Source organism: Hyalella azteca, unplaced genomic scaffold (genome assembly GCF_000764305.2).
Source record: "Hyalella azteca isolate HAZT.00-mixed unplaced genomic scaffold, Hazt_2.0.2 contig3090, whole genome shotgun sequence".
Classification (NCBI taxonomy): Eukaryota; Metazoa; Arthropoda; class Malacostraca; order Amphipoda; family Hyalellidae; genus Hyalella; species Hyalella azteca.
Window position 1 is genome coordinate 1 of NW_025933343.1, and position 55,559 is coordinate 55,559.

Sequence of the window (55,559 nt, forward strand, 5' to 3'; positions counted from 1 at the left end):
AGCCCTGGGCTGTCCCATCTTCACTAACCTACTAACCGTCATATTTCACCTTCATGTACCACTGATTCTATTTAATATATTGTTGCCTGGTTCTTCCTCTGTTTGATCTCCTGAGTTTGTTTTTATTGTTCCCTGTGCTGGTACTATACCGGCCGGACCGTCGACCTTTAGAGTGGCTGACCCCCAACATTGTAATAACTGAAGATGAGGTGAAGAAGGCAATAGCAAGCTCCGAAAAGCAAGATACCAGAGGATCCAGATGGAATAACACCGATACACATAAAAACACCTTGGACCAGTGGCCATAAAACACCTAACAAGGCTATTCAATGAAGTGGTCAACAGGAACAACATACCAGAACAATGGAAGTTAGCAAGAATAATAGCCATATCAAAGCCGGGAAAAGATTGTAACATCAGCAAGTCGTACAGACCAATCTCGCTTCTGTTGCCAATAGTGAAGATCCTGGAAAGAGTTCTATTGAACAAAATTGAAAGAGACATCCCCAACATCCAACACCAACATGGATACATAAGAATGCATTCAACAACATCAGCACTGCACAAAATAAATGTCATCTGTGCCAGTTTTAATAAAAAGGCGCCTCCCAATCGAACAATAATGGTAGCCTTAGACATGAGTAGCGCTTTCGACATGATCAATTATGAAAGCATGATAGAAAAGCTACTGCTAACACCAATACCTAAACAGATTGTTAAGTTCCTAGCAAACTATCTGAGAGGACGGAAAGGTTATGTGGACTACTACGGAAGCAATTCAAGACAAAGAACTTATCATGGAGGAGTATCTCAAGGAGGAGTGCTGTCCCCAGTACTGTTTAACATATACATATCGGACCTACCAACACCGCAAAAAGGAGTCGGAATTGAAGTGGTGACCTATGCCGACAACATCACGGTATTGTCAAGTCATTAAGATCTACAGACGGCCAAATCCAACATCACTACATACCTTAACAGCCTTACAGAATGGATAGAGAACAACCACCTGTTGCTTAACACAGAGAAAACTCAAGTCACACTATTAACACCGGATCCCATGCAGTACAGTGTCAACCTGGAGCTCAGTGTAAGAGGAACAACATTGGGAATGGAAAAACATCCGAGAATCTTGGGAGGGACTTTTGATCCAAAGATGACCTACTCTGAACATGTAAGAAGCACTGCTAGCAAAGCGAAGAAAAAATCAATATATTAAAAGTTCTATCTGGAGCTGACTGGGGAAAGGACACGGAGACTATTGTGCAAACCTGCAAGGCGCTGATACGTCCAGTTCTGGAGTATGGAAGTAGTATATGGGGTCCCATAACATCGGAAAGTGGCTGGCAGAAAATACAAACTGTTCAGAACTCTGCCCTGAGAATTGCCATATTACCATATTCATTAATTACCGTATTATTAATGTGATATTACTGTATCCATGGACATGCCATTGAGCATTGACAACGACCTTGTCCACTGCAAGCTTCATTTCAGCAGGACAGCAGCCATGTAGCATTTCTTCTGTATCTGTAAGCTTACAGGATGGTTTGTAATTTTGCACAATTTCAATCGAGTCTAGTGATTTCACTATAACAAAAAAGATCATGAAAAACATACCTGAAACAGAAAATAATGTTTTAGTGACAACCATCATATGTTTTGAAGAAATAAATCATAGTTTAGGTCAATTACTATTCATTGTATGATGCCTGGTGCACAATTCTATATATAGCATTCTATGTACAATTTTGTGACGACCGATGATGGACTAATTTTTTGAAAAGTGAATTTTTTTTTGCCGAGCGAGGGAAATGTAATCAAAATTCTTTGTTGTTGATCAATTTTTTTGTTAACTGGAGCCTTTGCTAACTGAGGTTCAACTGTAAATGCATTTTTCAGGGTGTCCCTAATTACCCCAGGGGGTGTCCCTTTTTATCCCGTCGTGTGGAAATAGCTGCCATTTTTTTTTTTTTAATGAGATATTCAAATTCTGTCAATTACGTTTTCAAGCCAACACCTGGATGCAACTTTAATGTAAGTAAAATTTTTCAATACGGCAAATTTTTTTTTTTTTTTTGCTCCAGACCTTAGCTACTTTTCCAAAATCACACTTTTCACACTTTTTTTCAGCGATTTTTTAGAGATAGTAAATGTTTGATTTCTTGACTAGCTTCATACATAATAGGGTTAACGCAGTATATTCCGACATTGTGGGTAATTCCGACACCTCTCTAGTTTTTCCTTTATATTAAGCTTTGTTTTAGTTCCATGCATTCCTTGATGGTTGAAATAGTGATGTCATACATTTGTGCGTCAAACTACTGCCAAAACACTAGGTCTTGGCCATCTAGCGGGAAAATATTGAGATCCAAAGAAAGACAATGCACGCTACCCAGTGCGATCATCGAAAAATGTGTCAAATTTGACAGTTGACCTTGCTCTACCAAATAGTGAATAACTGTTTGTATAGGAAGAATATTATGGTTTGAGACTTTTAAATACATCTGTGAATATATCAGGAATCCTTTATTTAAGGATACCGTCAACCGGGGCTACTCGGGACAGTTTTGAGCGTTTTTTGTTAATAACTTCTTACGATGAAACATTTAATAAACAAGTTTAGGCTCATTTTATAGCTCTTTGCAAGGGCTATCGAATGGCATCTTCAAAAAAATTCCATATGCTATTCGTAAGGTGCCAGAAGCAAAAAAAGAGTGTCCCGAGTAGCCCCGTCGAACGGGGCTACTCGTCGAACGGGGCTACTCGACATCCATTACTAACAGTACTCTGAAGTCCTCCTCTTTCATTTTAGACAATGTAGAGGTAGAATAAATGACATTTTCTGTGACTTTTACTAGTTTTTCCTTCATTGATATGATATTACCATAAACATTAATTACCATCAACTGGGGTGACTTCCACTGTGTTTTTGATTCATGCTGGGGTCATAAACGCCGGGGTCATAAACGCCAGGGTTGTAAACCAGGTCATAAACGCCTGAGTGACTTTGGCCACTGTTTATGACCGTTTATTACCCCACTTTGGCCATCATTATGAACATGGCCCTATCACCCAGTTGAGGGTACCCTATTATTGATGGGATATTACTGTATTATTGATGTGATATTATGGTATCCATGAACATGCCATTGAGCATTTACAATAACCTTGTCCAAGCTTCATATCAGCAGCATCATAGCATTTTTTCTGTATCTGTAAGCTTACAGGACGGCTTGTAATTTGTGAGACGATAAGTGAACTTTTTTTTCGCTCAGCGAGGTAAATGTAATCAATATTCTTTGTTTTAATCAATTTTTTTCTTAACTGGAGCCTTTGCTAACTGAGGTTCTACTGTAAATGTGCTTTCCGGGGTGTCCCGAATAGCCCCACGGGGTGTCCCGAGTAGCCCCGCCGTGCGGAAATGGCCGCCATTTTTTTTCTTAATGAGATAGGCAAAATCTGTCAATTACGTTTTCAAGCCGACACCTGGGTGCAACTTTTATGTAAGTAAAATTTTTTAAGACGGCAAATATTTTTTTTGCTACAGACCTTAGCAGAAGTAACTTTTCAAAATAGCATTTTTCACCATTTTTTTAGGAATTTTTCAAAGCTAGTAAATGTCGTATTTTTCGACTTCCTTTATACTACATAGATAGGAAAAATGTTGTTGTTTAGGCCGCTATATTTAGTTTAGTAATATTCCAATTAGTTTCGCTACTATGACTGTTTTACGACGTGTCAGAGGTGCGTCCCGAGTTGCCCCGCCAGTCCCGAGTTGCCCCGGTTGATGGTACTTGCATTTGATGATTTTAAGTGGTAAATAAATTAATAGATGATTAAGTTGAGAAATGGATTTAGACACATGAAAACTAATTCTGTCACAACTTGAATTGGACACAGAGAAGTCGTTCCAAGCTGTGTACAAAAATTAAAATTTGCTTAATTAAAAGCTTAATAACTGTTAATTAAAAGCCTAATTAAGTGGTACTCAATATTCAATAGTGTTCTAATTCAAAGCTGTGTCGTATTCCAATACAGCTCACACAGCGATCAGAAAACAAACACGTGGATTTCGGAATTACGTATTAGTACAATTTGAAGCGCGGTCGGAATACATCTTACCATGTGCCGAATATAGTCACACACAGTGTCGGTATATAGGGATTTGGTAGGTTTGCATTCTAAAGGCTTTTAAATATATATGGCAACATTTTGTGACGTTTCATTGTTGCTGGTGCGTCGTGCAGTGTTTTGAGAGTCACGTAAAGCAAACAGAACTTGAGTAACGCATACAGTTTTTTTTATTGTTTTTCATTTCTCGATGCGTCCTTAATGTGTCGGAATATACCGCGTTTACCCTAGATAGTATAAATGTTTTACGACACTATTTTTAGTTTTGCAATCTTTTGATTAGTTTAGCTGCTACAACATTTCTACGAAATGTGGAATGCACATCCCTATTTACCCCGCCCATCCCCTTTTACCCCGTTTGATAGTATTCAGTAAGGGCAAGGCATTAAGCTGGGTCTCCTTTTGGTTTTAATACCTTCAATTTACAGGATGGAATTCTAATTCCGGAGGTTCATATATTATTTCGATCCACCAAGACCACTTCTTCTATCCAACATCGTTATTTGAGGCAAAAAATGAACTTCTTAAAGGCTTAAGTTAAAACACGCACGCAAATTTGCTCAGTTTCTATAAAGTACCTAATCGCTTGGAAGTTGTAAACCTGCACCTATCACTCAACAATTAAAATTAGACTTATAAAAAAGTATTAGTTAGTTGAAAATTTGTCTCTTAAGTTGACCGCAATGAACTAAACTTCATTAAGTAATCATTAGGCAGAGTTTTTTATCATGCACACTAAACACGCAATTCAGAGTTCAGACGAGACGAACTTCATAACACGTGAGCTAACATGCTACTGAATTGAATTGCTTCTTTCCCGCTAACGGTGATCTAGCGGGATGATCAATCGTTACTTAATTCGTATATGGTTGTATACGAATTATGAATTAACTAATCGTTTGTATACTTAATGCAAGAGAATGAATAATTATGTTGTTTCTGATCAAACAAGCGAAAACTTTTTCTGTTTCTGATCAAACAAACAAAAACTTCTGATCAAACGACTGAAAACTTCTGATCAAACGAACGAAAACTTCTGATCAAACAAATGAAAACGACTTTGAATTCTAATACGGATCAAGCCTACAGATAAATGACTAGTTAACTTGATTAGTCGTTGGCAACACGGGATTGGATTTCAAACCACGCGCAATTTTCAAATGAGCTCAGTTCGTCAATTTTCATTGCAGTGGAAGGTGGTGTAACGCGGTGATAGGGTTGGTATTTTGATACGTTTTCTTATATTGACATGAGAATATATTACCTATACAGAATTCCACACTGCCGGGCTTCAAATGGAAACAGGGTAATAACTAATAAGGGATGGTTTTGAGCGTTTTTCACCAAGTTTACCAAGCAACTGAAGCAGGTAGAAACTCTAGCCTCTGATCCCCCCACCTCTAGGAAATTGAGGAAAGTTATAATTATTGAACCTGTGCAGGCTGTGTCATCATTACCTGTGGCTGATGATCACCCAGTTGCAAAATTTTTTTTGCAAATGTCATTAGTCCTCAGTCCTCACTGAGCCCTGAGGACTACTGAGTACTGACTACAGTAGTCCTCACTATTCAACTTTAGCAGATAACATTACAATTCCATTATCCAACTACAGCTGGAAAGCTGAAAGAGACTAAAATCACAATCCTATCAACCAATCACAGCTGGAATTCTGAAAGGGATAGGATATGTAAATAATGGACTGAAAGTGTAAAGTTCCTGGCCTTTCCAAGTTTTCAGGTCCTGCTTTTCAATATGCTATGTGTACTGGTTAATTTATTATCCCTCTAGAATTCCACACTGGCTTCTGCTTTCTAGCTGTGATTGGTTGATAGGGATGCTTTCAAGCTGTGATTGGTTGATGACTTGATGGGAATGCTTTCAAGCTGTTATTGGTTGATGGGGATGCTTTCAAGCTGTGATTGGTTGTGCCCATAAGCCCTGCCCCCAAGTATGGTATATATACTACACACTACAGCACTGGTTAACTAAACACTTGACTGAAACTTGATCATTACAAACAAAAGGCCTGGAAAATATAAAAAATCCATTAAATAAAAGTCTAATAAAAAATATCTATCAAACAAGAGACATCCAAATAATTCTTTTACAAATCTAATGTCCTACAAAATGGAAACATTTTGTCCACTTTTGATCCTCCTTTTCATTTATAGTCACTTTAGTCAGTCACCTGGCACAGCACTGTAGGTGTGGGAAAGCTTTTCAGCTTGGGTGGAAATCTTTTTTTATGAGTGAACTTCCATTCTTAGAATTCTGTGAATACTATACTGTACTCAGTGAATAACGCTCAAAACCCTCCCTTATAAGTTATTAGTCCATACCCTGTTTCCGTTTGAAGGTAGGTAGCCTACCTACCAAAACCAAAAGGAGACCCAGCGTCCCAGCTTAATGCCTTGCCCTTACTGAATAGGCTACAAAGGACTAGGAGTGAGTCAGTGAGGAGTGAGGACTACTGTCATTTGCAAAAAAAAAAAAATTGCAACCGGGTGATCATCAGCCACAGGTTCAATAATGATAACTTTCCTGGTCAATCCTGGAGCCTTTAACCTTGGAGGTGGAGGAGACAGAGGACTCAGAGGTTAGAGTTTCTACTAGGTACCTACTTCAGCTGCTTAGTAAACTCCGTGAATTTTCTCTCATTTTATTTTCTTGGGACTTTGGGAGCTAGCACTCAGCACTCAGCAGGTCTCTGGGGCCTGGGCAATGGGCATTGGCCATTGGGCACTGGGCAGGAGTCAGAATTTAATCAGAAGTTTCAGAACTTCAGAAGTTACAGTTACTGACGAGTGACGAACTGACCTCATGGTGACTGGACACTGGAGTCTGGAGATTCCACTTGAGTCGTTTTTCAGTGCCTTCCTTATTGGTAAACGTAAAGGTTTGTAAAAAGGAGCAATTACAGCAGTCAGCAGGCAAAGAACTTAAAACAAGAAGAGCTGGTGCCTTCGTCTAAAGACCAGACACACTGGTGAGGTGAGTCACCGTGAGTGGTGTCACAGTGTGACACTGCTCTCATGCCGCCTCGACAGTGTTGAAGTTGAAATTGTGATTCTATTAAATGATTCCTATGTTTTCCCAAATACAAAGCAGTTTCAATCTCGATTTTCAAAATTGGATAATCTGGCTCGGCAGCTCACCAACACCCGTCGTCGAACCTAGCTCGAACCGGAATCTGACGATCGCCCAGTCAGTTACCACACCGTCGGTCCGTCGCACACGCCTACAGGCTGCATACAAGCGTCTCTTTTTATATCGCACAGCAACACCGGCAAAAAAATAGGTTTATGTGTAGCATTTTCCTTCCAACATAAGGTAGAGTAACATTAGGTGCCTAATTACTACGTGAAATTGCGAATGTGACTTTAGTGATAAATAGATTCATATCTCAGCAAATGCAGTCAGACATTTCTTTTTCGTTGTTAGAATATGCCTTAAAATCTTTCATACGGATACATATAATCATGGAATAGCATAATTAGCCCTTAGTTTATTGCGAACTTGCACATAAGTTGAATGGATTCATAGAAGCAACGTAATAGGTGACTGGTTAAATCACCCTTATTTTTATTGCAAAATATGAATTGAGGCATTGCAAATCAGAAAGATTTGCTTCACATCTCAGTTAAACTCCCTTTCTCGCCAGCAGTCTACCGAACCATAATCAACGAAAGTCGTGGTTATAATTGGAGCAAGTTCAGGCATCGGCTATCAAGTGGCATTGATGAGCGCTCTGCAACAGTCAGGACTAAGGAGTTATTTGCGAAGCGCGAGACCGTGAAAACGGAAGAGCTGCTGCTTTAAGGACTCGCTTTATTAAAGCTTTATCGCGCTTGTTTTATTTACCACTAGTTTCCAATTGATAGTTAGGTAAGAGATTGAAAAATAAAAGCTCGTAGAATTGCGTTTTTAAATACCTTGGGAAAACCGAATTGTTAAGACATATTTTTCTGTGATCCCCTTTCAATTTGAAGATCGTTAAACAGTTTGAATTTCCGTTTCAAAGACGCATTTGTGGCAACTATAGCCAGAACCTCGACTGTCGTGCGACAGTGTTAATTAAGGCGGAACTGTTGCTGCTTTCGTGATAGTGGCATCTCAAACATTCGTCAGTATTTCTAGTGTGAATAAAATCATCCACTTTGACATTGTTAGTTTGTACTCCTTAGAATTCATGCAGTTTTTCGTTTTAACTAGTTTAAAATGATATAACCTACGGTTATCAATTACTCGTGCCAGTATCTGTACACAAATTGCTTGGCCAGATTCTTGCTTAGTTCTTCATTAAACTCTGCTTCAAAACCTTTTTTTGAACTAAGCTTTGTGGTCACTTTTGAAGAAATTCATGTTTGTGGATAACTCGAGCCTTCGTTTTATTTTTGGCTTGAACAATTTGTCGCTTCAACGACTGTCATTAGAAATAAATGATGCACAGTATCATCTGATCGTAAAATTAAGATTTTTAAAATAGATTTCCTTATTTTAGTGTTACTAAAAACATCAGTGCAACAAAAAATCAGTCATGGGATTACTATAGGATTTATTTACAAGCGGCCATCACACACAGTGCGTTCAAATGATATTCAAGCGCAAAACTAAGTCAATTCCACGCGTTCTAAAGCAATGGGTTTTCAGAAGAAAATAATCATGGATGGACATTTATACAGAACCTCCAAATTAAAAAAAAAATAAGGTACAAGTAAAACCATGACTGGAACAAACAGTGTTGTTTGAGTCAGACTAAGATCACTCAAGAATATAAAATCAGTACCAATTAACACTAGAAACCTAAGTGCAGATTCTCTCACCGTCAGTGCAGGTAAGAGTAACTACCTATAACGATATCGCTACCACGACACATTATTGATTATAAAGCTGGGAAACTGAGCGTACAATGAAAGTTGTGCAAAGATTTGCTGATAACAATAATGCGCAAAGTGTTGCATGCCATTGGTTTTGTCGCCTTTTTCTACTGATACGTAAGCCATCGTCAATGTTACTCTTATCTAATAGCCCGGCAACGAGGTCAGTATCAGTAAAAAAATTGATTAAGAAATCAATGGTTAACTAAGTATTCTTCGTAATTTCATACTGAAACCAAGAGAACATCTTTATTACTAAAGCTAATGGGACGTCAAACATGTTAACTATCGAGAGGCAACACCGAGGGTACTGGGTTAATATAGTGTGGCATCTCCCGAGGCCAAAGATTGTGAGACGTCACCGCCGAAGATAAATAAATATAGTGAGTTAGTTAATTAGTTTAGTGGCCAAATGTTTACTAGCGCTTCAGCTATTTAGCTAACTAGCACCGAAAGTCAAGATGAACATCAACAAAGAGGTGGAAGGTCTCAGTTATCGAAAGTTTCTTAAATCAAAAAATCGTTCACCTCAAAAGTCCAGCCCGCTGGAGCTGGCTCGACCGAAGCAGCGTTAGCATCTCAAAGAGACGAAGTGACAAGGAGGGACAGGTGAAAAGCAACAGAAACGAAGACACTCGAACAAGAGGTCGCTCACACGGGACGTCGGCCGCCTGCACGAGAGAGACAGTGAAGGGAAATGTATGGAATCCTACATACATAATAACTTTATGTACGGTATCCTACCTACATAATAACTTAACCCCACAACAGAGACCAACGTTCGGACACCGCGAGCTCAGCGGTGGGGCGCTCAGGAACAATCCCCCTAGGAGCGCAAAATCCCATAGGACTTCTGACGAGCACAGACTCACGTCAAAGTCTCCCCCGAGGGGAAGATGATGAAGCATCATCAAGAGCAGAAAGCGGAGAGGCCAAGCAAAGCTTTAATTCAACACTTATCAATGAGAGCAACAAGTAACTTTTGTACATGGCATCTTCATCAAGAATAAATACATTGACACAACACAGACCTGAACTACAGTCCAATACATGCAGCAAGTTTACAGCCTCAGGCCACCATCGTTCTTTTTTCACCGTTTCCAGGAGTACATTATTTTTTCCTGTTGAGGCATTGGACCAGCAGGAAGAATCATCGGGGTAGAAGCCCACTCAATTTTGTGCTTTTATTTTAATTTTCTATTTTCCGTATCTTGACTGAGACTGGAATAGAAATATCAGACATAATTCTACAGCTAAAAATTAATCCAAATCATCGTCTTTTGACGCAGAGTTCGAAAAAAACTCAAGGGAAACTAAAGTTGGCCACGCGAATCTCATAGGAAATGTCACAATTTATAGAGCAGGGCTGTGATATGCATTGAGTGAGAACATTACGACCATATGGAATACAGTCAATGATGGAAATGCGTTGAGTGAGAACATTACGACCATATGGAATACATTCCATGATAGGAAATTGAGTGATAACATTAAGACTAAATATCTAGCTTCAATAAGTGTCTTATCATTACATCAATGATACGGCTGTAATCACCAATGTTGCACCAAATGATATGCTACGTTATCAGTAATACTCCTCTCGAAAGCATCAATGATGCACATGTGATATGTGACATTGTCAATGATATGTAATTAACGACAATCAATACTACAACTAATGATATCCATAACACAATTATCAACATTAGAGTAATGATATGTGTCATTCTTATAGACATAATGACTTCTCCAGGATACGACTGCATCAGTATCATCATTATAATCTACCACTTAGAACTAGTTTTATGCAAGTCATCACACAAATTCTGTTCACAAAAGTTAAGGTCTATATTACTGGGCTGTTCTTGAGCTGCAGGCGATTAGAGGTGGAGGTGGTAGGAAGAGAAGAGGAAGTGGGAAAGGGGAATGAAAGGAGAATAGGAGAGGAAGAGAAAGAGAAGAATTGTGAGATGTTAGTAGAAGGGAGTGAAAATAAAGAAGGAAATGATAAAGATTATATATTAATAACGAACACTTGTGTTGCAGGGCACTACAGTAGAGCTACATCAGCAAGCAGCTTACCCCTATGTACATAAAAATTACACTTATATGCGATATCTTATTGGGATGGGCCATAACACAATGTTGCTGTCGTCAGGCAGAGCAGATCTGTGTGAATTAGCTCCACTTTAACCATTAATTTTATTCTATGAAGAACAAATAACTGATTGGGATCATCTTAATAAATGGAAACTAAGCGCAGCGCCAAGAAAACTGTAGATACGAGGACGACCACGAAACGTCCACGGAAATAGAATGCAGTTGAATAATGCCTAACGCGATAGATCACACGGGATTAAATACACTAGGTTTCAATAAATACATTTCAAAGTAATAATAATCACATATAATGCCCAAATGATCTTCGTTACTGAAGTAACACTAGATTAAGTGGTTATAATATTATTCTTATGTCCTGAATATACGAACATTTTGAGATATTGTTTTAATTCTTCATATTATTGATACGTAATGCCAATAACTAGATGCGTTAATTACAAGTTATTTACGTTACGTTATATATAAGACATGTATGTCATTACCTCATTGATGAACAATGTATTATATTTAGGTAATTAATGTATCAATTAGGCATGAAATGCTCACTACAATACGAACCATAAATGTCAATCACAGCGCCTTGTACACACCACAGCACTACATGCACACCATAAATGCCAACCATAACGCCACATGCACACCATAAATGCCCACCATAACGCCACATGCACACCATAAATGCCCACCATAACGCCACATGCGCACCATAAATGCCCACCATAACGCCACATGCACATAACGCCATATGCGCACCATAAATGCCCACCATAACGCCACATGCACACCATAAATGCCCACCATAACGCCATATGCGCACCATAAATGCCCATCACAAGACCACAGTAACATCGTGTCATAGTGCAAAATATGAAGCAATAATACAACATGTGTAAATGTATACATCATGTGTAAAATAATACAATATCTGGGGGGAAATGCAACACGTGTAAAAAATGAAATTAACATGCATAAAGGAGAAAAACATAAAATAGGATAAAGCGAGATACAAAAAAACAACAAATAGTGATATACAGATATTTCTATGAGCAGCGTTGAGCATATGATTGTTAGTACAAGTCTCACATATACCTAATAGTTTCTTTAAATAATGAGCATTAAAAGTAAGTATTCTGCAGACAGTGGAATACTTGAAAGCCGCTGAGGCGTTTAAAACAAATTCAGAGCCTAATGGGGACGACTGCTTGGTTTCTGGCATATTTGGCAGTGGCAAGTTGATTAATATTGTATTAATTTATTATATTAGTATTATTGTTGGTGTTATTGTCGTTAGTAGCAGGGGGAAGTGAGAAAATAATTGCAAAAATGCCAAAAAAAGTTCACAGTTGCAAGTTGATGCTGAACTTTCATAACAAATAATCTACCTGAATGTAGAACTGTTCCCAGCACCAATAAACAAGCATCGTTAACTGAAAGATTTCTCAACATTTTACGACTTCAATGATAATTACTTTCATGATGAAACTATGCCTATCATTGTTACATAGCCATCTACGAGTCACAACGACTGAACATTAGATAAAGTCAAGACCTTACAAAGAAGTGCGCGAATTATCGTTACAGAATGAGACGTATAACGTCACAGCCGCACAACAAACAAACACTAATGTCAGCACAATACATCCTACCTGGTTCAGTTAACAAATATAATGTACAAGAAATAATTCAAGAGATTTAAAGTCCTAAAGGCAGCATGTCAGCCTGCACCATTAAACAACGTCGTATTTAGCATTCAAATTAGAAATCGCGCTAAGGAAGCGTGACTTAAAATTTGAATTTATTATATAATAAACTGGCAAATATGAAGGTTCAATGGTACACACTGCATAAAAGTTCACAGCACTACGACATAAAAATAGAAATATCCACAAGTACAAAATAAAGCAAAATCAGTTGGACGTCATCAGAATATGAGAGTATGATGGACGATGTCGATGCGATTACAATCTCAACAATAGAACAAATGATGAAATGAATGAAACGTTAACAACGATGAGATAATGATAATCAACTTATGATGGCTAGCAAACATGGCAGTGTTATACAGCTTGATTGGTAATGAGCCAAATAACAAGACAGAGTTGAACCATAAGCTCATTCTATTCACTCAAAACAAGAACTTTTACTAATAATAAAAACTCGCCTAAATCCCATCTTCAAGGTTCCATCTACAACAAAGGAACAAATTTAATCAGGGATTCTTGAACTAAAATGTACAGTTAAGAGCATAAAAACGTGTTGAGTGTAAAGGTTACAAACTTTAACCACAGTGACTTGCACTCAACTGACTGTTGAGAGCTCACAACTGTTGAGAGCTCAAAACTGTTCAGAGCTCACAACTGTTAAAAACTGTTGAGAGCTCACAACTGATGAGAGCTCAAAACTGTTGAGAGCTCAAAACTGTTGAGAGCTTAAAACTGTTGAGATCTCAAAACTGTTGAGAGCTCAAAACTGTAGAGAGCTCAAAACTGTTGAGCTCAAAACTGTTGAGCTCAAAACTGTAGAGAGCTCAAAACTGTTGATGGAGTAGTAGTAGTAGGGGAAAGGTTTCTAGCGATTCAGATCAATTGCATTCTCAGAGCACGTGAACATAACTATTTCCTACAAGAAGGCGTTTTTATTTTGATGTATTTCTAGAGAATGAGAAATTTTTTATTCAACTGTTTGCGTAAGCAATTTGAAAGCGCAAAAAATAATCAATTTCACACAAAAATCCAATTTCATACTCCTTCCTTTCCAGTTCGCAACTGTCGTCTCAAAATCACTAAAAATTTTTAAATGATCGAGTCAAACTTATTGGTGACTTTCTTACGGGGAAATATCACAATATTTCGGTTTACAGGAAAAAAACGAAAGCTTCTGAATTTTTGTAAAGACTTGAGGCTTTTTTGTTGCTGACAAAAAGTGGTACATGAAATCATATCTATTCAAATATCAAGGATAATTTTAAAAAGCATTATATTCCTTGCAATTCCCACGCATCATAGCAGCAGAATCAGGTTAACTAAGCATTAACAAAACGAATCATAAGAGTTGATCATCATTGTTCATTAGACTTAATACTTCTTTGTCCACTAGCCAGTCTTCTGAAAAGCCGTACTAGAGAAAATTATAATCTCCCACTAAATCCACATACTAGAATATCTGGATGTAAATTTTTAATGCAAACATTCAATAACCGGCATTATTGTTTCAACGCAAACTTTCAATAAAGAGCGTTACTGTTTCAATGGGAATTTTCTAAATTCAGCATTATTATTCAATGGGAATTTTGGTTCAATACAATTATTTGTTTCTCAGCACCAGCATAATCATCAGACTGCCTGAAGTATGGCACTGTAGTGAGCATCCCACAAGTTTGTTTCGAGTGGCTGCTTCCCTCAGAGATTTCGTCCTTCTTCTCTTCAGTCTTGGGAGGCGTGAGGACAGACACAGGAGCGGCCTCGTGGACTGGCGAGGTCGACTCTTCATACGTCACTGGTTCTGCAGCCTGTAGGTTGACTAGCGCTGCCTCCTGTAGTGCAAATGTAGTCATACAATCTTTTAAAATGGCTTGCGTGTCATGATACTTTGGGTAACTACGTTTAAAACGATAATTAACATCAATACTATATAATTCTATTACTATATTCTAATATCTAGTTAATTGCTAATCCAAAAATCCACACAGACATTTGATAAAATTATCACAGTTACAAATGAGAACAGATGTGGTTCACTACACTCTAATCAAATTTTTGGAGTGATTCGAAATTAGCAGTATTAGCAGCAGTGAAGTAAAGTTCACAGTTGACGGTATTATTTTTTTCTTCAAATAAAAGTGTCCACACCGAACAAGACACAATTCCCACATGAATACTCTCTCACATGAATACATTCACAATTCTCAAAAGAATTCATGAATGCACAATTCTCACATGAATACTCAATTCTCTCACACATAACGTGCTGTAAATAACATTAACAACACACCAGTTCTTCAAGGCCAACACTCTTGGTCTGGATGTTGTGATAATCGTCAGGAGCGACGTTTTTGAAGGATTTCAGCTGTGCAGGATGCTTCATCTTTGCTATGGTCTCGGCAAAAGGTTGCATCCAGCGTTGGACCACCAGCAGATCAAGCTGTAGAAGAAAACGTTTCAGTTAACAGGCACACAGCTTAGTTGCGCTTCTACACTTCCCTTGTGTTGGTAACATCCTCACTCGGTAGAGACAACACTGGTAAGTGGTATTGAGCTCCCAATTTGCTGCATTGGAAATGAACGATCGATTCATTGAATCTTGATCAAATTATAAGCAGTCCCACAACTCTACGCGAAATAAATGTGTGTACACTCAATTGATAATGCAAAATTTCTCATTGAACAAATAAAATTTAATCAATAAGAATGCTCAGTGACTGACCACAGAGTACATGGTGAGCTTAGAGGTCCGATGTACATCACAGAAAAACGAGAGCGCCCCCGCCGACAGCAGAGACGGAGGGAACTTCAGCGATGACACTTCCAGGGTGCACAGATCCAGCAGCCGGCAAATCTGAAAACGGTGGAACGAATTCTATAAATAACATTTAATCAATTAAATATAAACTATGCATGGCACGTAACACTAAAGCTTTGAATTATTAATATTTTCCCTTAGACACTAATTAGGAAACTATCATATCTGCCAAATAACGTGCTTTCATCTGCTGAACTACGTTATTGTGACTGAAGTGCACTTTAGGCTACCATGGAAATTAAACTGTTGTACACTTTAAGGTAATGAAGAACTACAAACCCGTGACTAAAATTTTACTTAATACTATCTTGCTATTAGCAAAAGTCCATGCAAATAAGAGCAATGGAAGTTATGGTGTTTTAGTATGGTTCTTGCAAGAGCCATGAAAGTTTTTGTGCAATACAAATACCGTTAAAGCCAAGATTAAGGCACCGAAATAAAATTGTTGTTTGTTAGGCATTTTCCACTCAATTTCTATCCCAGGAAAAAATACTCATCACCTGGCCTTCAGAAATAATATCATTTAATAAATTAATAAATTTATTGACAAAGAAAGTGAAACGCATATGAAAAAAATGTCACTGTGCATGCACAGGAAGACAAAACCATGGAGACAAACACCTTGTAGACACTTTATTTATTGATAGAATTTCTTTTTTAACAAGCTTTCAGCAACGATGAGCATTTTTTAAGAGGCTTTTAACAGGCCATTGACGATGGGTAACAAATCTATTGACAAAGAAAGTAGGACGCACCTGCACAAAGTTTTCTCCGTGGAAGCACTGGTAGACAAACTCTGTCTCAGGACCGTCAAGAGTTCGACCGTTGGAGCGTCCCTCGTGCAGGACTTGCATGTACATCTTCAGCCAGCCGGTGCACGTCAGGGGCGAGAGCTTCCATGACAATGTCTGCACAATCAGCCCATGTTAAACAGTCCAAACAGTCCACGCTAAACAGTCCAAACAGTCAAAAAAAATAGTACGAGTCTATAACTTCAATCACTGACGGCTTTTAAATCTAAATTCGCCACTTGGCAGGGTTGGCAATGATTAAATCAAAATGATTAAATCATGTGATTAAATCACTTGATTTTTTATAAAAAAATCATGATTTTTTTGATTTTTTCGATTTATTTGATTTTTTCATATATTTAAATATATTGAGTGGCAGTCTTTAATTTATATTGATTTTAGCCATCCATTATGATCCATATACTGTTATTGTTAGTAGGCTAACAGCAACATAAAAAAATAACACTTCAAATAGACAAAAAAGTTGAAAAAATCAAAAAAATCAAATAAATCAAAAAAATCATGAAAAAATCAAATAAATCATTGATTTTTGATTTTTTTGATTTTTTTAAAAAATCAAAAAAATCGCCAACCCTGCCACTTGGTGACAAAATGTTAGCCGCTATGTGTACTTAGGCCACTATGTGTGTTAAGCTGCCATATGTACTTAGGAAGTTTTGATAGTATGGTGCTAGTTCACTAGTAAGCAGGAATTTTACGAATGAGAATTTATTTAATGAATTTGAGATTAGACTAATTTTCCTACAGAATTTTCATGTTGCTGTATGACTATAATGAGGGGAAAAAATATATCTTCTTGAATATTAATTCGGTAGAATATTAAATTTTTGGGCGGGATTTAAAACAAATCAGGTTTTTATAATCTAGTTTTAATGAAAAATTTGTGAAAGGTGAGAATCAATTGTAATGATTTATGACACGCAAAACTGAGCATCTGAATAAAACAATAGATCATAGAGAAGGTGCAGTTAAATGATAAATAAATTAAGCACAATGTTGACTATACATACAAAGAGAATATGAATCTCACCTTAACTACAACGAGTTCTTTTTCAATGATCTCTTCGTCCCGACAAGCCCCATCAGTAACGTACGCAAACTCTGAGAGCTTCGGTGGGTAGATCTCTTCCATCTTGGCAGCAATGAAGAGACATGTTACCCCTGCAAGCATGAGACATGTTACCCCTGCAAGCGTGACACAGACATGTTACCCCGGCAAGCGTGACACAGACATGTTACCCCGGCAAGCGTGACACAGACATGTTACCCCGGCAAGCGTGACACAGACATGTTACCCCAGCAAGCGTGACACAGACATGTTACTCCGGCAAGCGTGACACAGACATGTTACCCCTGCAAGCGTGACACAGACATGTTACCCCTGCAAGCGTGACACAGACATGTTACCCCAGCAAGCGTGACACAGACATGTTACCCCGGCAAGCGTGACACACAGACATGTTACTCCGGCAACCATGAGACATGTTACCTTGGCAAGCGTGACGCAGAGACATGTTACCTCTGCAACCCTGACAAAGAGACATGTTACCTCTGCAACCCTGGCAAAGAGACATGTTACCATGACAAAGAGACATGTTACCTCTGCAAGCGTGACAAAGAGACATGTTAACCCTGCAACCATGACAAAGAGACATGTTAACCCTGCAAGCGTAAGAGACATGTTACTCCTGAAAGAGTAACAAAAAAAACGCAGCTGACCATTATATTTTGTGTTAGTTCCATTGTTGACACAGTTCAAAATAATACACTGTAGCCAAATTGGTGAACAATTTATACTAATTAATACAGGTTGGTATTCAACAGGTGATTCAACAAGGTGATTCAACAATAATGTGAATGTCGAAGTCAAAAGGCCCACAAAACAGGTGATACACTAGTGAAAACTTCACATTTGCGGATATGTAACATTGAATCATGTAATTAATAAGTGTAAAAGATGGTGCAGAAGATAGCGCTAAAATTAACACAATTATGTACAAAAATGTAAAAAAAAACTAAGCTGGCTAGGAGCATAGTGAAATAATATGCTTTTTACTTTCCATTAAGTAAACAAATAAATAAATTACATTCAGATTATCATTTAATTATGGATGAATACCATTTTGAAATGGTAATAATACACACAAGAATCTGTAGCAATCAAAATAGCGATGCAACACTCGTCAACGTGAATGATAGGAACTGTTATCCACTAACTTATAAGCCCCACGGATATTTTTCTTATGCATTATCAAAACACAGTATATAATAGCAAATATTACTAATAAAAATAATAATAAAATATTACCGAGAAGCTGCAGCTGCTGCTTGGGAACGTTACAAGTGGCTTGAAGGTAACGATCGATGTAGTCAACGGCGATGTAGTAAGTCTCACGGTGCAGTTTGTAAACCTCCGACACCTGCGCACCAAAAATTATATCATCAGCTAGGAAATATGACTTACGGCGCAGTTTTTAGATTTTAACTATATGCATACAATCGTATTATAATATAATATTGTAATCATATAACACATGTATCTTAATTGTGTTAATGATAGTGACATAACACACCTATGCTCAATGTCTTACGTTTCGTTTAGTATACACCTGAAACCTGCACAGAACTCGCACCAAACCTGTTGTAATGACATGACACACCTCAGTATTAGATCAGTTCATTAAGTACCACTTACAGCTGAGTGCAAAAACTTGTGTCACAACCAAGAAATACCGTGTCGAACCATGACCAAGCATCCATGTCTTCTTGTGTTGTTTTATACATAAAGTTGGGCACTAACAATCCTATCGTAGTATTATTAGGAGGTATAATCCTAGTGCTTACTTTGCTGAGCCAGTCATTCCAGGATAGGCCTCATCCCTGAGGTAATATCACTTACCTCACTCAGCCAGTCGAGGAGTATAGCCCTCATTCCTGAGGTAACATCACTTACCTCGCTGAGCCAGTCAAGAAGTATAGCCCTCATTCCTGAGGTAATATCACTTACCTCACTCAGCCAGTCGAGGAGTATAGCCCTCATTCTCGACTGAAGTGCAGGGTGAGCGTCCAGAACTGCTGCTGTGCGTTTGTAGTCACGCTCCTTGTCGCACATGTATTTCCAGACAAGGTGGCGGTCTGCCCACGTCAGCGGCGGCAGGGGCGACGCTCGGTTCACTCTCACTCTAGGTGTGTATACATCATTGCTGCACATGCAAAAATTAAGGTGTAACATATTGGAACAAAACGTATACCGGTACATCATTAATTTTACAGCTAGAAGGTATTAAAAACAAATAAAAGATTAGTTTATTTCATAGTCATCTTAAAAAGAAGAACCAAAAGAAGATAATTTTGAGATAATCATGCATTATTTTGGCATATATTCAGGCAGAACCTACCTCTTAGACTCAAGAGGAGCATCAGGTGTAACCGACCGAGGAACTTCCATGACTTCTTCACAGGAGCTCCTAACTTTCAACTCATCTTTGGGCTGTACGTTGGTATACTCCCTGCCTACACTATCAGTATTGCAAGAAGCTGTAGAAGAGCTACTATTCAAAGCAGTAGAGCTCAAATAATCCGAATACTCAGTACTATATGCAGCAGAGCACGTTTCATAGCTGCTGGATGCCCTCCCAGAGGAACTACAGGATTCAATGGAATTTACAGATGATATGTGCTTGCCATAGGAATTGGACCTACAGTACTCCAGAGGCTGTGATAACTGTGAGCTTCTTTCCCCTTGATTGACTAGGTGAGATGATGCCGCTTGGTTAGCTAAAAATGGACTCTTGTCTTGAATATGACTAGTGATCACTGTAACTTCATTTTGATAAACGGAGGGAAAATCAACAGACAAAGAGCTACTAGAACTAGATGGAACTAACGTTACACTACTACTACTATAAGCAGAAGCCTGAAGATTCTGTTGTGCATGACTTCTGTTTTCATTGAGAAGTGCTGCAGTGACATCATCCAAAGGCTGACTACCGCTATGCCTTGCAATCAAAGATGCGCTGAAGGGATCTGGTGTGGGTGGGAAGTGATGGGACATGCGTCGCTGGGAATGCTTCACTGTGCCATCTGACCGCAAGCTTTGCGGCTGCAGAGACTGACGTCTGTCTGTTTCCTTCCTTTTCACAAAATCACATTTGAAAATATCAAGTAACAAGAATATCCTAGATAGTTTTTCTGGAAGAATCAATGAGTTTCTAAATCCTTTATACACATATAGTTGAATGATTGTCATGTTGTGCTTACAGAGGACATAATTAACTCTTCAGAAAAACTTAATTACATTATTACAAAAAAAATGCATTACAATTGTACAAACAAATATTAATTTATGGAAAATGTATTCAAACTGCAGAACATGTAACAAATCATAGCTTCATATGCACAACAACTGTCACTTTATTCTAGAAATTCAGTAATAATATAAGAAATTATCTTACTTGTGAACTCGTGCAATAGATTGATCATCCTTGAATCCACTCGCAGCAGCACCATTTCCACTTGCCATAATACGGCAAGGATCTTCTTTTATGTTTCGTGAGAGTCGACTGCTTTTGCGCCTGTTCACAATGGCACTGCTGATGGCAGATCTGTTCCTCAAAGAAGCTCTGCGCTCTGACTGACCACAGCTGCCTTTGATATTAGGGCTTAGTCTGGGAAGTTTAGCACAGGGCTCACTGGCATCAGCCTCGCTGCAACCAGTGAAAACTACAGCAACATTTGATCCAAAGAGGCTCTCTCCGCCTTCTGACTCCTTCCTCTTGCTTGAGAAGTGGTCAGTTTGCCCACACTTGTCTGCTAATAAACTGGTCTTTGACCTGTAAAAAAAATTAAGTTTTACCACCGTGGCCTATATTAAACCAATAATCTAACTTGGTATAAACAGACAGCCAATATAGAAATATTGAATTCTCATTCAACTTAAGCACATAGAGGTAAGATTACCTTTAATTCAATTCTACAAAAACCAAATTGATAAATAAATAAAATTCACAAAAATATGCTTGGGCAGAGAATTGACAATGAGATTACTCATGATGGCATAACATTCACATAACAGAGACACATGTACAAACAAAAAAATGATTCCTAGAAAATTTGTCTCAGTAATGGAGCAACCGAAGAACTGCGTGCACATATACTTAAATTCAATATCAAATATCAGTCTATGTTAATAAAAACAAAAGCAAAAAGTCACTTCCCTTTTACTATTGATTATTATCTAAATATGCCCATTCTACAAGATTAAGACAACATTTGAAAAATAATTTTCAACTTGTGGCATTATTATTCAACTTAGGTGACAGGCCCAAAGGAGTCATTTAAAAATAGAATGGTTCAGATAAATTTTATTTAACCAAGAATTGAGTTAAAATACATGAATCTCAGCGCAGAAGTATACAAAAGCTAGTATATGATGATCATCAAAAAGTAGGCCCTGCAATGACATATTAAATAAAGTCCCTATAATAATTTATGTGTGGTAGTAATTCTTAAGCTTGCAATTATTGTCATGTGTAGCAAGTTTACTCAATGATTTTTACAAGGCAAAAATTGTTATCAAATTAGGAAGGCTTAAGGCAACCTCCTGTTGGATGCAGACATTGAGAAGGCTTGGGAGTAGCAAAGTCCTGACTATAGGTTGACATCCACTGCACTTATGCTGCCATCCATTCAGCTTTGATGATGTAGATTCAACTCGGTGTATCTGTAATGAGATGGATATAAGTATTAAAATCACTTAGCTGCTCAAGTCGCAAATTCACCAGGAATTTAAAAGTAAAGAAAATAGCCAAAAAGTTCACCATTTCTTATGAGAGAGAACGTTTCAGAGTCCAGCTCCATTGTCAGTTCAAAACCTAGAACACAGGTACAAACAATTAGTAGCCTAAAATTCACATTCAAACAATTCACCTAAACTTGAGGACATTAGAACTAAAATCGAAGATAACAGAAATAAAAATGAGATAACATGTAGAGAAAGTACTAGTATCTATTTACAATTTGTAGAGGATAGGAACTGAATGCAGCATTTAAACTGGGTTTCTGTTTGAAAATATACAATGATTCTAAAATTTGTAGGTCAGAAACACCGGTTGTGGAGGCTAAAACTCTAAAATCACTATTGGACACCGGGACGTTGCACTGCTCGGCATGAATATGTACGGCTGAATGAGGGGGATGCGCAAGTATGTTCCCTGTTCTATAACTCCTGCCCCTATGCTCTGCAAGCCTAGTATAAAAATTGCGTGATGTCATACCGACATACGCAGATGCGCACTGCGCACAACTATATTGATAAACTAGGGATGATCGCATAAGAACAGGGAAAGGATCTTTGTACTTGAAAAACGAGCTAATTTTAAAATTGTTCATTAGCAATACATTAAGATTTACATTTGGGAGGTATTTAGAGAATAGATCTTTCAACTCCTTTGCCATCATGTCAGATGCGGGGCCAAAGTAAGGAAAAGAGCAATAAACACAATTCCTATCGTCACGTTCAGGAACCACATCAGCATATTGTTTAGACAATAATTTCTTAATTTGAGTATACACAAATTGTGAAGGAAACCCATTCTGTGAGAACATACTGCACAAATATTCAAATTCAGTGTGCATACTATGGAAAGTAGAGCAAATTTGGAAACCGCGGTTTAATAATGTTTGAATTCATGAATAATAATGGTGAATTTTAGGCTACTAATTGTTTGTACCTGTGTTCTAGGTTTTGAACTGACGATGGAGCTGGACTCCGAAACGTTCTCTCTTATAAGAAATGGTGAACTTTTTGGCTATTTTCTTTACTTATTATTTCACACCAGCAATTTCATAAAAGACTTTCATAGCAAGCAAGGCAAAAAGAATTGTGGTAAATACTATGCCTCAAGTTGACTGGAAATAGACTGCAGCAAACGTCAAATTATCAAACCTTGAGTTTAACAATATTCTAGATGTGCAGCAACCTAATATTCAGAACATATTAAAATGATTTTAAAGATGGTGTCATATCACAATTTTCTATTTAAACTGGTCAAATCTATCCAACAATTTCTATCCAAACAATTTTCAACGGCACATCAGTCAGCAACATTAATATATATATATATATTATCAGGGAGTGGAACTTTTCTTCAGATGACGGTAGATAAAAATATCTTACATACAAAAAATTGCCACAGGCAAAGATTTGTAGCAAGATCTTTTCTAACAATTTCATAAACTTTACTGACAGCTACTAGCTAATGATTCATTTTTACTCTATCACCAAAATTTCTATAGAACATAGCACAAATATGAATGAAATTTTCAAAAAGAAAACTGTATGAGTGAAATAGTTCAGAAGTATGGGCAATTTTAGCTCATACATAAGTGGCTTTAGAAAATGTTCTACTTTACTTTGCATAAAACAAAGAATTCATATGTTATGATGCATTGAATACAATATGACAGTATTTTTTAATGTAAAGTAATGATTTGAATGATTGGAGTAATAAACTTGGAGTAATAAATGATCGGAGTAATAAACTGTAATTGCTGCATCTTGTACTATTACCTATTTCTTTTTTTTTACTACTATTGTGAAATACACAAATTGAGGATTTTTATTAATTTTTCATTGGTCCTAAGCATTCTACTACTGGAATAATATGTATAATATGTTTACTGTACTAGTACAGTAAAATCTATTTTGAAAAAAATGTTTATATAATTTTAATGGGACATATATGTACTGGCAGTACCGCTATGTCCTGAAAAAAAAAAAACACCTCCTTTCTGTAACACATGTGTACCTACCACTTCTGAGTCAATGTGTTAAAAATAAATCTATAAGAACATAGCTTGTATTAGCTTTGTCAACACAAACTACCATCAATGTCACACAAGTCATCACTCAGCAGAAACTGCACATACCTTGCCGCTCCTCACTAAAAACCATATAATGCTGGTCTGGTTAGAACTTTGACTTGTAAGATTCAGTAACAACAAGATAACTACAAAGCTGTTTTGATTGTGCTGCGGTGCTGGAAATGTGTGGTTCACTTTTGCCAGTTTTGAAAGCTGGCAGGTGGCAGCTTTGGTGCTGCTGCGAGTGGTGAGGTTATAGGCATTGATGTGTAATGTATTGATGGTAGGTGAATAAATTAAATAAGAGATATTTTACATTCATAAATAACTTAAATTATATTATATTAATGATATTACTTTAATTTTTTGAGAAAAAACTTTTTAGGAAAAAGTTCAGCAATTGACACACTAAAATATCTAGTAATAATTTAGTGTGAATAAAGAAATTTAATGGCAAATATTCAATGAAATTATTACACCAGATCCTGTATTAAATAGGCTAATTTTAAAGTTAAAAGCTAGGTAGTGTATATACAAATGAATAAAAATCTCATCAAAACAAAAGATTAGGTATATATATATATATATACTAAAACACAAAGCAAGGAGAGAATTATAATTCTGATGTGATATTCTTTAGCACTCTTTTGTCATAATCATAATGATAGTGCCATAGCATCGGCCATTGCTGATCATCGAATTAATATTTTCAAAATTATATTTGATTTATTTCAAAACATGGAGTACAACATGCAACTAAACTATAATTTGAAATAGAAGGACGCGGAAATTCACAATTAAAAAAAAAACATAATGATCAGTATTTATACAAGACATAGGAAGAAAATCGTGGTAAAGAGCGTGAAAATTTTGTAATAACTCACCCGCGCCAAAATTTCCCAGGAAAGAAGTCACAAACTGACAAAGGCACGCAGGGGCAGGTCATTTGAGGTTATCGAACCGCATTTGGACAAATAGCATAATTAAATATCTATATTCATCGGAATTAGAAAAATGGACACAATTCCAACTCTATTTTATATACAAATCGTAGATCTGCTTCACAATGATCTCTTTATGCACACTCGCCTACACTCACTGTGCGTCTTCAGTCTTCGCTCACCGCGTCCTGCAGTGGGCTCGGCGCTAGCACATCTGAGGAGGAGCTTAGCTACACTGCGACCTTCATTGCCAGATACCGCCAAATCATCTCTCACAAAAATTTTCCATTTTGTAATTTTTCCATTATTTCATCGAATATTTAGCAAAATTATGATATCAAAACTTTTTTCAAGCATTCATGCAGGCTCTTTGATTAAAAATTTTATGCATATTACATTGAATATCTTTGCAGTTCTTATGCTGAGATACCCATGTTCTTAGTAGAACAGGCAGCTGTTTGGTGACGTTGTTCGGCGGCAAGTATAAAATTCGATTTTCGGCGCCAGCTGATCTAGGTGCGAATGAACCTTGGCGCTAAAGAGTTTCCCGCTCGGGCACGATTATATTCGAATCTGAACAGCTTTATCTGTAAACCGGCACATTCTGGGGCTGGAATCTTATAGATTAGATTATACTAACGTTGAAAATTAAAAAAAATTGAATCTGTTGTTATAAGCTAGCCATTTGACAATAAAACATTCGTGCTTTGTCCATCACATTGAAAAACAGGGCTTTGCTTGAAATGAATTCCTCCCACCGCCAAATAACCTTGAATTTATTTGACAGTTGTAAGTTGTTGTTAAAAATTGTTTCATATTAAACCAAAAGGATTTGATTGAATGAATAATGATAAAGTATTTTTCAATTCAATTATTCAAAAAAACGAACGAAACCGACAGTTTTGGATTGTCATTTTAATAATAGTCATTACAAAAATTTATTGTATCTCTACAGTTATCTCTGTTATAAACATTAAAAATATTCGACCAACAGCAAGACTTATTAATAAAAATTTCTGTGCTTGGGTGTTTGTGCGTTTAAATGGTAAAAGTTGACGGCCTCCCGCGTAAATAGTTCAACGCCTGCTGAGCTCTCAGCTCGTTACATGTGGCCGCCTCACCCCCGAGCTGCCGTGCCCCAACCCCCATTCCACGCGCCAAAGTTCTCTCTCTCAGCCACCTCACCGGCTACAGTGTTTTGTTCCTTTTTTTAGAGCACGGTTGGTGTCCATGATAGAAGGCTCTTTCCCGCCGATTCATGATCATTGTGAGCATGGGAATATTCCAAGCAGGTAACAGTGCACAGAAAGTAGGGTTGCCAAATCATTGAATACTGCACGTTAGTGATATGATTGAGCACATAGCATGCGCAACAAGTAAATGCGTATCATGGCTATTACGTCGCACACAGCAGCCAATTAGGGGCAAATAGATCATATGAAGGTAATAGAAACGATCAGTTTACACCATAGTGGTAGGAAACTGAAAAATATAATAAATTTAATCATTCCGAGTAATTTAGCCGTTATCGATTGATCATGGCCACGAGTAGAACTATATATAACATAATCAAAAAACCTTTAATTATAATGCAAGTCATTGACGGCGTTCAGAATATCGGTAGACTCTTTTAAAATAAGTTTTTAATTGCAGTAATTCATAGTAAACAATTTGAAATGATTGAAAGACAATGATATTAACAAAAATTTCATGTCTGGTGCACGCATACATTTGCTTGATGAACGAAAAGAACCAATGGACAAGTCCTGGTACTGGGTTTTGAAATTCGAGCTCAGTTGATAACGGCGGCTGTATAAATTTCGACAAGAAGGTTTCAACCATGTTACGTCTGACACCACTATTGCGTATTTAATAAATTTTATTTCAAGACCTGAAAATTTTTTCAATATGATAAAATTTACACGTCTGTCATTCAATCACTCACCACGTCACGTTAATTGAACATCACTTTCTAACATCCATTTGCCGATTGATTTACTGCATATATTGTAGTAGGCTTATGATCACGAAAATTTCATCGCTAGCTTAAACATTTTTACGGTTTCCAGATGTGGTGGCAGCGAGTTGATTGAAAATAAAAGCAGCGCTTTTGGGAGTTCGAAACCCAGAACTGGTTGCGGAAAATCTTTTCGACATCAGCAAGCTAAGACTTCTATATTATACCATACACTACTATTTATTAAATTGCGATTATTGAAGGAGATGTTTTTAGATATATATGACCAATTCTGATTTTAATTAATTCTTATTCATTTCTTCGGAAGTCCTGAAGATAAAAATGTCTCAAATTTTATTTCTTCAAAATTCACGGTGAATAGAGAAGAAAAAATTTTTTTTTCGAATCTGAAGTATTTCTCAAAAATTTTAAACAGCATACAAAATCCAAAAAGACCTAAAGTTGTAGGTTGATTCCGGTACCTGCAATTTATTATACATACATGTACGTCTAGGAATTTAGCTTTAAAATTTATCGTCTTAAATATAATAATTTTTTTACGTCCAATCGTACCAGACTTATTGATCAATATTGCGGTTCATTCATTTGTAGTTTTCATTCATTTTTAACGTGACTGGAGTTAAGATTAACATGGGTGGCCCAATGGTTCCAGTTCAGGAATACCACGGCTGAAGCAGAAAGGTGCGGGTTCGAGACCGCAACAAGCTGTGAACATTATGCTATGTTAGAAATCGGTGAAAGGCCTACGGCCTAATGACCGCTGATCCGCCATAATTTATTATCCCAAGAGATTGCATTTCCCATTAATTGTTTCATATGCAGAATGCTGCTGTAGTCTATTGAGATGCTCCTTTGTAGTTTTTTGTTTTTTCAATGCTGAAAATGAAGTCTATTTATTAACTGTTTATACTTTATGATTTGAGTTTTAATGTTCATGTCGTCTCGGGCCATAGCTCTAGTCCATGGACAAAATTATGATCATTATAATAATAATTATAATGATATAATTATACTCCTGCTCCTTGCACTAACTTCTCGAAAATGGAGTTTTCGTATTTACTAGAACAACTAAAGTAAAATCTAAACAATCCATATCATATCGAGTTCCGACTTACACGAACCAACTGTAAAGATAATTCCCTTTCATGACACTACTTATCATTTGAGCAGAAAATGTTCGTGGCAGTATTAAGTAAGTATTCTGTGAAAACTCTACGAGAGGGCTCATATCTGTGCTCTTATCTATTGAGTTTAAAAGCTTGTATAGTGTACAGCTCCGTCAATTATGTAGTAATATTCACAACACATCAGGTTCCTAGTTTCCCAAATCACTCAGATACGAGTTTAATCTTAAAAATTAATATGTAGTAATTAATACTCGTCCGATCGTTGTTTCGTTTTCTGATAATTTTGTTGATTATTTCGTGTTATTTGGAGTATTGAAGTTTTAAACATAAGCTTTTTAGAGAAATTAGTGAGACTTTGTGATAAATTGCAATGCGCTTTTCTGTCTCTGTGTGGGTAATCCTGGCCCAGTTTGACCACAAAAAAAAACATATCAGTGATGAATGAAGAGAGTCTATCACTATTTGGGCGCTATAGTTTTAGAGTGAGTGAGTTGATTATCATACCTAATTAATTACATCCTAATGCATACGATATCACTTAAATTAGGCAGATAGTGTTCTTCCACAAAAAAATTCGTAAATATTTGGAAATTCATTTGCATGTCTAGCCGATGATCTCTCTAATGTAGTGAGTAAGAAAATGTCAAAGTTCTTTCGAGTGTTAAGCTTCGCTATATTCTTATATAAGGATTTTCGAAGTTGATTGACACGCATGCGCGTTAATAGTTATATAATATGAATTTACGATACGAAATATTCGTTGAGGTAAAGGCTTCGTTCGGTTTAGTTACTATAAATAGCCCGCTTATATAAATAATAACAATCTGCTTCCCTGGGGGGTAGGGGGTGGGCTAAGGGTGGCTGAATTCTGAGGCGCAGTTCTCCCTGGAGCGTGGCCTGGGGCTGCTACGTCCGAAACATTCAACAAGGTTATATTGTATATACATTATTAATGTCCCCTGTTATCCTGCGTGATTTGTTATCACTGTTTGATTCACGATAAGGCAACGTATTTCATTCAATTTAATTAAGACCTATAATTACACGATAAATTTTTAATTCGCAGGAAATGGGAAATAATACCTTAGTTAAATTTAGATTCTTTATTCTTCTTCTTTATTTAACTCGACAATACCAGACAATGTACATTCAATCTTAATGTGTCAACAAAATAATAAAACTCGTTTGTCATTGCTATTTAATTTAGGCAGGTAAAACAAATTAAAATTAGGCGTGATAATAGTAAGATATAATTGGAGAGAACTTCAATTTGCTCTGGACATTAAGGAAGGTTTTAGGTCCCATTTATAGAATAACTGTTTACACGAGTACCAGATAAGCTTAACATGTAAACAAACATCCCGTATACTCACCAAATGCATGATCGCACGATAACAATAACATAATACATTAACGTTCGAGCTCGTTCGATCAGGTACGATAATACAGCGTGCATTTCAAAATTTTCATTAGAATTTGAATTCTCCCCACTTCACTTCATCACTTCACAGATCAAGTTCTTTGAAAAAAACATTTCAGTCGCTTCCGATGCAGCGAATTCCGTGATAAAAGATGGAAAATCACAGTTATTCTATATAAGGAACAACCCGCAACATACGGCAGCCACTGAAGAACTGAAGGAACTAACCTATTTTCGTGATATTGTGGTCTAAAGGACTAACGTAGGACACTCATCTTATCACTCATGAATATCTAACGTCTTAGTTCCATTTGTAATCTAAAGAAGGTTCCGTACATTTACATAGCGTGAAACAAAGGGAAACTGAAGAAATAATGTGATTCTGAGCATGATTAGAATTTGTTATTGGATGCATGAGGTACTATGAATGATGTGACCATTATATAACATGGAGGTAATCAATCTGGAATTGTTTCATATGTAGCTGATGAGTAAGTGCTGTTTTAAAATTGCTCTAAAAAATATAAATGGTACGCAGTTCACGTTAATTTTGAATAACAACCATATTAATAAGTTGTAGGAAATTTTCGGCTTTGCCAGCTAGTTGACATTTTCGACACTAACTACACATCGTTTCATTAAATGGGCGAATTTTGTTTTCAATATATGCGAGATCCAAAACAATTAAACGCGCAGGAATTTAAATGAGCTTAGCTTAAAAAATAACTTATATTGCTGCAGTGAGCTCGAGTTTTATATACTATTAATGGAAGTTATTGGAGGAAGTACGTCGTGACAAGAGCGTTGTTGTAGACTTGTAGATACTAAGACAATCAACAGCTTACGTGCAACGTTGCAATAGGGCTTCTTCTCGGCCTTGCAATGAACGTTGTTGTTGGCCTGATACGTCCGTATATGGAAACGTTCTCACGTGTTTCCTCTCTGCTGCGTACGTTTGTAATAGATTTACATCATCTTAAACGTATACATTAAAATTTGTGTGTTGTAAGCCTGAATGCACCAATGTATTTTTTTCGGATGCATATCTACGATACTTATCATGTCGGGCTATTACCGAGACTTGATAGTTTCTTCATAATTAGATGAATTGATGGAATCTGAGGGAGAGGGATTCTAAAATTGCCAGATTTTCAATCACGGAGAAAAACGTAAAAATTAATATACTAATAACAGTAATAGTAATATAATGAATAATATGATAATAAACAATATCAATAATAACGATAGGAAAAACTCAAATGCTCAATCCCTTCGGCTGCCATAAGCGCTTGGTTGAAGTTGTGCAAAATATATGAACATAGTAATGAATCTTTCAGGTAATTATGATATGACTAGCGATTTACCTCAATGCTCTTGTTAATAATCACTAAACAAATTTGGTGCTTCTGCTATTAAATTATGAATTACATCAACATCCACTTTACTCACTTTAAGTAACAGATTGGACTTTACAACTTTTCAAAAATGAACTTATTTTTTCGAAAATTTCGTATTAATTCGTTTAAACAGATGCACATATTTTTTATACAGATGATTGAGAAATATTTATAGATATGACACATATTACATACCTGACAATAAGTTGGTGCCACTGTTCACACATCATAAGCAATAATCTTCTCCTTTTAGTGAAGTAACCCGACAGTCTACAAATCTACAGATCTACCTGATAGAAATTTCTTCCTTGGGTGCACTATTTGTTACTGATACAACTGTATACTGGAAAAAGAAAAAAAACTGGAAAACTATATACTGGAAAAAAGAAAAAATTGATAAAAAACTGTATACTGGAAAGCATGACTGCACGTTGCAAGTAAAGGCACGAAACGAAATATTATTCCAGAAACCAAATGCTTTCCATGCATTAAATGCTGTGGCCAGTTAAATGGCCACTGTTAGATCAACAAATGAAATTATTTGAAATATGTAATAAACCTTGGTTAGGCCCACTGAAAGATTTGAAAACTTTGAAAAAGATTTCTTAAATATTCTTGATAAATTATTAAAGTATTATAGAATAAAGAGTTAAATTATTTATGTTAATAGTTAAATTATTATTATATTATCTGTCTCGTGATGTCACTCTAATAACGCTACATCATTACGATTCTCAACGAGTCCGATGGAAAATTCGCGTGGCAAAATGAAAATAATAACATGAGATGCACTTTGAGTTTTCAAATTTTATATAATTTATAAGTTAATGTAATAGAATAGGTTTAATTTGATTTGCACTAGGCGCTTCCATATTTTTTCGAAGTTAGGAAGACTCGATATTATAAGAAACAGCCATGATGAGTGAATCGATCACGCATGATATCCAACTAATGCGTCAGGATTTTATAAAAGATTACAACCTGAACAGTTCCAGGAACTGACTTCGCACTGTTGTACGAGCTTCTGGCTCTCATGTTTGCCATAACTTTGACACATAAGACGGTTTCCGTCAATATTGTCACGTGTCGGTGGTTTTAGCCTCTGTACACTCGGCTCATGCTTGTTGGCTTGTTTAGGAAGATGATGCTCTATTCATTGTCACTATCATCTTTCCATTAGTCTTCTGAGAACGCTAGTCCACTAAGACGGAAATTAGGGTGGGGACTGAAATTTGTTGCAAGTTGTATATTACATGTTTAGGTGTAATGAAATATTCACAATAGTACCTGTCCACATCTCAGAAGTATCTTTAATTCGAATAAAAAAAGATAGTTTTAGAAGAAAGTTCACGAGGCACGTAACAAAAATTTAGATCAGTACTCACTGCAGTGAGTGACAGAAAGCGCATTTTTTCTCGTGAAGTCACGGACGGTGGGACGGACATGACGAACACAATAGCGCATTTTTCCATAAATGAGAAAATACGCTAAAAGTTGACTCCCCGTCATTGCAATTGCAATCAGATTTACATAGGGGAACCATAAGTGGATCAGTGGTGGATTTATTTAAAAAGCTGCAAAATGCTAATATAATTGACATAATATAATTTGTCAAAACATAATTTCATTGGCCCTTAGAAATTTTGGGTTGTAAAAAAATAGAACAAAAATTTATGCATTGTACGAATCTTCCTACTCCTCATAATAAATTGCATTGAAGTAATTTGACTTATTTTATATCAACGCTTTCATTAGAATTAACGATTATATATTCATATATTAGAGATTAAACATTTAATTTGTGGTTCGTTCAGAAAGGACGAGGGAACGTGTTCTTAATTCCGTTCCTATGGATTTCGGTTGATTGTTAGCGAGGGTACAAGTGAATAGTAGTGCGGACTGTGCGGTTGTTGTTTTCATCTGATGGGTGATGATAAGACTGTATTTAGGTAAACTGGCTTTCGGCCATAACTAGTAAGTAATATTAACAATTTGAAGGATTCCGGTTCGAGCTTCGGTCGACTACGGACGTGTGTATGTGATAGAGTGAGTACATTTTTGAATCGGTGAATAAATAGAAAAGAGTCTTAATTTTGAGACGGGCACCTATTTGGAGTACCTTGTTTGTACAAAAAAACCAGCAGAATGCCCAAGCCCAAAGCTAAACGTAAGAAGAAAGAACAAGGAGATGGAGCATCAATATCATCCGACTGCTCAGAAACCTATTCTGCTTCCGGTGTCAGCATTACTAATCCCTCTGCAATACCCACCTGGTCACAAATGCCTCCTCTCAGCCTTGATGACATTGTACCACCTACTCCTAGTACTAATACAGGCAATGAGGTAAGAGACCACTTGGTTAATGATGACATTGAAGTCCTTGATATTGGTGATACATTTGAAATTAATTTATTATTATTTAATTTTTTTTCTGTTATTTTTAGTTTATATTTTTTTCTTGTTTTTTCTTTTTCCGTGTGTGTGTGTTCTCTCTTTGTTTCAGATTTTAACTTTCAGAGCTGTTAGACTGTTAGGTACCAATTAAACCCAGTTTAGGCAAGGGGCTTTATGGACTAGCTTCCAGTGCTCCTATAAGAATAAATTAGAAAGAAGAAAGATTGTTAGCGAGCAGCTGATGATGGAGGTGGCCAGTTGGGTTTAGTGCAAGCTCCCGCTCAGCGCTCATCATCGGCGAAGGCCCGGGGCCGGAGCTTCGGCGTCCGGCGCGTCCCTCAATTGTATTGTTTGATTTCTAAAAAAATCGTCTTAACCCATTAATGACGAGAATTATTTTCTGAATTTTTTTCGGTTCCTTGTGAGAATATTATCATTTGTGATGGTAATAAGCAAAAAGCATGTTCATAGCTATATTTATTTTTCGTTGTATGTGAAAAATTATAGCTTGGTTCCATAATCCATATGGAACCGCTTGGCATTAACATAACGTTTCTTCAAACAACACTTTTTCCGATAGTAAATCAAGAAAGGTTGTTTATAATGGATAATACGTAATAGTATATGTATTCCTAATGGACAATACTGATGAATGATGTCAGTTTATGATGATAAACCAATCATGGCAGAATTATACCAGAATACAATTCAATTTTTAGCATAGAATGCTTCCATTCATTCAAAATGAATAGGAAGGTTGCCCAATGCCCATTTTACGAATGTTTGTGGGTGCGTTTTCAACATTGTTTACGAAGCACTGCATTTGCTGATTTGCAGTGCCTCTGAATGCTCTGATGTCTCTTTGCTGGCCGATGTTGTTGATTGTTGTATTGCACTTCATCAAGGATCAAAGTAGAAGGGTGCACTATAGACCCTGATTGTTTTACTTAGGGTCTCCTCACTCTCCTGCATTATTGCATTTCCTATCCGATATTTTTGAAAATTTATTGCAATAGCCATTCTTTTTTTTTCAAAAGTTTTTTGAGAAGCCAAATGAAATCAGAATAGATATCACATATAATATGTTACCTTGGGACCAATTGTATCGTGTTTATGGGACCAATCCATGTTCCAGCCCATGAATAAGTTTCTTTTTCTATTAGATCCGCCGATTGGCTTCAATAGCAGAAAAATATCATCCTATTTATCTGCTGCCCAAAGTTTATAACTAAATCTCACGGGCTAGCCACGTATATGTCGTAGTATAATGTGGCCCATAGTGGCAAAGAAAAGACTTGTTTTTAGACTCTCCCTCAAGTTCATTTTTGAGTCCTATAAGGAGACCAGTCACCAGTGAAGTATCATGGATACCAGCATTATCATACATAAGAAATTGGTTTAAATCTTGAATAAATGAGGAAATTAAAAATGAACCGATTCTAAAAAATCTCTGGTTTGTCACTATGATGTGGCCATGTCGACCACAGATGACTTTCTTCTCTGTTGATAGTCATTGTTTTCACATTTGGCGATTAGTGCCGATTACTGTTGCTACAATGACTATTCTCGATAGGCAAGCATAATTGCTAGTGGCTGCGTCATCTGAGTTATCTGAATCTCAGTATGTTTCCTTTGTTGCTGCTTCTGTGAAAGGTTCAGTCGCAAATATTTGATCTTCGTGTTATTCTTCTCTCGAAATCTTAATTATTTCATGTGATGATCTGCCAAAAATACAACTAGAAAAAAGTGACTCTGATGAAAAATCGTAAAGTGTTCTACGTACGTACCTAATTCCAAATATATCAACTTTTGGGATATATACTCCTAACAGCTCTAAAGATAATAGTTCACTAATAAATAACGGAAAAACTGGATCTAAGATCTAAATAAATAATTTCTAAATACAAACAAGTTTTTGAAATACAATGCGTAACTATATCACAAAGTAATCTACTGGGAAAATGATATGACCAGAATGCTTACACTACTGCCGAGCAGTTCCATTTGGAACCAGGCAAAATATTTCATGATCTAAATGACTTTAGAAACATTAAATCACGTAATACCATATACAGCATTAAAAGTACTCTCTTTGTCGATAAAATTCTGCATCTAACTTATAAATAATATATTTTTAGAACAAACTACTTGCGTTTCTCTGCAATGATGTAAAGCCCTCCTGTCTGACACCCGGTACTTACAATCTTTTAAAGTTAACTGAGCAGGGAGTAGTCAGCGCAGCTGAACCAAACGTTGCCAGAACATGTCCAAGATGTGTATCAAACCTACGCATCCACTAGTATATTGATTTGACCATACAATTTTATTATGAATCAATTTCTTTCCGCTGGTTCCAAATGGAACTGCTTGGCATTAATGGGTTAATTATGCTATAGAAAGCCAACCTACAATAAAATTTTCATGCGTATTTTCTTCATTTTTGCCATGACATATTTTAACGATATTCGATAATGCCATAATGGTAGTGGCCCTACTAACCCGTTACCCGGAAACTTACCCCGTACAATGCCATAAGTAGTAGTGATACTGTAGTACATCAGTACTCACTACTCAGTAGTCACTACTGATTACTGACGTACTACTTCTAAAGTTCTAAGAAACCTGAAAATTTTGGTTGCTCAGACATCAGACATTATTGAGACATACACTGATGAGTGATGACTGATACAGCCACTTTGCACAGCTTGGCCTATGCCTTTTGTTAGTTTGTAGGAAGCATGTTAGCAGTTAGCTACTCAGCAATCAGCACTCTTGGAATTCCCATTGCAAATTTGCAATAAATTTTGCATTGTAATTTAATTATGTTCCTTCAAATGAAATGCTCAAAATATGTTTGAAGTTTGAAAATACAATGAAAACTTTGTTTCCAACATGTTTGGCTTCTTCTAACAAATTATGTTTAGTTATATAGAAATAAAATTTTGTTTCTTTTATTCAGAGTAACAGGATATTTTTGTAGTTCATACATTTATAATTACTTCTAAAATTTATTGTCTCAAAGTTCAAATACACTTACATAATGGCAAGCATTGGATGTGTTCATGCTTGCCTGAAGCATCTTACATCTCCTGATTGTGCTTTGTTGAAGTTATGCTGTCCTAGATCTCAACATTTTCAAATGGTGCTAAGCTCTTCTCAATCATTTAGGGATGACATTTGGGCATCAAAATCAAATTATGAGCATTCAAGAAATCGTCAAAATGATTATTCTTCATGTGCGTGCAATATATTGGCAAGCAGAAGCCAACAGAAAAGTTTATTTACAATGCCAAGCAGAGGGCTTCACTCTACTTCCTCTTTGAATTGTGAAGGTGATAAAAAGATTGAAGGATTTCACATGTACATCCCCAATCCTTTCAAGTAAGTTTTTTCTTTACTGTGGTTAGATTCTCAAGCCCGGCTAATTTTTTATATAACTAACTGTTGTTCTGGAATTTTCCAACTTGTGTTCATCTTAAAAAATGCTGCTGTTCATTTCTATTGATTTTTTAGAACTTTTGGAGACACTAGAGTCAACCTAGAACTAAATTATGAAAGATAATGGTAAAAAATTTAACCGTTTTTCCATATTTTGAAAATACTAATTTCATTGTAACTGCAAAAAATATTGTACTACTGATGAGTGATGAGCAGTGTTAATTATTCTGCATTTGAGCTACACAAGAGGTTTTAAATGCTACACATGTTTAATTTTCTGTAAATTATTAGGGTTATTGCATTTCTTTCATAATTTTGTATTGCTTTCTTAAAATATTTGGAATTCATTTAAATTCATTTACACAGATGGCTGAGCAACTGGCTGATTATTCAGGAGTTCCAAAGCTCCTGGGATCCCAGCTTTGATGTGAAAGCTTTCAAGTTTGGAGTTAAGCAGGTGTTTGGCAACCATAATGCTGACAGTTCTTGAAATATAATGCTTTGACCAACATGTTTACCTGCTAGGCTGCTACTTATTCTTCAATTTAGTTTTTATTCTAATTTATGTACAGAATCAACCGTTATTAACTTCAGATATTGAATCATCTTAAAAATTGTCACTTATACATATGTTATTGTGCTAGTAATGCTGCTGTATATATATGACATGGATATATCATAAATTCTAGGGTCATCAATTGAATGTATCAATAGATTCCAGAAATTTATATTTTAAATAAGCCTAGGTAGATATGTAATTTTTAATTGAATTATTTGTATTACTGTGGGTTTCCTGTTTATCTTACAAGTCTATGAGCTCTTTTAATGTTGTAATTTAAAATTAATTTTGAACCATGCAGGCTGTGGTGCGAGTTTCAGAGCTTGTTCGTGCCCGAGAGTGGGGAGAACTAAAAGGCCTTGTGAGCCAGCCTATTATTGACGACTTCAGACTTTTAAGGAGTCCCATCACCCAGGAACAGGTCAGATTCAACACTGAAAGAAAAATTTTTACTATGCTGTAATCCATGGCTCGCTGAATAACAGCTCTTATGAGGAATCACCAAATTTAATTAATGTAGGTTCTTGATTCTAGAAATATTCAAAAATTGTTTCTACCTGTTGCTATTATCCACCATATTCATTTCACCATACACATTCAATGGAATTTTCCTGGGATCTTTTTGTTTGTTTTCCCTTGAGTTTCTTTCTCATACATAATAAATTTTCTTTCTTAATGTCACAATTATGTAATCCTATCATAAGAGTAACAGGTTATCACTAGAAGCCTTTGACCCAATGCAGTCTCTCCACTTTCGAGCAAAAAAAGACACGTTATACTATGTTCATTTGAGATAGAGAAAAACATTAAAGACTGATTGTACTTCTTCCATGGTTTATAAAGTAGGTGGTAAATAAATAGCAATTCAAAATTTATTTGATTTGGGTTTAAATCTTTAAAAAGTTGTGATGTACCTATACCTCAAGGTTCCCACTGATGTTTTTGAGCTAATTTTTTTGGCAAAAATGTTGTGTTCTAGCAGAATTTATTGTTGCAAAATAGATTATTTTTATCAGAAGAGAGGTTATATAACAAAAGTTATGAAGTTATTGACTACGGAAAGTTGTATTATATTTGAACCCCTACAAATATGTTCTTGTGTGGTAATTACCCTATATCCCTTAACTATTTGCGAGTTAGCAGGTTTCATTAAAATTGTATGTTGTAGATCGACGCTCTGGACCTACAACTTAAGAACATCCTGGCTGTGCACATTGATGGCATCAGAATGCAGCAAGTCGTCGGTGGGAACATTTCCATTGTAATTCTTAATGTGCCTCATGCCATTTATTCTCTATCACTAATGCAATTGATTGATGAGCGGGGTTGTATATGATGATAAATATTTTTAATAATTAAAAGCCTATAAGCCATCTTTTATTCATGAAAAAGTGATTACCTTTTTTTTCTCTGACGAATCATTATTACATTCACGTTGACAACCTTTTAGAAACGCCTTCTCACCAGTTTCATTTCAGTAAATGTAATAATTTAGTAATGACATCTGCTATCATTCGATATTAATTTTAAGTGTTGAAAATTTTCAGATGAAAAATATTGTGATATTTCTGTACTCGTTTTGGCTGCCAAGCCACACTCTGACCGGCAGAAAACTGACTACATCACTTTTAATTTGAGGTGAGATATGCCTGTCATCAATTAATCAAAGTGATGGGAACAGGGAAATTGTGGAAATTCCTCATATTTTATATTTATAATCAGAAGTGTAATTGAAATAATAATTCTACAGTTCACTGTGGAAAATTTTTTTATTTTGTAAATTTGCATTCTCCCTCCATAAACGTATTTCTAATATTTTTGTAAGTTAAAAATTTACACTTATTTTAAGATATCTACTGTTATCCCTGCCATTATGCAGCAATTTAAACTTGATCACCATTATATATTCCTATTATTACCAAATGCATTATACCGATCACCTTTTAATCATCATTAAGTGCTTTTAATTACCATGTGGTTGCAGGCTGCATAGGAACTACACGCGCGGCCGCCTGCCGTCCTGGAGCATAACTCGCCTGCGGCTGCAGGTGCAGCACTTCTCCAGGGCGTGACGTGGGGGCGCTCACTTCTCCAGGGCGTGACGTGGGGGCGCTCACTTCTCCAGGGCGTGACGTCAGGGCGCTCACTTCTCCAGGGCGTGACGTGAGGGCGCTCATTTCCCAACTTGACTGCCTTTTTCTGACTGCCCTTCAGTGCCACTTGGAGGAAGTGCCAACATTCAGTGCTTCTAGGGTGAAGTGCCAATTGGGTGAAGCATCACCCTTCTTTGCCACTTGGGTGAAGGGCCGCTCTTCGTTGCCACCCTTAAGTGCCACTCGGGTGAAGTGCCACCCACAGCATAGGCTACGCCCGTGGCAAGACAACCTGTTTAGCCACGCCAACTTTTCTAATTTGAATAAATAAAAAAAATCTAGTTTTTAAAAACGAATATCAAAGTTTGTACTCGCGTACCGTTTTTCGTTTTTGTTCTATGGTGAGTAACTGATTAATTATCGTTTATTTATTGTTTTGTAAATATGTTGTTGTCCAAAGTATTAATTTTTGCCGTTTTAATGGCTTGAATTTAAAATAGGTATAAAGTGTTGAACAATTTTACTTGAAGATATTTTCATGAATGGATTAAGTTTAATAAAATAAAATATGATATCCGGTAGCACGAAGTTTGTTTTCTACCACGCCGAAGTGTTGTACATGTTTTTTTTTTTGCTTGATATTCGGTAGCACCAAATTTAGATATATCGAGTACGCGATTGTTTTCAGTGGTAGGTACTGCCATTTGCCGTTTACTCCCCATCGGAAAAGCGCTAAAATATAGACTAATTGGGCTGATTATCTGGTGAAATCGTATTAGGATATTCGGATTATAAAGAACATAATTCGGATTATATGAACAAAGTTATGGTTTTGGAGAAATGTACGCTTTTTTGTGGCCCATGGCTTCCTCCTGCGCAATTTTATAACCTTCAGAGGTTAAATATATGTTTTTGTCCATTTAGTCGAAAAATTGGAATTGACAGCGTCAATTTGTAAATAAGAATGAATCTTAACCCTATAAGTAATGATGGTCAACTAGCCGAATATTTCTCAAGATTTTTCATTAGTCCAAATTTTACCACTTTTCCTCACTCTGATAAACGTCAGGCAAATTTCAACGTCTCTCCTCGATATTTAAAATGATGGATGTATATTGATTGAAGATAATGCGGGCTCAGGTGTAGACCCGAAAGTCATTATTAACAAATTTCTCGTGGTTATTTTCAATCTAACGAATTGGACCTTTTGTAAGGTTTGAAACTTCTAGGACCAGGTTTTCAAGAGATATTTTTTATTGGGATTCTAACAGGTTAGCTCGGCGTTACCAGTTTGATAATTTCTGCAATTATAGATTTTTTTTCCAAAATCCTATCATTCCCGTAACGCATAATCCTGTTAATAAGGAAAAAGATTATGTATTCTAATAAAATAGCTAAATCCATCTGTCACACAGAAAAAAGACTCCCATTTCACTGTCGTTTTTAGGAAAGAACAATTTTGCGCCTATTAAAGAAAATTTTCGCACACCATCTACAAAACCCGATTTCAACTTACTATTTAACCCTTTCCTCCCGTTTCTCTAGGCTTTTCCGCCTATTCGTCCAATCCTTTTCCCCCTCTTTAAATCCTTTCCTACTTTCCCTCCTTTCCTCCAGCTCCAATCCTATCATATTCTCCCACAAAGAATAAAATTTCATTTCCAGGCAATATCCCGACACGATAAGTATCCTGGATACGCGGGCCTCTACAACCCCCATATATTTTCAGTTCCAGGCTTAAAACACACTCACAAACTTCGACTAATGTTTATAAGTTACGACTTTTCGATTGAAAGTTATTGGTTAGTACGTAAACTGAAAGATAGGCAACCCGTAATACTGAGATTTTCGTATGACATTTGGTAAACATTAGGTGTGCAAATTTTGCTAATGACCAGAGAGTACTTTTGTTTGCATTTTTCTCAACTTATATAAACTAACTTGCAGTAAATTTACTTAACAATTAACTAGTAATTAACTTGCATTAAAGAACAGCTTTTTCCAAACTATACCATGATTTGGTATGACCGATACAACTCGTAAAACTGAAGCTTGAAATTTCTCTCACGCTACAGTCCACGTTCGTGTGCTCACGCTTCATGCTACAGTCCACGCTAGTGTGCTCACGCTTCATCCTACAGTCTAAGTTCGTGTGCTCACGCTACAGTCCACGTTCGTGTGCTCACGCTTCATGCTACAGTCCATGCTAGTGTGCTCATGCTTCATCCTACTCCTACAGTCCAAGTTCGTGTGCTCACGCTTCACGCTACAGTCCACGTTCGTGTGCTCACGCTTCACGCTACATTCCACGTTCGTGTGCTCACGCTTCACGCTACAATACACGCTAGTGTGCTCACACTTCATGCTACAGTCCAAGTTCGTGTGCTCACGCTTCACGCTACAGTCCACGTCGTGTGCTCACGCTTCACGCTAGGTGGTATGGGGGTGGGGGAAGGTCGCGCAATAGGAGGCCACTTGACACGCGGGTGATGGCCGCCCAAAGGGCGTCAGTCTCCTCGCTGGTGTACGGGTTCATCTGCGGACGATTAAATACTTCAATTATTCATAACTTAACAAAATAACTGATTTTATAAATTAAACAATGATTACTAGTGATGTATTTAAATACTTCACTTATTCATCACTTGACAAAATAACTGATTATATAAATTGAACAATGATTACTAGTGATGCATTGAAATACTTCACTTATTCATCAGTTAGATAAAATATGATAATCGTTTATAAATTCAACATTGATTACACTAGTGATATATTGAAAATATTATTGTTAACATTTCCTGAATTTCTAAATACACTCTATTCATTTTTTGGGCTGAACTTATGCTTCTTTCAAACATAATTAAAGAAGTTCAAATTGATCGCATTGCGTTCATTTCTTTCAACAGCTTATTGTCGTAGTCTCGCGTAGACTATATGCATAAAAAAGATAAATATGATAATAGATTTGTTGATATTTGTTTGGCACACTAACTGGAGTAATAGTGTTAGGTGTTGTTATTGTTTTCTTATGAACTCTTTCCACTATAAAGTATTATTGCTCGGACATTGTGGTATTACTGTTGATTACTATAAATATCATGATCAGAACTGACCTTGACCTTGTCAGTTTCATGGTCCATGTTGATGTTGTTGATTATTGTTAATATTTTCATTTGAACACATATAACCTAAAAAGTAATACAGTGGTATAATTACACGTTGATTATAGTCAATATCATCCTGCCCGGGCAACTATCGCCCTGTAATTTCAGTTGCCAGGTTTTGATTGTTTTCATAACTTAAATGAAGAGCAGTGCAGTAGAGGTGTAGCTCTGTGGGTTAGAACCTCTTATGGGACCCAGCAAGTCAAGTTTGATTCATCACTAGTAAACACTAGGTCTAGAATATTGGGATTCTGTTTACTTCTTTAATGGATTGGCTTAGTAACGTGCTGGACTAGGAAGGAGTCTCTCACAGACTCCATGAACAAGGATTCTGGGTGATTCTCATTCCTTGGAGAGGTTCCATCCATTAATGGGTGGCCTAATGGTTAAAGTTCAGAGTACCAAGATTGGCGCAGAGAGGCGCGGGTTCGATCCCAGCTCTGTGCGCCAGTTTCTGGTCAGAATCGGCAAGGAGGCCGGGCGGTTAAGCACAGAAGAAGTGTAGCAGTGAGTTGCGAGTTCGAGACCACAATAAAATGCTGTGAATGTTCTGCGATGTTCAGAATCGGCGACAGGCCTACGGCCTATTAAACGCAGAAACAGTTATTATTATTTTTTATTATTATAACCCCAGAACTGACCTTGACCTTGTCAGTGTTGATGGGGCCGTTGATGTTGTTCCTCAAGCAGAACAAACGCTGGCCAGAGGGCGGCGGCAGGCGGAGGAAGGCCATCAGCTTCACCAGCTCCTGCCGGCATAGAGGCAAAAGAAAAAGGGATTTTTTAGAAACCAGTGCATTTTTAGTTCCCTGAACTGATTCAATTTTTTTTCAATTTCTATGTATGATATTGCTGATATTCATGGTATTTTACTGGTCGATTTACCCTCTAGAGATCGAACAGAGATAAAAAAATTCTGAAAATAGTCTTTTCGGAAAATTTCTATAAAAGATTTTTTAATTCTTCTAAAATTGTATGCCTGCAAGGGGCGCTGCTGGAGGTCCTCGTAGTGCAGTGCGTACAGGCGGGTGCTCCACTGCAGGCGACTCCAGTACGTCTGCAAATTATTAAATTAGAATTTAAAACAAATTTAATCAAAATATATACAGATCGTTAATATAAAATGGTTTAGTATCTTCGGCTTTAATATTAAGCCTGATCAGGCCTGTGGCCGATTCTTGTACTTTTCGTGACATGTTCACAGATATAAAAGCTTGCCTTTTGACAGGATCTTGTAAACTGACGATGGTCTGAAATCGTTCCTGGACTTTCGATTGATATGTGGTGTACTTGGCATTTCAAGTCTGAACATATATTTTTCCATAGCTTTATATAGTCTGTTCTTGAACGCGTTCATACTCGGAGCGTCAACAATTTCATCAGGGAGGTTGTTCCACATGTCAGTGACTCGAAGCGAGAAGAAATGTCGCGTGGAGAAGTTGCAGCGCAGTTTTTTTACTATATAGCCGTGGCCTCTGGTGTTGGTTCTTGTTTCAAATTCTAGTAATCCTTCAAATAACTTGTTTAAACCATGAGTATACTTGTATACTTCAATGAGGTCACCACGCAAACGTCGATAACTGAGGCTTGGAATCTTCATAATCTTTAATCTTTCATCATAGGACTTGCCTTTCAAGCCTGAAATTATCCTTGTTGCACGTCTTTGAACACTTTCTACTAAATTTTTGTCCTTTTCAAGTTTCGGTGACCACACGGCGTTTCCAAACTCTAGGTTCGGGCTACTAATCAATGAAAACGGAAGTTACGCAATTCACAGATACTTAGAATTACCTTACAATATAAAATATATTGAATATATGATTAGGGTTTTGCTCCAGTGACATAAGTTTTGATTTTTTCGTATTTATAGTTTTCGGCTTTAGTACTTCCCGTGCTGACAGTGATTTCAATTAATGACTGAATTTTGAATCAGTAGAATTGCAAAATCGCAGCAAGATTTCAACTAAATTCAGCGCGCGAGATCTGACAAGATCGAGAATTGTCACTCGTATTATAAGCTGTTTCTTTTTTTTTCAAACCAAAAAAAGATTAAACAGATCCGATATTATCTCTTTTTCTATCTTTTTTGAGATTATTACTCATTATGAGACATAATAACACATAATATTAATAGACATATTAATACGTGATTTCCCGGACATTAAATAGATCGAATAAATTATTGAATTTATAGCAAAGAAAGTGCAGATTTTTTTAATACAGGCGTTGAAAATTAGACTCATGAAGCTAGGAGGAAATATATAATGATGACTTCGTTCCTGAACTCACTTGCTCCCATCGTGGCAGTTCAGACGCAACAAAGTCGTGAAATTCTGCCCGAAACAAAATTATTGTTGAAATTGTTGGGGGATTTACGCTTCAAGATGAAGCGAAGTTGCTATATAATAAGTTATCTAGCAAAAGAATTTATAATATGAAGTTGCTTCATATTATAAATTCTTAGTAATTATTCAGCATTGAAACCTTCAAAGATAAAAATATGTGCATTAAAGTTCATGCGTAATTAGTTTTGCAAAAATATAATAAAAATTATAAATAGTAGGACTTAATTCTGTATGCTATATTCTTTCGTAATTCTTTACGCTATACCGATATAGCGTAAAAAATTTCATATAAATAAAACTGTTTATAAAAATCATTTTTTTCAGTTTCACGCTGAGATCTTGTTATCAATTAGAGTTATAACCATTATTATCATTTACCTTGCGGATAACAACAAACTATGTATCAACCATTCAAAATTATTAACAGTTAAAGTAATCGCTTCTGTATGGCTTAAATTATTTAATTATTTTGAGTAACTGAAAATAGAGTAATAACTTTTTACCATTATAAATTGTGCAACTGATCGCTTTTCTACAGCATAGGTTACTTTGATTAACTATAAATATAATAACAACTCTTCACAATAATCAATCATATTAATTAATAATCATCATAATGATTAATCAATTAATCGTCATAATTAAACTGTTCAAGTGTGTATAGTATATAATACCTTGAGTATCAAAAGAAGCGTGCGGGAGGCTGTGAGCGAAGCGGTTGATGCCCGACGAGTTCTTGAACTGCCAGTGTGATATCAGCGCGCTGTAAAATTAATAGAAATAATTAAAAATCATCCGATTAATAAGCTTTTCATTTAAAAAATTATTTAAATAATGTTACTGTTGTCGCTGTTATTTATAAATAATATGAATATTCTATTATGTAACTAAATATTCTTAGTATATTAGAACTCTAAGAAATCTGTTCTTCTGATTCTATGCATATTCTTTTATAGTATTCTAATGTACAGTGAATGAAACATTTCCCGTAAATTATGTACAGTAATTGGAACAACGTGCACATCTGGCGTAAAGCGTCTAATTTTCAACTTGTTTCTCATTAATATAAGTTGAGCCCTACTGAACCCTTTATGCTCTTCACAAAAATTTTAGCTAATAATTTAAACAACAAAGAGCTGATTTGTTAGCTACTTATTTCCTGATTAAGAACTTTAGCTTATGATATAGTTACTACTTACTCATTTTCGACAAAGAACTCTATCTTGTAATGTAATAATCAATAAAAACCAGATTTATTAGCTGGATATTTGCCCGGTCTGGCTCACTCGGCGGGATTGCGGACCAGAAGCACCGTGGGAATGCGGAGGTCCGGCTCCCAGCTGCTGGAGCGCTCCCCAGCCAGCGGGGAGACTGAGTGGGATGAAGTGAGCAGCGTTGAGTGGGAGTGAGGGGGCTCCTGCTCGCCGAGAAAACCTGCGAATTGTAATATTTTATTCTGTGGTCTTGGTAGGAATAGCGTTATGTTGGGAGATTAATGCTGACTTTTCAGTTGTCGAAAGGAAATTTGCAGGTTAGGTAAGAATAGCATAAAAGCATCTGCTCTGCTGAACCCAGCAAGCCACTGGTCCAGAATGTCCAGCAAGCCACTGACCAAGACTGCCAGCAAGCCACTGACCAAGACTGCTCAGCAAGCCACTAAGACTGTCCAGCAAGCAACTGACCAATACTGCCCAGCAAGCCACTGACCAAGACTGCCCAGCAAGCCACTGACCAAGACTGCCAGCAAGCCACTGACCAAGACTGCCCAGCAAGCCACTGACCAAGACTGCCCAGCAAGCCACTGACTAAGACTGTCCAGCAAGCCACTGACCAAGACTGCCCAGCAAGCCACTGACCAAGAATGTCCAGCAAGCCACTGACCAAGAGTGCCCAGCAAGCCACTGACCAAGACTGCCCAGCAAGCCACTGACCAAGACTGCCCAGCAAGCCACTGACCAAGACTGCCCAGCAAGCCACTGACCAAGACTGCTCAGCAAGGAGCTGTTGGACGTGGCCCCCGTGAAGACCCCCGTCGCGGCCTCCAGGAGGTAGCGCAGCCACGACGACCCTGACCGCGGGTACGACAACAGCAGCGCCGGCGGCAGCGCCCGCCCGAACCGCGTTACCTGCCTGCCAAACGAACGATGTTGAAGATTACGGTGTTACATGCAGCGTACGGTGTTACGTGCAGCGTACGGTGTTACGTGCAGCATTGCATACAACATCCACACGAAGTATGGGAACCCAGGACGGCGCTGCAACTTATTTTCACTTGCCCCGATTTTTTTATGTGATTTGTCAATATCTCCATACAACGACTCACCCAGCACATAGTTCATCCTTATCCCAAATATCGTAAGTTTCTGTTCTGTCCAAGTCAAGTTCAGGTTCAGGATATCCTTGGTCTTTTAAATTGTCTAGCAGCTCCTGCAGAGTTTTGTGTTGAGGAATTTTAAAGGGCTTCTCATTCTTCTTTTTGTTTGTCGTCATCAATGAGTCCGTGTCTATATCTTCATTGCCTCGCAGTTGTTCAATTTTTCTTCTTTGACCAGTTCTCGGGTCTTTTATTCCCAAACTCCCATTAAAGTAATCCACTTCCACCACAGTTCGGTCGGTAGATCCGAACCCATGTTTAGCTTCAGGCATTGGGGGCACGTTACGGCTTTTAACTTCGTTTTTCTTATGGGATTTTTTGTTTGTTTTTGTGTTTCCTTTAGATTTCTTGACGGCATCAGCAACTCCATCATCTAGTTTGTTGTAGTTCTCAGGTCTCGCGTGTCTGGGCGCGTCTTCCAACATGTCGTCGTGGGAATGACATCTGATGGAGTCGGGGCTTTCTTCGTAGCAATGAACTCGTCCGTCGTCGCTCCAGGTCTCTTTTTCTTCTGATATTTCTGGTTTTCTTTCGCGATTTTTTAGCAGTTCAGTTTCACGTTTCTTCTTGGTTTTTGCTTCCTGGTTGTTTGGGACACGTTTCTTAGGGCTAGGGGCTGAGAATTTGAGCCTTTCTTGATTTTCATCAAATTTTTGGTTCGGGTTAGTCGGATCTCCGACGATATTGTTGGCATACTCGTCGACTTGAGGTTGAATCCTGCGTGTGGCGTCATCTATGTCAAGATTTGATGAATCTCCTGTGAATTGGAAACTAACGTCACAAGGAGGCAAGTTAATACTGAAAAATCGTTCATATATTCAGATTTTAATGTTTTTTGTTTAATTTGCGTATTAATTAAAACAACATAGACCAAAAATTTATTATTCAATCATAAAAAATCTCTTGGAAAATTGAAATAATGCTTGTTTAGCGTTTGAATATAATTCAAAAAAAAGTTGTGAAGGATTCAAGTTTAAATTCAAATACGATGCATATAGAAGCCTTACCATCATCCGGCAACTCGCCAAGAGCGCTCAGGTTCAGCGCTGCCACTAACCTGTGTGGTATACCAATGATTTGTTGTATAACATATACATACCAGGACCAGGAGTAAACCTTGCGGTTTTGTCAAATAACCACATGCTAAATATTTATGGTTATTTGAATACCTCACATATATAAAAAATATCATATCATTTTTGCATTATTTATCACAACAGATAGCACCGCACATCTGGTAGCCACAAAAAACACACATCTGGCAGCCACAAATAACAGCCTTAACATCGCTTACAGGAAAGATATCAATGCAGCTACCGATGCCGCTGCCATCTTCCTCCTCCCGCTGGCACTGTTGTGTGTTCTTGTCTGTGTCACAGTTGCTGAGCCGGTTAACTGATAAGTAAACGATTTCAATTAAGCTTATCGTAATTTAAGTAAAATTGAAATGATCATCAGGAGGAGAATGAAATCGATAAGATTTGAAGTAAGTCAAGTAACTTGCAACAACGCGAGAATTTTTTGAACGAAGTTTAACAAACAAAAATAATAAATTCAAATTTGTTTTCATTGGGAAGCTTCAACGAAGCTGAAACCAGGTGTACTGCCCATGCTAAAAAATAATCTATCATCGAAGCGGAAGTTATTGTTAAAAAACCGCTGCATCGTGCAATTTTTTGGCATTTGCTTAAATACGCCTATGGAAAAAATAGATCTATTTGCGAAGGATTGACCAATATAAATCATTTAGAATAGGAAGTAAAACTTATTCTAAAATGCAAACCGCAATAAAAAGTGTGACAACCAATTTTCCCAATTCTCTGACTTAGCGGTTTTGACGGTAAACACTCAATCTCTGACTTAGCGGTTTTGACGGCAAACACTCAATCTCTGACCTAGCGGTTTTGACGGCAAACACTCACTCTCTGACCTAGCGGTTTTGACGGCAAACACTCACTCTCTGACCTAGCGGTTTTAACGGCAAACACTCACTCTCTGACCTAGCGGTTTTAACGGCAAACACTCACTCTCTGACCTAGCAGTTTACTCACCAGTGACGTGACCTCGTCGCGTTTCCTCTTAACAGAAGCTCGGGTCATGCCCCGGGAAGTCTTCAGGTGGATAATATTCTACGGTTTCAGTTTTTATCAGAGATTACTGGTAATAGAATAACTAGAATTAAAAAAATTATTTCCAGGTCAATCTATTCAACAGGGAAATAATTTTGACTGAATATAAGTCCATTATTAAGTTCAGCCTGTCGTAATTTCTCCTGAAGGTATCTGCAGAGAATATGCTAACTTTACAAAAGTTAAAAACTTTAAGTTAGAAAAAAATATGTTGAAACATATTGTAGCAAAAATTCATACAGCGCATTTGCTCTCTACACATGCACGCACAAATATCTATCAATTAATCATATGAATACGGTAATCATACAATACAAAGAGTATTAATTGAATACTCGTAATTTTGTCATTTTCAAATTTTGTTAAATATTCCACACTCTGAAGACATCAGTTGAAAATCCTCTTTTAAATAAATAATACGACATTTTGGTTCCCACAACACTGTTATTTTATTCTAATATACATGATTAAAATTGGTAAATTTTTCTATATTATTGTTATGTGTTTAATAACTTCAAACGCAACGAATTCACAGCCCTTTTTATGTTGAATCTAACAGCTCGCATGGAGGTCTGGCCTTGAATAACTTTAATTGTAACGAGCACGAATATCATTGCCTGTGAATTATTGAATATTGAATCATTGCAGCCAGTATGTAATTCTAGCCTTGAATAACACCGAGCTTAACAAGCTCAAATACCATAACCTGTATTTATTGCTACCCTGAATAACCTGTGAATTACTGAATTTTGAAACTTTGTGTCTCGTATAGAAAATAAAAATCACTGAGCACTTGAGAATTCGCTTCACCTGGGCGCCTGTCACGCGAGCAGTTCCGTACCTGACCTACAGTGTTCAATGGTGGCTTCTAAACCAGCCTTGTTGTTATACTGTTGCCTAGTGACGTAATAATATTTCTGTGTTAGTGTGTGTTGCTGTGTGTACCTGTGTGTCAGTGTGCGCGTGTAAGTTGTGTGCCTCGACTCGATACTTGTCTTGAATATTGATTCGCCTGTTAACCTTGTACTCATATTGAGTTAGTTGGCAATGGCGACCTATGCAGCTTAATGTAGCCTTCTTATTTTGCCCGCATGCATATTCAATGATATCAAATAATTTTGCTAGGTTTTAATTGTTACATTTTTATTCTGCGGCCGTTTCTTCGAAAATTAAAATTGGGCTCAAATTTAGCCAAGTTATTACAGTTTTTTATAAAAATCTAGTGCATAATTGTTATCAATGGTTTTTCAGAATTTCTTCCCATTGAAATAGTTTAATTGGAAAATGTGTCATTTGGAGGTAAATTAATCTTTAAGCCAAAATTTATTTACTAAATATTTTTTCGGAGCTTCAGGTCGGCAATCTACGATTTTTTCAGGTTTTGAATCCGCGGTTTGAAAATCCACGGTTTTTGCTCCTGACATTCAAGTACCTCAGCGTTCTATACTTCGCTAATAATTATCTAAGTGTTAGATCAATTTGACTAGCAATATTTATTTTGCTACAAATTTTAAAAAATCATATTTATAACACATATTTTTGAGAATTTTATCTTTATTGTTTGGATATGTGGCAAATTTCAATCGCTCTTCAGTGATCAACGTCCAATTTACTATGTTTTTCATCAACATGGAGACTAAAATATGGTTTAATTTTACATGAAGTACCAATAACACTTATAGAAATTTTATCTGGATATACAAGGCTGCTCAAAACTAGAGTGTGATTCACTGAAACGTCTTGTTTTGTATTTCGCCCCAAGCAAACAAATGTTGTAGGAAAATGGCGTGGAGCAGTGCACATGACAGGCGAAGTCATGAAGTTTTGTGTCTTGCCTAGTTAGTTGTCACTATGCATTGGACAAGTGAGCTGCATACGTCTGCTGCCGAAGAGTACTTTTCTAATGGCCGTTCCGCTCTCGCTACTGAACGAGCATTCCGTACTCGGAATGCACCTTATCTCCTTGACAGTTGACTCCTTTGGCCCCCCCTACTTCCCCCTTCTCCAATCGATATGAAATTTTGCACACTTTCGCAAAGTCGGAGACAATGCATGAATCAATTAACAAAATAAATAATTTTGAAAATTAAAACTTTTTTTAAACAAAATTGAAAAAACAATTTTGTCTGCTACAAATATTAAAATCGATATTTAACATACTTCTACCTGTCCAATCGATCTGAAATCTTGCACACTTTACTTATTCTTAAAGAGGAGAACGAGGCAAACTCAATCTACAGATGATGGAGTTGAGTTAAAATGACGTTCTAATTCTTCTCATTCTAGATGACAGAAAATTTCGAAAATGTTTTTTTCGACAACCGATTACACCTTTCATATGATTCTCTCAGAAAAAGTTATTTATGTATAAATAAATTTTTTATCTTGTACAGTCTATTCAATTACTACAATTAAACTAAAATTTAAAAATTGGGGAACGACAAAGAGGAGAAACTGTTTGTAAACTCAAACTAGAACTAGAAACTCAAACACGGTGTAAAGGTAATGGTTATAACTTAATGTCTTATTTTGCATATCGTGCAAGCTCTCCATGAATTTTAAACTTCAATGCTAGATAATTGGAGCACAACTAGAGTGTCGAATGAAGTTAAATGACGTCTTGTTTGATCATGAATAATATTTCAGTCAGTAATGACGACCGCAGTACGAGGCTGTGAGCCATTGTCTTTAGGTCAAATAAAACTGACACAGCGCATGTGCATTTTTCACATTAATCTTTTTCTCAACCAAGCAAATATATATGTATGTTTACATATATATACAAAATTACAATTTGGTACTAAATTTTTATTGAATGGAAGGGTTAATATTAAAGTTATTTATTAATATCACCCAAATGTCACTCAGTAATATCAATATGTCGAGAACGCGTTGAGTTGTCACAAGTAAACCTCATCTACGTGAGTGAACAGCCTTGAACACACGTCCTAACGATCTTGTCAACACTTAAGTCATTAATAATAAGGAAGCTCTTCTTAACTTGTTTGGGACTGTAATTCTTCAGGACGATTATTATGTGTTGAACGTCGCTGTGGTGAGGACAGGGACGCTGAAATGGTCGTGAAAATGGCTCACATGATGCGGCTAATTCCTGTTATCTTTCAAGCGATTATCATCTTAACTTCACTGCATTTAGCAAGTGAGGAATCATAATAGATATTTTCATGCTATTTATGATATTTAGGAAGATGATCATGTTATTGCATCATGTTTATAAAATTTAGACATGACTTTGATTTGCTTGAATTAACAAAACAAGTATTATTAACTAGTATTACGACTGTGGAAACATTGATTGACTTCTTATTTTAATTCAAAAATCAAGAATTGATTCGAAACAAATGAACTGAAATATTTTATATCCAGTTTGTTATTTAATACATTAATGTATTTTACAACATGATATGATCTGCAATGAAGCGTGTTTTAATAATGATCAGGTGTCTATATTAAAAACCATAGAATTTATAGAATAATGGTCGTAGAATGTTTAAAACAATGGTCGTAGAATGTTTAAAATAGTGGTGGAAGAATGTTTAAAATAATGTTAAAGGAATGTTTAAATAATGTTGGAAGAATGTTTAAAATAATGGTGGATGATTGTTTAAAATAATGGTGGAAGAACGTTTAAAATAATTTAGGAGGAATTTTTAAAATAATGATCGAAGAATGTTCAAAGCAATGTTGGAAGAATGTTTAAAATAATGTTGGAAGACTGTTTAAAACATGGTCGAAGAATGTTCAAAGAAATGTTTAAAGGAATGTATATTAAATTAGCACAGTACATAGCACGTCACGCTTAAGCACCGGCTCTTGTGTTGCAGACGCTGAGCCGCTGACAGAGATCGTCTTCCAGCCTCACGACTCAGTGGACAGCGGCTCCATGCTGGACGCTGGCAGCGGGGCGGTGCCTGATCTCAGACAAGTCAGTGGGGAACATTTGGCTGGGGTGCAGGTCAGTGGGGAACATTTGGCTGGGGTGCAGGTCAGTGGGGAACATTTGGCTGGGGTGCAAGTCAGTGGGGAACATTTGGCTGGGGTGCAGGTCAGTGGGGAACATTTGGCTGGGGTGCAGGTCAGTGGGTAACATTTGGCTGGAGTGAAATACCAACTTGGCTAAATTTTAAATTATCCTATTATTTCGAAATTCAACGCATTCACTAAAAACTTTTAGTATGTTATTCTCAGATTAAACATGGTATACTTATAAGCATAATATGGTTTGGTGTGGCTGAGTGGCTATAATCAACATGATTGGAGCAGCGAGTTGGGGGTTTGAAACCCGCAACTTGTTGTGCAATTTCTAGTTGAAATCGGCGATAGAACAACACGGCCCAATCATATCCGACACTTTTTATTATATTATTGTATAATATAGAATATGTTGATTATATATAATGAACAAAATTCATAATTGTCAGAGTAAATAAGTGCCACTAGCCGCGTTTGCAACACTAGGTTGCATCAAAGTTTATGTCATTGATTATTACGGACGAGTGTTAAGAGGTGTCGAGGGCTCGGGGGCTGAGATGGTAATTCTAATTGTTTAATTATGAACAAACATTGTTATCTGTTTCCGCTGCCATTATTTTAACTATTTACTGAAATTGTTTTAATTATTGATTGCCATTGTTTTATTATTGTGTGCCATTGTTTTATTATTGTCTGCAATTGTTTTATTATTGTTTGCCATTGTTTTAATTATTGATTGCCATTGTTTTATTATTGTCTGCAATTGTTTTATTATTGTCTGCAATTGTTTTATTATTGTCTGCAATTGTTTTATTATTGACAGAGCTGGGCAGCGCTACTTTGAAATGTAGCGGGCGCTACAGCTATCGCTACAGTAAAATGTAGCGCCGCTACATTAGCCGCTACAATGGCCAAAATTATTGGAAATCTCTAAATATTTATTGTTCTGCTATTGGGATTTACCCATAAACATTTAATGAAAATAAAACATTTTCAAAACATATCAATGCAAATTTATATCAATTAACCTAACCGAACAAGTATGGGTTAGATACAGTAAATAAATGTTACAGTTATTTTTATGTTTTACCTTCCCTACATGGATGTCTACTTTAATCTACCAATCTCAAAAATTATCCACATATACATATAAAAAAATCACTCTTTTATTTTTATAAATATGTGGATTATTTTTGAGATTGGTAGATTAAAGTAGACATCCATATGTAAGGAAGGTGGAACATAAAAATAACTGTGTAAAAAAACTGTAAGCAAACTGAAACATGAAAAAATACCTGTAAGTGGTAACTGGTAACAACTTAACAAGTAACAACTAACATGTTGACACTAGCAACAGGCTGAGGTTGACAACATTACAACGAAATCTTTCGTACAGTTTTATTCTGTAATTTATATTTATATAATGTATGTATCGTGCTGTTTTTAAAATAATATTTAATACTAATAAGTAAAATCGAAAGGCTTTATCTATAAATGTAGCGGTAGCGCTGTAACCGCAAAACCTCGTATCGCTACTTAAATATGTAGCGGGCGCTACCGCTACCGCTAAATCGCCTTAAATGTAGCGTCGCTACCGCTACCGCTACATGTAGCGCGCTACTGCCCACCTCTGATTATTGATTGTCATTGTTTTATTATTGTCTGTAATTGTTTTATTATTGTCTGCCATTGTTTACGTAGCCTGTTTGCATTCTCAATTTTTGTTTACTCTTAATTTGGCAAGCATTGCGCTCATGGCATGTGTTGTGCTCATGGTATGTGTTGTGCTCATGGCATGTGTTGTGCTCATGGCATGTGTTGTGCTCATGGCATGTGTTGTGCTCATGGCATGTGTTGTGCTCATGGTATGTGTTGTGCT

At 36.7% G+C, this 55,559-nt stretch overlaps 3 protein-coding genes across 6 annotated transcripts; 1 reads left to right on the top strand and 2 right to left on the bottom strand.

Annotated features, from left to right (window-relative positions):
• Positions 1-13,497: 13,497 nt before the first annotated feature.
• Positions 13,498-25,488, bottom strand: LOC108664613 (G1/S-specific cyclin-E). The gene is made up of 11 exons (XM_018151238.2): positions 25,210-25,488; positions 22,062-22,184; positions 20,917-21,294; positions 19,861-20,595; positions 19,470-19,665; positions 18,771-18,882; positions 17,493-17,623; positions 16,406-16,558; positions 15,555-15,686; positions 15,123-15,272; positions 13,498-14,664 (listed from the first exon to the last, which is right to left on the bottom strand). Exons 2-11 carry the CDS (start codon positions 22,079-22,081, stop codon positions 14,410-14,412), a joined length of 2,262 nt encoding a protein of 753 aa, XP_018006727.1. The 5' UTR covers positions 22,082-22,184; positions 25,210-25,488; the 3' UTR covers positions 13,498-14,409.
• An 11,049-nt stretch (positions 25,489-36,537) lies between these two features.
• Positions 36,538-40,129, top strand: LOC108664612. 4 transcript variants are annotated; one of them, XM_047885772.1, is made up of 7 exons: positions 36,538-36,963; positions 37,387-37,477; positions 37,881-38,000; positions 38,748-38,823; positions 39,127-39,217; positions 39,564-39,644; positions 39,705-40,129. In XM_047885772.1, exons 1-7 carry the CDS (start codon positions 36,623-36,625, stop codon positions 39,709-39,711), a joined length of 807 nt encoding a protein of 268 aa, XP_047741728.1. In that variant the 5' UTR covers positions 36,538-36,622; the 3' UTR covers positions 39,712-40,129. The 4 variants fall into 4 exon arrangements, with proteins under 4 accessions (XP_047741728.1, XP_018006726.1, XP_018006725.1 ...); XM_018151237.2 differs by having other exon boundaries at positions 39,735-40,129; XM_018151236.2 differs by having other exon boundaries at positions 39,564-40,129.
• A 3,547-nt stretch (positions 40,130-43,676) lies between these two features.
• On the bottom strand, positions 43,677-49,835 carry LOC108664610. The gene is made up of 10 exons (XM_018151233.2): positions 49,610-49,835; positions 48,853-48,953; positions 48,566-48,615; positions 47,508-48,315; positions 47,166-47,314; positions 46,471-46,618; positions 45,859-45,947; positions 45,129-45,172; positions 43,819-43,896; positions 43,677-43,691 (listed from the first exon to the last, which is right to left on the bottom strand). The coding sequence occupies exons 1-10, from the start codon at positions 49,655-49,657 to the stop codon at positions 43,677-43,679; spliced, it is 1,530 nt and encodes a 509-aa protein (XP_018006722.1). The 5' UTR covers positions 49,658-49,835.
• Between the last annotated feature and the right edge of the window lie 5,724 nt (positions 49,836-55,559).

Excerpts from the sequence above, each read along its gene's own strand:
- LOC108664612 (XM_018151236.2), top strand. The coding sequence starts at position 36,623 with ATGGCAAGCATTGGATGTGTTCATGCTTGCCTGAAGCATCTTACATCT. Across the intron at positions 37,478-37,880 it reads TCAAGTTTGGAGTTAAGCAG|GCTGTGGTGCGAGTTTCAGA; the intron begins GTGTTTGGCAAC and ends TGAACCATGCAG. Across the intron at positions 38,001-38,747 it reads GTCCCATCACCCAGGAACAG|ATCGACGCTCTGGACCTACA; the intron begins GTCAGATTCAAC and ends TGTATGTTGTAG.
- LOC108664610 (XM_018151233.2), bottom strand. The coding sequence starts at position 49,657 with ATGACCCGAGCTTCTGTTAAGAGGAAACGCGACGAGGTCACGTCACTG. Across the intron at positions 48,616-48,852 it reads GCTGCATTGATATCTTTCCT|GTTAGTGGCAGCGCTGAACC; the intron begins GTAAGCGATGTT and ends TATACCACACAG. Across the intron at positions 43,897-45,128 it reads AACTGCCACGATGGGAGCAA|ACGTACTGGAGTCGCCTGCA; the intron begins GTGAGTTCAGGA and ends AATAATTTGCAG.
- LOC108664613 (XM_018151238.2), bottom strand. The coding sequence starts at position 22,081 with ATGTCTGCATCCAACAGGAG. Across the intron at positions 20,596-20,916 it reads TCTATTGCACGAGTTCACAA|GAAGGAAACAGACAGACGTC; the intron begins GTAAGATAATTT and ends TTTTGTGAAAAG. Across the intron at positions 19,666-19,860 it reads GCTCCTCTTGAGTCTAAGAG|CAATGATGTATACACACCTA; the intron begins GTAGGTTCTGCC and ends TTGCATGTGCAG.